At 46.1% G+C, this 70,913-nt stretch overlaps 2 protein-coding genes and 1 pseudogene across 3 annotated transcripts; 1 reads left to right on the plus strand and 2 right to left on the minus strand.

The window, feature by feature from the left end:
* The first annotated feature begins 18,952 nt into the window (after nt 1-18,952).
* On the plus strand, nt 18,953-45,783 carry EIF4EBP2 (eukaryotic translation initiation factor 4E binding protein 2). The gene is made up of 3 exons (XM_032256241.1): nt 18,953-19,396; nt 37,354-37,539; nt 39,029-45,783. Exons 1-3 carry the CDS (start codon nt 19,252-19,254, stop codon nt 39,058-39,060), a joined length of 363 nt encoding a protein of 120 aa, XP_032112132.1. The 5' UTR covers nt 18,953-19,251; the 3' UTR covers nt 39,061-45,783.
* LOC116535361 lies at nt 26,377-28,274 on the minus strand (annotated as a pseudogene). Its single transcript, XR_004262169.1, has one exon. The product of XR_004262169.1 is annotated as a non-histone chromosomal protein HMG-17 pseudogene (transcript).
* A 3,500-nt stretch (nt 45,784-49,283) lies between the features above and the next one.
* Nucleotides 49,284-59,351, minus strand: NODAL (nodal growth differentiation factor). Its single transcript, XM_032256242.1, has 3 exons — nt 59,100-59,351; nt 53,059-53,756; nt 49,284-50,208 (listed from the first exon to the last, which is right to left on the minus strand). Exons 1-3 carry the CDS (start codon nt 59,290-59,292, stop codon nt 50,056-50,058), a joined length of 1,044 nt encoding a protein of 347 aa, XP_032112133.1. The 5' UTR covers nt 59,293-59,351; the 3' UTR covers nt 49,284-50,055.
* Nucleotides 59,352-70,913: the final 11,562 nt, after the last annotated feature.

The raw sequence follows: 70,913 nt of genomic DNA on the forward strand, positions 1-70,913 counted from the left end.
ACCAGCCTAACCAACATAGTGAAACCCCATCTTAAAAAAAGAAAAAAATTTAAAAAAACAACAGAAGGGTTCAATGGTACCTAGGCAGACATGCATAGAAGGAAGATAATGTGAAGAGACATGGGGAAAAGATGGCCATCTACAAGCTAAAGAGAAAGGCCTGGAACAGATCCTTCCCTCACAGCTCTCAGAAGGACCTATTGAATACCTTGATTTCAAACTTCTAGACTCCAAAACTGTGAGACAATGAATTTCTGTTGGTAAGATACCTGGCCTGTAGCACTTTGTTGCAATAGCTGTAATACAATATAAAACTGTCAATCTCTCCTTTTCCATGCTATTTTCCTCATATTGGCCCTTATCTCACACCTCTTGAAAGAAAAGCACCTTTGCAAGGCGCGGTGGTTCATGCCTGTAATCCCAGCACTTTGAGTGGCTGACATGGGTGGATCGCCTGAGGTCAGGAGTTTGAGACCAGCCTGGCCAACATGGAGAAACCCGCGTCTCTACTAAAAATACAAAAATTAGCTGGGCGTGTGGCACATGCCTGTAATCCCAGCTACTCAGGAGGCTGAGGCAGGAGAATCACTTGAACCCTGGAGACAGAAGTTGCAGTGAACCGAGATTGCACCATTGCAGTCTAGTCTGAGCAACAAGAGGAAAATTCCATCAAAAAAAGAAAGGAAGGAAGGAAGGGAGGGAGGAAGGGAGGAAGGGAGGGAGGAAGGCAGGCAGGCAGGCAGGCCCCCTTAACTAAAAACAAACTGACTTTCCATCCACAGGTGTAAGTCAGACACCATCCCCCCACCCCCCTGCCCCACATCATCCTGTTTCTCACTGAGTCCTCCACCTGGGGTCGCACCTTTCCCTAGAGCTGAGCTATCAACAGCCAGGACTCCAAGTCACTGTCATTCTAAGGCAGAATAGTTCACCCAGTACCTCTTCAAAAAGGTTCAGTCTGGTGAGGGGTACCTACCCCTCTTACCCTGCCAGGTGCTGCAGGTTTACAAAAATGAGAAGTAGTGAATGCCCTCCAGGCAGTTGTGCTCTGCTATGGAAAGTACAGTTCTAATAAAAGGTGACTCAAAAAGCCTTTCTCAAGCTTCAGTTGTTGCCGTCCATCTTCCTGATTTTTGCCGTATCCGACCGCCCCCCAGTGGTGAGATGGAGTAACTTCTGCCCATCTTTTCCCAGCTCCGGGTACAGTGCCATCACCTGGATCACTAGAAATAGGCGTGGTGGGAAAACTTACACCATAGAAATCAGCACACGCTACAAATCATGACCTTTTTTTTCTTCTGAAGGAAATGCTTTACCAACACACTATAATATTATTTACTTTGTTTTTCCTTCAACTCACTTTTTAAATTAAAGTTTATTTTAAAAAGAAATTGTGTTATCAATACATAAGTGGAAACTAGTATCACTTGCCATGGGTAAAAAGTAACCTTAAAAATAGGGCATTGGGGCTGGGGCACAGTGCCTCACGCCTGTAATCTCAGCACTTTGGGAGGCTGAGGTGCATGGATCACTTAAGGGCAGGAGTTTGAGACCAGCCTGGCCAACATGGTGAAACCCTGTCTCTGCTAAAATTATAAAAATTAGCTGGGTGTTGTAGTGCACACCTGTAATCCCAGTCACTTGCGAGGCTGAGGCATGAGAATCACTTGAACCCAGGAGGCAGAGGTTGCAGTGAGCAGAGATCATGCCAGTGCACTCCAGCCTGGACAACACTGTGAAATTCCATCTCAAAAAAAAAATAGGGCTTTGATTGGGCACAATGGCTCACACCTGTAATCCTAGCACTTTGGGAGGCCAAGGTGGGCGGATCACATGAGGTCAGGAGTCCAAGACCAGACTGGCCAACACGGTGAAGCCCCGTCTCTACTAAAAATACAAATATTAGCCGGGAGTGGTGGCACACACCTGTAGTCCCAGCTACTCAGGAGGCTGAGGCAGGAGAAATGCTTGAATCCAGGCGGCAGAGGTTGTGGTGAGTTGAGATCATGCCACTGCATTCCAGCCTGGGTGACAGAGTGAGACCCTGTCTCAAAAAGAAAAAAGAAAGAAAAATAGGGCCTAAGCCTAGTGCAGTGGCTTACACCTGTAAATCTCAGGACTTAGGAAAGCCAGAGCAGCGGATTGCTTGAGCCCAGAAGTTTGATACCAGCCTGGGCAACATAGCAAAACCCTGTCTCTACTAAAAATTCAAAAAAATTGAAAAATTATCCTGGCGTGGTTGTATGTGCCAGTAGTCCCAGCTACTCTGGAAGCTGAGGTGGGCAGATCACTTGAGCCCAGGAAGGTTGAGGCTGCAGTGAGCCATGATTGCACCACTGCACTCCAGCCTGGGTGACAGAGTGAGACCCTGTCCAAGAAAAAAAAAAAAAAAAGCCCAGCTGGGTGGTTCATGCCTGTAATCCCAGCACTTTGGCAGCACAATGTGGGAAGATGGCTTGAGACCAGAAATTGGAGCCTGGACTGGGCAACATGGCAAAATCCCATCTCTACAAATTATACAAAAATTAGCTGAGCATAGTAACATGAGCCTGAGTCCCAGGTACTTGAGAGGCTGAGATGGGAGGATCACTTGAGCCCAGGGAGGTTGAGGCTGCAGTGAGCCATGATCACGTCACTGCACTCCAGCCTGGGCAACAGAGTGAGACCCTGTCATAAACAAACAAACAAACAATATTATTAAGTTCTAGCAAATTATTGTTGCCTGATAAAGGGCTAAGCCTGAAGCTTGTTCTCTTTGTTATAAAAGGAGTCTAGGAAGTGCTAGAGAGATAGTGCACAAACACCTGCACCCTGGTTTATTGAAAGTGATTCAAATAGATTTGAAATGTAAATAACTCTTTCATATCAGTGCTGGTATGCCACCAAGAATACAGCTCCCATCTTGGGAAAGACTGTCATATTGCAACAAAGAAGAATGGGTTCAATAGTAATAAGTAAAGAGTTTCAGGACAGGTTGCTCCCAATATGCCCACCAACTGCAGGAAAAGATGATACCCAAATCAGTCTTAAACAAGCCTTCAAAGAAGCCTTAAAATATTGAATTTCAATAGGCACAGAAGGCCAAAAAGTGGATGGGAGTGGAAAAGAAGTAGGGAAGGGAGAAGAGCCTCCTAGAGGAGGCTCAGCTGAGCAAAAGCTTAAAAGCAGGAAAGCAAAAAGTATTCCTGGGAACACCAAGCGTTCATTATTTAGCAAAAGCTTGGGGGATAAGGAAGCAGTGCATGAGGGGCACACTGAGCTGATTGTGAAGAGGAGCTGGTACCTGATTTAGTGGGTATTTCAGTTAGCTTTTGCTATGCAACAAATTACTCCCAAATTTGGTGGCTTACAATAATAAATGTGCTTCTTCTCACAATTCTGTAGGTCAGCTGGGCAGGTCTTCTGGTCTGGACTGTTTTGGCTGATCTCTGCCATCAGCAGGCACCTGGCTGGGGTTGGGAGGTCTGGGACAGCCTCACTTACACATCTGGCAGTAAGCAGATTGTTGTTGGTCTAAGGTCCTCAGCTGGGACAGACCATAGCCTTGTGCCACATGGTCTCTCATCACCCGGGAGGCCAGCCTGGGCGGGAAAGCAAGCCCCAAAGCAAAAACACTTTTCAAGCCACTGTTTGTTGCACAAATTTGCTATTACCCCATTAGACAAAACATGGCCATGCCCAGAATCAATATGGAAGGCCCACCCAAAAGTAGAAATACAGGGAGGAGTATATTGGAGACCATAACTGAAACAATGGCTCACAGTAGGTAATGGCAACTTTTTGAAAACCCCTGAGCAAGGGAGTGATGTTATGGAGAAGCACTTTGGGGTAAAGGAACTGAACACAAGGTGACTTGGAAAAAGAAGAAGAAGAATGTTTAGACTTAAAATAGATCCATCACATCTTCTTTCTTTTTAAAAATGATTTGTGAATCACAGCATCTTGAGATGTGATGGCTGTTCAAGAAGCAAGGGTTGGATTAGAGAACATTGGTATAGCAGCAAAGGAGGCAAGGCTAGGGGAGTGGTTTCCAGATTTTTATCTTCATGGACCAGTACAATTCTAAAAGAAACAGGGCTCATCAACACAGGATTGTTGATGTTTTATTTTTATTTATTTATTTTTTGAGACAGAGTCTCACTCTGTCACCCAGGCTGGAGTGCAGTGGTGTGATCTCAGCCCACTGCAACCTCTCTCGGGTTCAAGCGATTCTCCTGCCTCAGCCTCCTGAGTAGCTGGGATTACAGACCCGAGTAGCTGGGATTACAGACGCACAGCATCACAACTAGCTAATTTTTGTATTTTTTATAGAGACAGCATTTCACCATGTTGGTCAGGCTGGTCTCAAACTCCTGACCTCGTGATCCACCCGCCTCGGCCTCCCAAAGTGCTGGGATTACAGGCATGAGCCACATGCCTGGCTGTTGATGTTTTTTTTTTTTTTTTTTTTTGAGATGGAGTTTCGCTCTCGTTACCCAGGCTGCAGGCTGGAGTGCAATGGCGCGATCTCGGCTCACCGCAACCTCCTCCTCCTGCCTCAGCCTCCCGAGTAGCTGGGACTACAGGCATGTGCCACTATGCCCAGCTAATTTTTGTATTTTTAGTAGAGACGGGGTTTCACCATGTTGACCAGGATGGTCTCGAGCTCTTGAGCTCGTGATCCACCCGCCTCGGCCTCCCAAAGTGCTGGGATTACAGGCGTGAGCCACCGCGCCCGGCTGTTGATGTTTTATTATAACAGAAAAACAAATGCAAACAAAAAAACAAAACAAAACAAACTATCCATTATTCTTATAATCTCATTTTTTAATTAAATTTTGAAAAAGCCTAGGCAGGACATAGTATAAGAAGAAAGAAACATCTTTTAGATCAAATAAATTTATCCATATTGTCCTTATTTATTTGTCATTTCCCCAGGGACTGTGGCAATTTCTTCACATTGTGGTATCATTGGCATATTGGAATTTGAGCGCTATCACTATAGGGCGTGTACAGTTTAATATGGGCTCATGTTGCATCATTGCTCTGCAGGGTCAAGGGGCTCATAAGTTGGTTTAGGGACCTTAGTCCAGCACTTGTAGAGGGGTGAGCCCTGGAAAGAATGTGTGGATGGTACAATAGGGTACAGGCATAACTTGGATGATAAAGAATCTGTGAGCAACTATTTGTGGAAACCACTTGTTTAGATGTAGAACACTCTTAGGGAGCCTGAAAGCCATATTACAATACATGAAGGGCTTTCATATATAGTAATCCTTGTTATGCCAGAGGACAGATCCTGGCAGACCCATTTCAGCTTAGTGTAAACAAAAGCTGTTGACAAGGAGACCTTTCCAATAAAGGTTAACAAACTACATAGAGATGGGATTGCCTCTCTGGAAGAGCTCAGTGACAATTTTTTAGGGATGTGAAATGAAGGGATTCTGGGCTGAGTTGGAGGTTGGACTAACTTTGCTGTTTTCTAACCCTGGCAGGCCTCGTAATGCCTATAAACCCTTTTGACAAATGTTGGCTACTGGACCTCAACTTGGATCCGTAGGAACAGAATCTCCATGAACAGGACTCAGGAACCTGAGTGTTTAATAAGCCCCCCCAGGAAATTCTGAGTTAAGTTGTCTGCAGCCTCGAAAAACAGTGAGATGAAGTGAATTCTATCTTAAAGTGTCTATGATGAATTCTATCTTAAAGCATCTATAAAATTTATAAGGAGATAGCATTTTGTTATGGCATCAGTATTTGGATATCCACTTAACATAACCTATTTTATTATTGGTTACTTAAAAGTTATGTTTGAAGCAACCAGTTATCTGAACTTCAACACAAACTGAAAGCCTTTACTGTTTTGAAAGCAAGATTTACTTTGAACTTGATAGTAAAATTAGCTTCATGTGAGGAAAAGGAGTCATGGACCTAATTATAAAATATGGAGACATAAGTTTGCCAAACAGATAATATGTTTGTGCCAGAACTTTTTATTTACAAGATCAGTGACTCATTTTTTCCAATCTCAAATTACATACCTAGTATGTGATTTATTAATATGGCATTAAATAGGCAAGGCAGGTGGCTCACGCCTGTAATCCTAACACTCTGGGAGGTCAAGGCAGGAGGATCACTTAAAGCCAGGAGTTCGAGACCAGCAAGGCCAAGTCTCTACAAAAAAGATTTTTAATTAGCTGGGTTGGTGGCATGCACTTCTGGTCCCAGCTGCTCAAGAGTCTAAGGTGAGAGGATCAGTTAAGCCCAGGAGATCAAGGATGCAGTGAGCCATGATTGCACCACTGCACTTCGGTCTGGGTGACAGAGAAAGACACTGTCTCAAAAAAATATTTTTTCCATGAAAATGAAAAATATATATAAAAGTATATTATATATAACATAAATATATAGTATATCATATATAATATATAAATATATACTGTATATGTTAAGTATATATTATATATAATATAATATATAATGTATTATAAGTATATATAAATTATATATGGTTATATTATATATAATTATATAAATATATAATATATGATTATATATGTAATTAAATATATGTTTATTCCCATGAGAGATAAATTTGGGGGAGTCCTATGAGATTTTGTAAAAATGTTTCATTTTCATGAATGTTTCATTCTGTTAAAGCCCGAGTGACTGTCCCAGTAATTGAACTGTTAGGGCAGAATAGCAGAGTGGCCCAAAGAACTATCACTTTTTCTTCTAGGCACTTTACATTACTTATTCAACCTTCTCTTTCTCACACACACACACACACACACACACACACCTTTTTTTTTTTTTTTTTGACAGAGTTTCGCTCTTGTTACCCAGGCTGGAGTGCAATGGTGCGATCTCGGCTCACCGCAACCTCTGCCTCCTGGGTTCAGGCAATTCTCCTGCCTCAGCCTCCTGAGTAGCTGGGATTACAGGCACGCACCACCATGCCCAGCTAATTTTTTGTATTTTTAGTAGAGACGGGGTTTCACCATGTTGACCAGGATGGTCTCGATCTCTTGACCTCGTGATCCACCCGCCTCGGCCTCCCAAAGTGCTGGGATTACAGGCGTTAGCCACCGCGCCCGGCCACACACACCTTTTAACAGCCTCATTTTAAAGACGAGGAAACTAAGGCAAAGAGAAGTTAAAGAGGTTGTCGATGGTCATACAGCTAGTGGCAGAATTAGAATTCTAACTCCATATATAGCTATTACATCACAGAAAGACCCACAAGAAAGCCCTTTTGACATCTATGTGAAGAAGATAGGGCCTGATTAGGTAGTCATAGAAGAAATAGAAAAGGGACAGACTTAAGGAGACACATCTGAAATTGACTCTTCAGGGCTTGAACACTGATGTGGGGTTGGAAGAGGAAAGAGTCAGGGAGAGATACTAGGCATGAGAGATGTGGCTATGCCCCATGCAGGGATTGAGTTAGCAGGAGGACTTCCTGTTCTAGGGATGGATAAAGAGGAGGAAGATTTAGGTTATGCTGGGAACGAGGTCAAGCAGACATTCATTCATTGCTGTCCAGGAAAGCCTTGGGAATAGAGGTCTGGAGCCCCAGAGAGGGGGCAGGGCTGGAGCTCAGGGCTGCAGCCTCATGGGTCAGAGACTGGGTGGAAACAAAACAAACGAGAATAATTTCGTGTTGGGGGAGAAAGTGCACACATCAGAAGTGGCAAGGTCAGAGGAGGGAGGCCAGAGGGAAGTCTGAAGGTGAGAGCTAGGAGTGAGAGAGGAGAAGGCAGCTGCTCACAGAGGACAGCGGCCTGGAAGGCGTCTGTGGAGGGCTTGGGCTGCACGGCCCAGTGCTGCAGGGTGGTGAGGAGCAGAGGACTGAGAAAGACTGTTGCTTTGGGGATTTGAAAGTTGCAGCTGAACCTTGAACTCTTAGCTTCAAGTAATCCTTCCATCTCCACCTCCCAGCTAGCTAGGACTACAGGTGCATATCACCAAGCCCTGCCATTTTTTTTTTTAAAAGATGGGGGCACCTCACCATGTTGTCCAGACTGGTCTCAAACTCCTAGTCACAAACACTCCTCCCACCTTGGTCTCCCAAAGTGTTGTGGTTGTAGGCATCAGCCACCTCCCAGTTGTCCCATTGGCAGGTTTAGAAATCAGTTTAGTGGCAGAACTAGATGACACTATAAAACAATAAGAATTACAACACCACACAGCACTTAGTATGCACCAGGTACTGTTCTCAGCATCTTAAACATATTTACTCATTTAGTTCTCATAACAGCCCTTGTCATTCTGCCCTCAGCCTACTGAGAGGATTGAGTAATCCTCAAGCTCCAACCCCAGTGCAGGTAAAATATGTTGTGGCCATTTTGATCCTTTCCCTAGGCAGAGTTCTTCAGGGGCTCCTCTTCTATGTCTTCAGCTTTTCTGGGTATGGAAAGCTTTTGGGTCTTTCTGTGAAGACTGTGTTTAAGGCCTCTCTGATTAAGGACTCCCTGACCAAGATACCATGCTCATCACAGTGGTCTATCTCAGCCCGGGTGACCCTTTCATTTACTTCTCCTGTAAGCTACCTGAACCCTGTTATAGAAATACATACATCCTATTAAAATTTTAGATCCTCAAAAGACACTAAAAGCTCTTTGAAGGCAATGAGCAGATCATATTCACTCTTGAATCTCCTTTTGATTCTTTGATGCCTGGTACAGGACTCAGACCTAGAACTAGACTGGTGCTTTTCCACATATAGATCATTAAGGGTCTCACTCTGTCACCCAAGCTGGAGTGCACCCTGGCACAATCACAGCTCATTGTAACCTTGAATTCTTGCGCTCAAGTGATCTTTCCACCTCCACCTCCCAACTAGCTAGGACTACAGGTCCATATCACCAAGCCCTGTTATTTTTTTTTAAGAGATGGGGTCTCACCATATTGTCCAGGCTGGTCTCAAACTCCTGGCCACAAGCAATCCTCCTGCCTTGGCCTCCCAAAGTGTCGTGGTTGTAGGCATCAGCCACCACTCCCAGTTGTCCCATTGGCCGGTTTAGAAATCAGTTTAGTGGCAGTATTAGTTATCTATTACTGCATACCCAAAAATTTAGTGGCTAAAACCAACATTTATCATACAAAGGTTTCTGTGGCTCAGAAATCTGGGCATGGCTTAACTGGGTTCTCTGGCTCTGAGTCTGTTAAAGCTGGCCTGGGAAGAAAGCCTCTTTCCAGCTCACACACAAGATTGTGGCTGTTGAACTAAGATCTCAGCTCTTTACAAGCTGTTGGCAAGAGCTCGTCAATCCCTGTATGGGGCAAGAGGCCACCCTCAGTTCTTTGCCATGTGGGCCACTCCAAAGAGCATCCCACAACACAGCACTTGCTTTACCACCATGAGCAAGCAACAAGGAAAGAGTGAAGGCAAGCAAGACAGTGTCAGTCTTTTAAGAGAGGGGCAGTGTAATCCCAGCATTTTGGGAGGCCTAGGCGGGCAGATCACCTGAGGTCAGGCGTTCGGGACCAGCCTGGGTAACATGATGAAACTATATTTCTACTAAAAATACAAAAAATTGGCTGGGCAATTTTTTTTACAGGTGGCTCATGCCTGTAATCCCAGCACTCTGGGAGGCTGAGGCAGGTGGATCACCTGAGGTTGGGAGTTTGAGATCAGCCTGACCCACATGGAGAAACCCATCTCTAATAAAAATACATAATTAGCCAGGCATGGTGGTGCATGCCTGTGATCTCAGCTACTTGGAAGGCTGAGGCAGAGAATTGCTTGAACCTGGGAGGTGGAGGTTGCAGTGAGCCGAGATGGCACCATTGCACTCCAGCCTGGGCAAAAAGAGGGAAACTCCATCTCAAATAAATAAATAAATAAATACAAAAAATTAGCTGGGCATGGTGGTGCATGCCTGTAGTCCTAGCTACTCGGGAGGCTGAGGCAGGAGAATCACTTGAACCCGGGAGGTGGAGACTGCAGTGAGTTGAGATCATACCACTGCACTCCAACCTGGGCAACAGAGGAAGACTCCATCTCAAAAAAAAAAAGAAAAAAGAAAAAGACAAGATAATCATTCTTTTAGAACCCAATCCTGGTTGTAACATCTATACTTGAAACAGCCTTTGCCAAATTATAACTGAGAAAATTATGACAGTGAAAGAAATCAAACCTAACCGACTCTATCTTGCTTCTAACCTTTAAGCTTTCCTTGTTTATGCCTGGGCATAGGCAGAACTAACTTTGGGAGAGAATTCAATTCATGATTTTACTCTGAAACAAAATTGAAAATAGCCCTTTTCTGAAAAGATTCCCTTCTTGCCCAGGGACCAGTCTGCCTTTGCAGGACTAACAAATTAGCTACAAGACTAGAAATTACACTTTAGAGGTCATGCAACCTTTGGCTCCAAGAGTCTGAACCTCCCCAAATTGCTCTTGGGGGTAACATCACCATTGTAAAACCCAAGATCAGTGCTTGAGATATTTTGCAGATCCTGCACTGGATGAGTCAGCTGACACCACCCAGACCAGTAATCTGGCTCAATCAGTTCTGCCATCACACCCAGGAACAGATGACGGCAAGAAACCCTCACTTCCATCCCCCATGATTCCATCTCCAATCTGACCAATCAGCACTCCCCAATTCCCAAGCCCCTACCTGCCAAATTACCTTAAAAATTCTGATCCCTGAATGCTCAGGGAGACTGATTTGGGTAATAAGTAAACTCTGATCTCCTGCAGAGCAGGCTGTTTTGTTTTTTTTTTTTTTTTCAAAGCCATGCAGAGCCAACAGATATACCACAGTCTTTCAGGTCCTCCCTATGGGACCACGAGGTAGAAAAGACAGAAACAGGCAAAGCCATGTAAATATTTAAGAGAAAGAAATGACAAGTCATTATGACTGATTGACTGATTAGATATAAGGAGTAAGGAAAAAGAGGAATTGAGGTTGACTTTTAGTTTTTGGCTGGAATGATCAGAAGGATCGTGATGTACCAAGAGAGGGCATGCAGGGGAGGGGGGAACTGGCAGGGGGAGACAGCAGGCTTTATTTAGGAGACATCCAGTTAGAGGGACACCCAGGGAAAGTTAGATATCTGAGTTGGGGGCTCAGTGAGGAATCTAGGCTGAAGCTACATATCTGGGAACCATTGGAAGAATCAGAGGCAATAGGAGTGGGCAGGCCCACCTGAGGGAGGTGTGGCGTGAGAAAGGAAGAGAACCAAGGGCAAAACCTGAGGAACATCAGCACTTCTGTGAGGGGCAGAAGGGCAGCAGACTGGGGATAAAGACCAAAAAGGGAAGGGTATGGTGGCTTATGCCTGTAATCCCAGCACTTTCAGAGGCTGAGGCAGGAGGATCGTTTGTGCCCTGGAGTTCACTGCCCAGCCTAGGCAATATAATGAGGCCTCGTCTCTACAAAATTTAAAAAAAAAAATTTTCTTTGAGACGGAGTTTTGCTCTGTCACCCAGGCTGGAGTGCAATGGCATGATCTCGGCTCACTGCAACCTCTGCCTCCCGAGTTCAAGCGATTCTCCTGCCTCAGCTTCCCAAGTAGCTGGGATTATAGGCACCCACCACCATGCCTGGCTAATTTGTAGTTTTTAGTAGAGATGGGGTTTCACCATGTTGGCCAGGCTGGTCTCGAGCTCCTGACTTCAGATGATCCTCTTGCCTTGGCCTCTCAAAGTGCTGGGATTAGGCGTGAGCCACTGCACCTGGCCAAAAAAAATTTTTTTTAATTAGCCAGATGTGGTGGCAGGGACCTGTGGTCCCAGCTCTGTGGGAGGCTGAGGCAGGAGGATTACCTAAGCCCAGGAAGTCTATGCTGCCGTGAGCCCAGATCACACCACTGCATTCCAGTCTGGGCAACAGAGGGAGGCCCTGTCTTAAAACAAAAACAAAATGAATATGCCAAGAAGAAATGAGGAGAAGCAGAAGAGACCAGTGTGCAGAAATTTGAAGGACGACAAAGGGTCAAAGAAGAGAACAGTCAGAGGAGAACCAAAATATCCACTAGATGTGACATCAAAGCAGTTTCTGACTGGGCAGAGGCCAAAACATGAGTGAGGAGTGAATGGATGGAAATGAGACAGTGTTTGGCAAGTGTAGACAATGCTTTTAGGAAGCTTGGCTGGAAGGAAAAAGGAAAGCATGGTTATAGCTAGGAAGGGCCTCAGGACCTGGGAGGGACATTTAAGGCTGGAGAGACTTGGGCATGTTCAAATTCTGATGCCAACAAAACAGAAGGGACAGAAAAAGTCCAGTTGAAGATACCTGAGAACACAAGACTAAGAAGGCTAAAGGCTCTCAACCTTATTTTTATAGCACAAAATGGAGCTTTTTGGATAACGCTCTATCTTAGCTTAGGCTACCAGAGCAAAATACCATAGATCGGGTAGCTTAAGCAATAGAAATGTACTTTCCCGTGGTTCTGGAGGTTGAGAAGTCCAAGACCAAGATGCTGGCTGATGATTCTGCTGAGGGCTCTCTTCCTGGCTTGTAGATGGCCACCTTCTTACTGTGTCCTCACATGCTTTCTCCAGGTTCTCTTCTTGTTCTTAAAAGGGCACCAACCCTATTGGATTAGGGTTCTACCCTTATGGCCTCATTTAACCATGTACCTTTTTATGAGCCCCATTTCCAAAGACAGTCACTTGGAAAGTTAGGGTTTTGATATAAGAATTTGGAGGGGAATCCCATCCATAGCACCCCATGGACTCACCTTTCTATCTGTCAGCTATTTGGCATTTTGTGGCCCTTACTAAAACTGCCAAGCTGGAGCTTCCTCCTCCTCACTGCACCCCTCTCTTCTCCCCCTGCATTTTCCTTTTCTGACCATTGAAGGTGGAACTCATAGGAAGGATATAGTTAAGAAAGTTATCTGGGGATCAGAATATAAGATGTTCTTCTAGAAGGAGGAAGAGCCTGGAATTTCCAAGAGAAGCACAGTCCTGCCAAGCCCTGGGGTGGCTTCGTGTGACTGTTTTATGGAAACATATTCCCATCAAGGAACGCTTTAGCTTCAGTTGTCTAGATATGTCACAATAAAAGTGAGTTTTGGCTGGGTGCGGTGGCTCATGCCTGTAATCCCAGCACTTTGGGAGGCTGAGGTGGGCAGGTCGCTTGAGGTCAGGAGATCAGCCTGGCCAACATAGTGAAACCCTGTCTCTACTAAAAATACAAAAATTAACCAGGTATGGTAAATAAGCCTCTTACCCCTTGCCTCAACTTGGCAAGCACTTGGCTCCCAGGCTCTGTACGCAGTGTTCTTTGCCTTGGGCTGTGGCTGGCACAGGGCAGGGCACACCATTGACTGTTTGGATGACAGTGCATTTCCATTTCCAAAGTGCTCTCCCTGGTTAAGCTCAAGCAATGAAAACCAGCACATCTCACCAGGTGCGGTGTGGCATTAAGCATCCCCCTCACTTTGACGGTTGCTTTCCGCTGCAGTCCAGGGGTTATAGAGAGTTGTACCCGTGAAGAATCTTCTACTAAATATCAGCATGAAGAGGAAGAAAGACATGAATGATAGTTGTTGAACTGTAGTAAGTAGGCAGAAAATAATACTGGTTTCGATAGATGACTTTATTAGGCCTATGTTACACTGAGCAAGCTGTATCTCATTTTCTGAGGTCTATAGCTACAGACAAAAGGCATCACCTGACAAGACGTCCAAATGAGAGAAATACTAAAACTAAGGCATGGACCCCTCCAGCATACTGGGCAGACAGATGTACTGCTAGCCTGCTGCTCTCCTCCAGCCCTAATGGCCCTTCCACCTTGCTGAAGCCAGCTTGGTGCCTAATCACCTTTCCCATCAGCCAAACCTCAGCTAGGCCTGACAGTCAGTCCTCTGTAGAGCACTCTGTGAATGAGGAGTTTTTCCTCTTATTTTTTTGGACAACAGGCTCCAGAGCCTACGGTCATACAGCAAGCTGGTGGTTAGAGCTAACATTGAAACCAAGGTATGCCTGATGTCAAAACCTAGGCACAGTGCCCTGTTCCAAACAACTGTGAGAGGCCAGAGAAATTTCTAGAGATACAGAAGGTCACTTTGGACAAGTTAGCTACTCTGAGGCTGCTTTCTCACTTGTAAAATAGGCATAATAATGCCTACCATGTATGGCAGTTGTATTGGAGATAAGATCTCTAAAAGATACCTAGCAAAGCACCTGACACAGCCTAAATACTTACAAATGCTATCTGTTATTATGATCACTTTCCCAACACATTCTGCCTCATATTTCAGGAGCTCAGGAAATGGATGCTGCTTACCCCACAATGAGTTAAGCAAATATGCTGATAGAGGGTAGGTGCCCAAGGGACACCTTGGATTCTTTAAGAGTGCAGGAAGCTAACCAGTGTGGGAGAAAGTGCAGAGGACCATCAGCTGGAAGCTTGGGTTCTAGTCCCAGCTCCTCCAGGTCCTGGCTGTAGGACCTCAGGGAAGTCACTCAACCTCTTTGAGCCTCAATGTCTTCATCTGTAAAATGTAGATAAGAATAATAAGCAGGTTTCCATAGTCAGAAGGGAAGGAAATAAAATTAAAAAAAAAAAAAGATTAATAAGCAGGCTGCCTCCATCACTGGGCTGTGGCTCAGCTTAAATGAGGTTAATTGTTGTTAATTGCTTTGCGAAGTGGAAAAGTTTTATCTAAATATAAGGGGCTATTATCCTTACAACATTACAGATCTAGCATGGGTAGCTACATCACAGAGGGTGGAAAGCAGCTTCCCTCTGCCCCTGGGAAAGACAGAACCAGAGGAAACCGGGGCAGCAGGTGAGTGCAGGTGATTAGAAGGAATAGGTTTTGGGAAGCCAAAGTGGCTTAACACTGGAATTGCTGACTACAGAAGGAATACCTCTGGGTCAGGGACACTAGACCATTTTGGGTTTTTGTTAGTTTGTTTGTTCTGAGATAGAGTCTGGCTTTCTCGCCCAGGCTGGAGTGCAGTGGCATGATCTCCGTTCACTGCAACCTCTGCCTCCCAGGCTCAAGGGATCCTCCTACCTTAGCCTCCCAAGTAGCTGGGATTACAGGTGTGTACCACCATGCTTAGCTAATTTTCGTATTTTTAGTAGAGATGGGGTTTCACCATGTTGGCCAGGCTGGTCTTGAACTCCTGACCTCAAGTGATCAAAGTGCTAGGATTACAGGTATGACACACCGTGCCTGGCTTTTTTTTTTTTTTTTTTTTTTTTTTTTGAGACAGAGTTTTGCTCTTGTTGTCCAGGCTGGAGTGCAATGGCACAATCTCAGCTCACTGCAAACTCCACTTCCCAGGTGCAAGTGATTCTGAGTCTGCCTCCCAAGCAACTGGGATTATAGGTATGTACCACCATGCCTGGCTAATTTTGTATTTTTAGTAGAGACAGGGTTTCACTATGTTGGTCAGGCTGGTCTCGAACTCCTGACCTCAAGTGATCCACTCACTTCAGCCTCCCAAAGTGCTGGGATTACAGGTGTGAGCCACCCTGCCTGCATCCATTTCTTTCAAATTCCAGTAATGTCAATAAATTGTAAAAAGTCATAGACAGGACTGCCCATGTATGGGATATCTTTCATGTTTGATCCTGGGAATACATGAGGTATGAATCTAAAGGGTCCCGTGTCTGTGGGGTCACAATTGCATCAGCAGCTCCCCAGTCCCCATATATCTAAATAACCTCATTCAGAGATAATACCCACCTGTACATTTGAGGCCATGTAGAGGGCCTCCTGGTCTCCCATGGTAGGCTCTGGGAGAGGGGAGAAATAGATTTATCCTTTAAATTCTCACCTGAGGTTGGGCATGGTGGCTTACACCTATAATTCCAGCACTTTGGGAGGCTGAGGTGGTGAGAGGATCACTTGAACCCAGGAATTTGAGACCAGCCTAGATAACAGGGTGAGATATCCCCCAAATTTTAAAATTGGCAAGGCATGATGGCACATGCCTTTGGACCCATCTACTCCAAAGGCTGAGGCAGGAGGATTGCTTGGGCCTGGGAGGTTGAGGCTGCAGTGAGCTGTGATCATGCCACTGCACTCCAGCCTGGGAAACAGAGCAAGACCCTGTCTCAAAAAATCAATCAATAACAAATAAAAAATATAAACTTGACCAGGTGCAGTGGCTTACGCCTGTAATCCCAACACATTAGGAGGCTGAGGAGGGAGGACTGTTTAAGCCCAGGAGTTCCAAGCTGCAAGATATGATCTCCAGCTTGGGTGACAGACTGAGAGTCTGCCTCAAAACATAGAAATAAAAAAATAAAATTTTCCAGCATAAGCTCCATCAAGTTCAAGATGAAAATGCATCTGCTATGTGCCTGGGCTATCTTTTGGGGGCAATAAAAATATTCTGGAATTAGATAGTGGTGATGGATAAACAACTTTGTAAACATACTAAAAACCACTGAATTGTCCATTTTAAAAAGGTTGATTTTTGGTCCAATAGGAAAATCTAAAACCTCAATTACCGAGGCGGGAGGATCACTTGAAATCAGGAGTCTGAGACCAGCCTGGCCAACATGGTGAAATCTCATCGCTACTAAAAATACAAAAAAAAATAAACATGTGTGGTGACATATGCCGGTAATCCCAGCTACTTGGGAGGCTGAGGCAGGAGAATCTCTTGAACCTGGGAGGCGGACGTTGCAGTAAGCTGAGATTGCGCCATTGCACTCCAGCCTGGGAGACAGAATGAGACTCCATCTCAAAAATAATAAATAAATAAATAATAAATAAAAATAAAACCTCAATTAATTTCAGTATGACTTTGTCAAGCCGCAATTATTTGCTAAGCACTTTATATGCTAACTCACAGGACTACCAGATGAAGTAACATGGTTATTGCCACATTACAGATGAGGCTCAGAGAGCATAGGTACCTTGCCTGGGGTCACACCGCTTGTAAATGGCAGAGCTGGGATTCAAACCCAGTCTGTATGTTCTGAAACCTGTGCTCTGTGTACTTCCCCCAGGCTGCCTAACAAAATAAATAGAAAGCAGACCACACTCCCCTGTCCCCAAAACTTCCAAATTGTACTTTGGTTCAGTCTTCCTTTATTTCATTTCATCTCATCTCTAGTCCCATCCTCTGTGTCACAGGTCTTGCTCTGTCAGGCTGGAGTGCAGTGGCACAATCATATCTCACTGTAGCCTTGAACTGCTGGGCTCAGGAGATCCTCCTGCCTTAGCCTCCTGAGTAGGTTGGGACTACAGGTGCACATTACCATGTCTGGATACCTTTTTATTTATTTCTATTTTTATTTTTGTAGAAATGTGAAGGGAGGGTCTTGGTTTGTTATCCAGGCTGTTCTTGAACTCCTGGCTTTATGCCATCCTCTTGCCTGAGCTTCCCAAATTGCTGAGATTACAGGTGTAAGCCATCGTGCCCCACCCAGACTGATGCACTTTATAAACAACACACTGTAAGCTCTACACAAATGTAAACTAGTATTTTCCTCTTTCCTTCCCCTAAAGTATCTCTGTTGGCATGTCCAAAGCCTCAGAGTCTTTCAAGGTTAAACTCAGTCCTCTGCAACTCTGCAGCTTCCAGATGGCAGGGCAGGCAGGGGACTTTTCTTTCTGGGTTCTTGTGACACTCACCACAAAATCAGTACCATGTAATGCCCTGGCCTGCCCTGGGCTGTGTAACTTCTTTTGTCTATGTTCTTGCCAAGCACCTGTTTGACCCTCTGAGCAGTGAAGCAATAGCTGTTTTCCCCTCAACCTCTCTTACTCTTATTTTTCTCATTTGCAAAATGGGAATGATGGTAGCTATGTTGACCTTACCCATGACTCTCTTCCCAACCCCACCTTGAGCATGTTGTGAGCGGAAGTAGTCCTGCCTTAGTGCATTGGTTCTCAAAGTGTGGTCTGGAGAGCCCCTCAGGGGTCTGATACAACCTTTCTAATTACATACCTGTGTGAGGCTGGGTTTTCTTCATATACTTGAATCAACACATTACAACAGCTTGAACGAAGAAACAGATATGAGAATATAGCTGTCTTCTCTTAAGCCAGATATTAAAGTGCTTGCAAAAATATTAAATAATGCCACTGTTCTATTTTTTGTTTCTGAAAAAAATAATTAAAAATATAATGTCAACATGTAATAGGTTGTTATTTTATGAATTAATAAACATTTAAAACATCCTCAGTTTTAATTTCTTTTTTTTTTTTTTAGAGACAGGGCCTCACTATGTTGCCCAGGCTAGAGTGCAGTGGCTATTCACAGGCACAGTCCCGCTACTGATCAGCAGGAGCTCAGTTCTAGTTTCTAATACAGTAATTATCAATATATGCAATCCACACAAACAGAGGCTCTTGGAGATCCTCAATAATTTTCAAGAATTAAAATTTGAGACCCAAACTTTGAGAACCTCTAGAGAAAAGAATAGGGTTCCAGATCTAGATTTTTCAGGTACCTCGTGGTCTGAGCCCTCTCTCATGCTTCAATTTATCTCTAATATAATGATCCTCATTCTTGTGACGTGGGTGGCTCTTAGTTTCTTCCTTTTCCTCATGTTTAGATCTTGCTCTATGTGTGTTATATAGGGATGATCTCTGGAAGGATACACAATTAACTGGGACAGCGGTTGAAGGAAGGGAGTTCGGAAACTGGGAGAAAGTGGCACCATAAACCTTTCTGCTCACTGTTTGATTCTTTTAAATCCAGTACATCGTGTATGCATTGCCTGAACAATTAAAAGTATGAACAATTAAAAGTAAAATTACATTTTTAATGGATAGGAATGCAGGAGAAATTGAAGTCGGCTCAAGTAGTGTGTTGACCGACAATGAAAAACAATAACAGTAAGAAAGTTTTCCTTGTCCGCCTTCACCGGGCTCACTGACACTTAGCTGAGGTTCCCTCTGGCTCCTCTCCCGCCCACCAAGGTTAAGCCCAGCTCATATTCAACCCCGCTCCCCGGCCCCGTCCGCTTCGCGGACCGCAGCCCCGCCCCACCACCGCCTCGCCCCGCCCCGCGGCGACGTCACCTCCGGCAGACCCGCTTCCCCGAACTCCCCCTGGCTCCCGCCTTCGCCCGCTTCCGGTCGTCGTCGTCGCCGCTGCTGCCGCTGCTGCTGCTGCTGCTGCTGAGGCTGCTGGCGGAGGCCGGAGGATCGGGCGGCGGCGGCGGCGGCGGCTGAGAGGGCGGCGGCGGGAGCGCAGCGGTACGAGGGAACGAGAGGAAGCAAGCGAGGAGCGCGCAGAGTGCGCTTTTCCGCTCGCCTGAGGAGCCGGAGCAGCCCCGGCCCCGCCGCCGCCGCCTGCCAGCTGGACAAAGCCGAGAGCCCGCGCCCACAGCCATGTCCTCGTCCGCCGGCAGCAGCCACCAGCCCAGCCAGAGCCGCGCCATCCCCACTCGCACCGTGGCCATCAGCGACGCCGCGCAGCTACCTCATGACTATTGCACCACGCCCGGGGGGACGCTCTTCTCCACCACACCGGGAGGTGAGCGCCGGCCAGCCGTCCGCCGCGCTCGGTGTCCCGCCGCGGTCCTCTAACTCCTCGGCCCCAGCTCCACCGAAGCCCCGGGGACGCTGCCCTCGGGCCTGCCCGCGCGTTCGGGACCCTTCACTTCGCGTTCTCTCTTGCCCGCTGATCGAGTCCGCGCGCGCCCCACTCGGGAATGTGGCTGTCCTGACGCGAAAAGAGCCCTTGTTTCCGCTTCGTGGCAGGCTTACGCACTCGACCCAGTTTTCTCTCCCCTCTCTGCCTCTTTCCCGGGCGGATTTGGCTCGACTTGGCCTTGCATTACACTCTGCGTTGCCTGTCTCTTGCAGATTGTGCAAATTAATGCTTGATTTTGGAGCTGGCTCCGGGCCTTTTTAAAAAAGGACTTGGGGAGAGGAATTTGGCCCTGGGATCCTGCGATGGCTTGTTTTGCTGCTTTTGGAACACTGGGAGGAGGCTGGAATGCGGAGTCTGGAAGCCTCGCCCAGTGTTATCCTGCTTTGACAGCATTGTTTACTTTGCTGGAAGAGGCCCCACGGGTGAGGGGAGTCCCCAGGCCGGGAGGAGAGAGTGATATAATAAAGCTCAAGTAATAGCCGAGGGAAAGTAGGTGGGGGTGGTAGGGCGCTGGCAGCCTTAAGGCAGGGTGTCTTTCGGCGGCGACGCCTTTGGAGATGGATTGAAGGACCTTTATCAAGGACACCCCAGATGGATAAGGGGGTTGCTTGATCCTTAGAAGGGGCTAGAGAGGCAGTTAAGAGAGTGGATGGTTCCCTGGCATTGCTTTTCAAAGCACGACCAGGAACTGTTTACAAGTAACACTGGAGTAGAGGTGAAGCTTGGTCACGGGAAAAGAGAGCTCAAAGGTTGTCCGTGCCCTAACTGGGCTGTCCTCCAGAGGGAGGAGCCTGGAAAGCGATTTTGAGGAGCCTTATTGAAGGAAATGGGGCCTCCTTTTTGACTTCAGAACTTTGCCGCCTTTTGGTGTTGGGGTGGCCTCTTGTTAGAGGGTGGGGACTTAGCAGCTCCTGCGGTCTAGAGGATTGCTAGCCTGTTCCTGTGGGCAGGGCTCAAGAGTTGTACTACAACCAATCCGGTGCAGTTAGGCCTGGACCATCCTTAAATCCGTTGCACAGTAGCAAGGCCTGTGGAGTAAGGAGACCTACTTGCCAACACCAAGGGATAAAAATCTAGGAGAGAGCTTTACAGAGAAATTCAGCCAGGCCGCTCTAGGGGAGTGGCTGCCTTGGAAGGCTTTTTAAATGACCCGGGCAGAAGTTCATTAATATGTATGGAGAGCTGGGTTTAAGGAACTGTTAACTTTACAGAATAGTGGAGTTCTTAGGTGGCTTACTTAACTCATGGAAGAAGACTTCTCCATGATATGATCGATTCAAGACTAAAGACGGTAAACCCTGTGTTTGAGCATGGGACAGGGTCTCACTCTGTCACCTGGGCTGGAGTACAGTGGTACGACCCTGGCTCACTGCATTCTCCACTTCCCTGGGCTCAAGCCACCCTCCCACCTCAGCCTCCTCAATAGCTGGGACCACAGGCACATGCCACCATGCCTAGCTAATATATTTGTATTTTTGGTAGAGTTGGGGTTTCGCCATGTTTCCCAGAGTGGTCTTGAACTCCTGGGTTCAAGTTATTCGCCCCCCTCTGCCTCCCAAAGTGCTGGGATTACAGGCGTGAGCCACTGCACCTGGCCGAGCTCTTGCTTTTTAATCCTGAAAACTTTTGGCAGACCAGAATCGGCTCCAGATAAGAGTTGTCTTGAACTTGAGCTGATAGCTTTTAAGAAATAGATGTTGTTTTCCAAGGTGTTGGAAAGGGGTTTATAACTTCTTCCAGAATTCTTTATGGTATTTCTCAGTAAATGCCTATGCTTCCAGCAGTTCAGAACGCGTCATAGTAACAGCCACACTCAGCTATAGTTTATTTGGGAAAAGAACTAAAATTTCAGCAGTATGTTATTCCCCTGAGGGAAGAGCCACCTAGACACATTTTTGGCTTATGTCAAATAGTCAAGCTACCATGCTTTTAAAAATAAGGGCCTAGTCTTTAAGTGTTGCTTCAAAGATGGAAGCCTGTCTCATAGCCGGGATTAATTTTTTTTTTTTTTTTTTTGAGGCTGAGACAGGGGGTCTCTCATGTTACCCAGGCTGGAGTGCAATGGCACGATCTCGGCTCACTGCAACCTCCGGCTCGTGGGTTCAGGCAATTCTCCTGCCTCAGCCTCCTGAGTAGCTGGGATTACAGGCACGCACCACCATGCCCAGCTAATTTTTTGTATTTTTGGTAGAGACGGGGTTTCACCATGTTGACCAGGATGGTCTCGATTTCTTGACCTCGTGATCCACCCGCCTCGGCCTCCCAAAGTGCTGGGATTACAGGCTTGAGCCACCGCGCCCGGCCAGCCGGGATTAATTTTTAAAGTGCTTGGAAAGATTCTGCTAGAAATACTGATTCATTTGCCCCTCCTCCTAACACACTCAATCACCACTGTTTTCTCAGTTATCACTTAACTTCCCTCCAGAGTGTTTCTACACAGTTTTTTGTTTTGTATTTAAATACTTGTCATCCTGGCTCTTTAATGTTGAGCCTGTATTTATTGGGAGAACCCATCGTAATCTTTGGATTTTTAACACGAGGTCTTATTTAATATGTTTATAAGGATATAGTACTGTTGAAATCGGATTTAATCACTATTACAGCAATTAATGCTGCTTAGGTGTTGTGTACTTACTGATTTAAGTTCCCCCTCTGATGGTTTGTGTATATCTAATGCTACATTCATCTTCCTCTTACTATGTAATTTTATTTCCCTCAACCAGGGTGCAGTAGTTTGTTATCTGGCTACCTCCAGATGCCTGAATTAATATGGTTAGGTATCAATAGTGAGTTTTGTGCACCCAGAGAGTGCTTTGCACAAAAGGGGACAACAGACAAAAGTAGGAAGTACAGTCCTTGGTCTGAATAGGTTTAAAATGATTTGGGGGTACAGGCAGACAGATTTTTAGTTCTGGAAGAGTAGAGTCAAGTGCTAACATATATTTCAGAGTTGAAAACATTTAGAAAAATGAGTGGGAGGCTTGTGTTGGAAATCTCTATTTAGTGGTAAGGGAGGGGATTAACATTTCCTGCCCCAAACTCCTGGAAACCTGGAGGGTCACATACATTTTAGAGCATTCTGGCATAACAGCAGTTGGTGGACCAAATGCCCTAAATGATCAGACTGAGCAGATTCACAGCATACTGAACTTAAAGTTTCTCCCCCTTTCCCCTTTAAGAGTCCTTTATTCATTGGGGTTCAGAGGTTACTGCTTACCCTTGAGGTTTCTCAAAATTGCCTTCCTGTGGTTTGGGAAGTAAGAAGTGGGTGAAAACACACTGGCTGAAACCTTCTGGATTTCTCACATTGTTAGAAGAGTACCCTTTCTCGTTATGAAGGAATAAGAAACTTTTTGTTGGGTAAATTCCAGGCCAAAAAAAAAAAAAAAAGTTCTTGGATTTTATTTTTCTATCAGCCTGTGGAGGAGTAGGGATGATATTTAGTTCTTCCATTGAGAAGCTACTTCTACCTTCAAAGGAAGGTGAAGATACTATAGTTGGCTTGACTTTTATAACACTAGTGAGCTGGAAGAGACCTAATGCTTTCATTTTATTATTGAGAGAAACTGGGACCCAGAGAAGTTAAGTAACTTGTTAGTGTTATACAGCTAATTATTTTCTGTGGCTCCCTCAAAATTTAGTATGCTGATCACTATCCCAGTTTTTTCCTCAACTCTTTTGAGATGCTTATCTTACTAGGAAAGGAAGTTTGCATTCTACCTCTGGAATGCTAGCTAATATTCTTTCCACTACCTTATTTCCTTTCTAGGTGCTGAACTGTCCCCTTTTAGGAGAGTTGTGCTCTGCCGAATGAGCAGAAACTTAAAGATCTCTTTTACCCTTTCTCTTTGCCTTTCTTTTCCTGCACAGCCGTCTCATCAGCCGTGGAGAAGTATGCTGTTAACCATAACAAGGGCAACAGAGGGGAACTAACTGTGATGGTCTGAAATTTTGTCCGTGCTGTAGCTCTTCCTTTCTGCCTCTTGGATAGTTGCTGTGATTGGTTTACTGGGGCAGAATTTCATAAAGGATGGGTTTGGAAAGAAGAAGAAGGCAGGGAAAAGGTAAAATAATCCGCTTGGAGTGAACTCTACCTATAAGAATATAGCGAAGGGAGCTGCTTTTTTAATCTGGTTCCCTTGGGAGGAGTAAGTAGAGTTCTGGGAAGGAAGGCCAGTATCTGACCATGTCATAAAATTTCTAACTCTGTATTCTTGGGCTGAGTTTACTCAATAACTTCTGAACCAACAAATGTCATTTATTTAACACTCTAACTTCAGTTACTAGCCAGAGGACTTCATTATTATATATGAGAAATGCTTGAAAAACGTAGTTAAGGGTGTTCAAACACTTTGCCTTGTGTTTGAGGAAGATGGCATTTACTTAGAGTAACACAACATATGTTGACATTTTGTAGGAGATTCAACTTTAATCTCAGATTCATCAGCTGCCAATACATATGTAGAAGAAAGTGTACCTCAGTTTTGATGTTGGGTGCATTTTGCTGGCAAGGGACTGAATTCTAAGCCTGAGGAAGGCAGTAGTCCTCATCCTCAAGGCAGTGCACCGTGTGGAGGGAGTGCCTCTGCCTGACCTAAGCCAGCTACAGCCTGACAAGGAAAGCGGGCACAGGTGGATAGTGCAGCATGCATGACAGACCTGTGCACAGCTCCCTGTAGCTCTCCGGAGGCCTGCTCTCTGGAACAGTAAGAAGGAAAAGTGACTAGCCTGTAAATTGGCACTAAGGCTATTCTGCAGAAACCTTTTGAGGATAGTAGTCTTAAAGACAGTTTTGTAAGAGGCATCTTGCAGCCGGGTGTGATGGCACATACCTATAATCCCAGCACTTTGGGAGGCAGACACGGGTGGATCATGAGGTCAAGAGACCGAGACCATCCTGGCCAACCAAGAGATTGGATTGAGACCATCCTGGCCAACATGGTGAAATCCCGTCTTTACTAAAAATGCAAAAATTAGCTGGGTGTGGTGACATTCCTCTGTAATCCCAGCTACTCAGGAGACAGACAGGAGAATCACCTGAACCTGGGAGCCAGAGGTTACAGTGAGCTGAGATGGCGCCACTGCTCTCAAACCTGGCGACAGAGCGAGACTCCATCTCAGAAAAAAAAAGCTGGGGGGATCTTGCGTGGTTTGGAGACTCTGTAGGTTGATCGTATGTTGTGTATGACAATTTACAGATCAGACGGGGTAAAGTTAGCATGGAGAAAGTTAGTTAATCTGGTTATAGAGGAAGAGAGCCTAAGCAGGACAGTTGATTGGTGAATGGCAGAAAAACTTTAAATTAGTGTTTAAGATTTTTTTTTTGAGACAGAGTCTTGCTCTGCTGTCCACACTGGAGTACAGTGGCATGATCTTGGCTCACTGTAACCTCCACCTCCCAGGTTCAAGCAGTTCTTCTGCCTCAGCCTCCCAAGTAGCTGGGATTACAGGCGCCTGCCACCGTGCCCAGCTGATTTTTGTATTTTCAGTTGAGACGGGTTTCACCATGTTGGTCAGGCTGGTCTTGAACTCCTGACCACGAATGATCTGTCCACCTGAGCCTCCCAAAGTGGTGGGATTGAGCCACCATGCCTGGCTCTGTTTGTTTTGTTAATGTAAAAATCGTCTCTGTTGGTTTCTTAGCACTTCAGGGATTTGATGGTTGTACACACTGAATGTGGTTTGGCTACCACCAGTGTCCTGGGAGGACAGAGTTAGGCAGCTTTTAGTTTCCTCTGGGTTATTTGCCATAGAGTTTTTCAGGAGTCTGTCTCCTCATCCACAGTCTCCAAGAAGAACAGATGTTTAAAACGGAAGTTCTTTCATGAATGTTCTCTAATTCAGTCAATAAAACATGACCTTACCTTCCTAAGTTGAAATAATAAGAAACAGAGAAAAACACTTTTTTTGTTAACTCTCTTCTGTTTTTTCCTTTTTTTCCCCTTTTTATGGAGGTGAGAGAGAGAGAGAGAGAGAGACACCACTTAGACTTCTTTTCTGAGTGCATTAGAAACACTTGCTGCTTATTTATCTTGTATCTGTTTAAAGGAGAATACATGAGACATAGCTGGAGAATTGTCAACAATTCCTAATAGAAAATTGAGGTTACATGCCAAATGCTTTATTTCTTTTTTTAATTCAATGTCTAGGCTTGAAGGATACCTTCTCCCTCATGGTCCCTGCTGCCTTTGAAGTGTTAGTCTGTATGTATATATTTATAAGAGTTTTGCAAGCATCTTCTTTCTTAGTTCCTTATAATGGTTTTTAAATATACTATCTCTTGATTTTTTTTTGAATATATTTTTATTGTGGTAAAACATATATAACAAAAATTTCCATTTTAGTCATTTTTAATTGTACAGTTCAGTGGTATATTAAATATATTCGCCTTGGTTTACAACCGTCACCACCATCCCCATCTTCAGAACTTTTTCCATCTCCTTAACTGAAACCTGATATCAATTAAACAATAACTTCCCATTAAGTACTACACTGCAGCCCCCGGCAACTAACCATCCTACTTTGTGTCTTCATGAATTTGACGACTCAGAACCTCAGATAAGTGGAACCGTGTAGTAATTGTCATTTTGTAAGCGAACATTTATCAGTGTTTATGCTTTTTTTCTCACACCATTTTGCTTTTTAAATTTGTTTTTTATACCTGTGAAAGCAACAAAGTTTTAAAAGTCGTATAGTATTATTGGCCATACAACAAAAAGCAACATTCCCATGCCCATTCCCTCATCTCTATTTCCACTCCCAGAGAAACCATTTTAAACCTTTTAGCTAATGTGCACTGAAGCTTTGATCTCCTGGGCTTAACCTCCTGGGATCACAGGAGTACCACCAAGCATGGCTAATTTTTTTTTTTCCAAGCCAAACTGTATCCAGCTTTATTAAAGATACTTTCCATAAACAATCATGGTATTTCAGGCAGGACATGGGCAGACAATCATTAACAGTATACAACAACTTTCAAACTCCCTTCTTTGATGGACTACCAAAAATCAGAGAGCCACTATAAAACCCAATGAAGTCTTCATTTGATGCTCTGAACAGGGTAAGTTTAGAGTGAGGGTTGACATTTCACATTTAGCATGTTTAACAGCTTTTCACGAGCCAACTCTTGACTTTCAGGAAGTGAAATGAAAATGGCAGAATTTATCTGAAGGTCCACAATCTAGAAATGGAATCACTGCTCTTTTGACAGGTGTCATCTCAGTGGCATCACTGGCAAGTCCAGATTGCCTGACACACTGGTAACCAATGACTGGGGGTCAGGTCCCAACAGATGTTTGGGCTTAAGGGAGTTAAGTCTATGCTGAAAGACGGAAAGGGAGAAGAGGACAGAAAAACAAATTTGTTTTTCCATACCACAAGGCTTTTGTGTACCAAGGTGGCCATGTGTGTCAAAGTCAGGGAATCCCTCCTCCTGGGAGCCAAGAGGAAGTCTCTCAAAACTAGAAGGGAAAGGTATTTCCCCACATCAATCCAGCTTTGGAGGTATTCTATTAGTGACATATGCCCCTTCCCCCAAAACAACAATGAAGTGTTCTGTGTGCTAACAACATAGCTTAAAAAAAAGTAAAACAAAATTCTGCATTTTTATAAAACTGGATAAAAAATAACATTTCAAACTGTATAGTCACCAGAAGTACACAGTTATCAAAAATGCACACACTTCACTTGGCATCTCCAGCACCTTCGGCTTTCTGTGCCTGGTCTGTTTTGGCGTCTCCATTTTCTGCAGGGTTATTCCCTTTCTTGCCAGCATCAGCTTTTCCCTTTTTCCCTTTGGGTACCTTTTCTCCCTTCTTTGCAGGGGCCTTTTTAGGCTTGGGCTCTGGCTTTGGAGGAGCAGGTTTAGCAGGTAACCTTGCGGATCTTCTCTGTGATTCGTCCTTCACCTTGGCTTTATCTCCTTTAGCATCCCCTTCAGCCTTTCTCTTGGGCATGGTGGTGATGGCGGCGGGATGTAGGCGCTGGGCGTGGGATGCAGTGGCGCATGGGCTTTGGTTGGTCAGGGGGTCGTTCTTGCCTCTTCTTTTTCATACTGCTCCAAGCATGACTAATTTTTAAAGTCTTTGTAGAGATGGTTTCTCACCATGTTGCCCAAGCTGGTTTTGAACTCCTGAGCTAAGGTGATCTTCTCACCTCAGCCTCCCAAAGTGCTGCAATTATAGGTGTGAGCCCCTGTGCCCAGCGTATTTCTCAGCTTGGGATATTAACAATTAGTTTCCTGCTATGGAAGATGAGGATTTAGTTGCTATATACATCCTTCTCCCAATGTATACACTTTTGTCTCTTAATTTTTTAACGCTTTTTGGTTAAACTAATATGTATGTAATATTTACTAAATTTAGGTAAATATTAAATAAGATGTGGCTTACATTGTTCATTTCCTGCTCTATAGCCATTCCCTCTTCTTGCTTGCTGCCAGATTCCCTCAATTTTTTAAATGGCAGAAGGCTAAGCCCCAGGATATATACCATGACTGCTCTAAGCCAGTCATAGTTTCCCCTTTGTTTGGTCTGGTGGGCATCTGAACCAGTTCTGGCCAAATGAGATGTAGAAGAAGTCTGCAAGTGGCTTCTGAGATTTTCCCCTTCAATAGAGAAAGTCCCAGGAGGAAAGCCCTGTTTGATTTCACGTTCTCCTTTCCTGCTTGGAACACTATTGTTATGAGGATGTAGGTCCATCTCAGCCTTTTTGGATGGCTTGTGGGCAAGTTACTTAATGTTTTGTTCTCCAAGCTTTCTATTTGGATGAGTAAATGCTTAATTCTAATTCTGGAAGCAGACTTAGTTAAACAGAATTTTATGATGGAGTTCCCTGTAAAAATATAGTTAAAAACTACCCTGTAAGTTAACCATGTTATAGTGGACTTTCTCTGTGTGGTTTTATTTGAGCTTACATAATTTCTTAAGTATACAGCTTAGCCAGGCGCGGTGGCTCACGCCTGTAATCCTAGCACTTTGGGAGTCCGAGGCGGGTGGATCACGAGGTCAAGAGATCGAGACCATCCTGGTCAACATGGTGAAACCCCGCCTCTACTAAAACTACAAAAAATGAGCTGGGCATGGTGGCGCATGCCTGTAATCCCAGCTACTCAGGAGGCTGAGGCAGGAGAATTGCCTGAACCCAGGAGACGGAGGTTGCGGTGAGCCGAGATCGCGCCATAGCACTCTAGCCTGGGTAACAAGAGCGAAACTCTATCACAACAACGACAAAAAAAAAAGTATACAGCTTAATGCATAGATTATTTATAATTTAAACTAAGGCACTTGGTATTGAAAGAGGCCCTTATGCTTGAATGACCTTGTTTCTATACTAGCCATCTTGACAAGCATAACTTTGGGTTTCATTCATTGACCTTGTTGTTTTCTGCAGTTTGAGAATCACTGGTTTTGGATTCAAAGGTAGGTGGGTTTTTCCCCCCTCTCTGTGAAAGGGACTCAGTTTTACTCTCATATTTCCCTAGTAGTGTTAGTAACTAGAAAGTCCTGGATGAAGGTATTAGATTTATCCTGATATCTGGTCACTAAGGGATGAAAAATTTATAAATAGCCAATGTTAACCTAGATGCTTTCTATTCTGAAATCCAAACATGAAGACTAAGAAAAATATGTGCGTTTTTGAAACAAAACAGAAAAATGAAACTTCAACAGTGTAAAAGAGCATGAAATGCCAATAGACTACCACTTTCAACAGTTTCTCTTTGCAGTGCTTTTGCTGGTTACCATTGTTACTGTAAATAATACATGTATACTGTGATTTCTTGATGTTTTTTAACATTAGACAATACTACTAACTCACCACTATGAAAGATGAGGAATCTAAGATACTTTTATGACTTTCTGTCCCTCATTTCTCATTCTTGCTCCATTTACTAATTCCTGTAAATTGTATTATCATTTTTGGCTCTTCTAGTAGTTATCTTTTTTTTTTTTTTTTTTTTTTTTTTGAGACGGAGTTTCGCTCTTGTTACCCAGGCTGGAGTGCAATGGCGCGATCTCGGCTCACCGCAACCTCCGCCTCCTGGATTCAAGCAATTCTCCTGCCTCAGCCTCCTGAGTAGCTGGGATTACAGGCACGCGCCACCATGCCCAGCTAATTTTTTGTAGTTTTAGTAGAGACGGGGTTTCGCCTTGTTGACCAGGATGGTCTCGATCTCTTGACCTCGTGATCCACCCGCCTCGGCCTCCCAAAGTGCTGGGATTACAGGCGTGAGCCACCGCGCCTGGCCCCTTCTAGTAGTTATCTTTAAAACTCTAAATAATATCTGTCTCAACCTGACAACTTTAGCTCTTTACTATATAAAAGTACACCATTCACCTGTCCTCCTGCCTTTACTTTTGCTGGTGTATAACTTCATTGTTTTTGTAATAGCAGGGTTTGTGAGCAGGCATGGTGTCTTACACCTATAACCGCAACACTTTGTGAGGCCAAGGCAGGAGAATCGTTTGAGCCCAGGAGTTTGAGACCAGTCTGGGCAACATAGTGAGACCCCATCTCTACAAAAAATAAAATTAGTTGAACTGTAGTCCCAGCGACTTGGGAGGCTAGGGTGTGAGGATTGCCTGAGCCCAGAAGGTCAACATTACAGTAAGCCAGGATCATGCCACTGTGCTCTATTCTGGGTGATAGAGCAAGACCCTGTCTCCCCCAAAAAAAAAAAAAAAAAAGACAGAGTTTGTAACATTTACGTACTCTTCCTTAACTGTAATTCTTCTATGTTTTTACTATAATTTGCTTATAAACATTGAAAATTAGCAAACAGCATGTACAATATTGTAACTTTTTTTTTTAACAACTTGCCGATATAAAACTAAGGCGCATAATTATTTTCATAGAGAAGGAATGGAAAATTGTTTTTTATTTTTTGTAACCCTATCAATTGATCATAATCATGCCCCATTTTAATATTGTGTTATATGAGCTATAGATTTCTTGTCTAGTCTGTTTTCCTTCTTGAGTACCTTAAGGTTAACCTGTTTCTAGTTACTTATGACTGCATTGGTTGACATTAAATTGAGCTGACATAAATGTTGCAGGGAGTTTGGGTGAAATGTGAATTGCTAGGAAGTCCTTGCTTCAGAAAATGTACATCTGCATGCATAAGTGACCTTAAATATTTTAGATTTTTTTAATAGGTTGTCATTAAATTGATATAAAATTATAGTGAACATAATGTTCAATAAAGGAAATAAAGGGTTTTTTCCTGCCATTTTATCGATGGTTGAATCTTAATTTTTCTCTTTGAATAATTTTGGTTTTTTGAAAGGTCAGTGTCTTTTGAATTACATCCTGAATCATTAGTGATTAGCAAGCTGATTCCCTTTTTTTGCTTTATACCCACTACAATTAAATTTTTTTAGCTTACAGAGATCTAAAATTCAAAAAGTTAAAATACTATGCTTTCTTCTTTTTTTTTTTTTTTTTTTTTTGGGATGGAGTTTTGCTCTTGTTACCCAGGCTGGAGTGCAATGGCATGATCTCGGCTCACCGCAACCTCCGCCTCCTGGGTTCAGGCAATTCTCCTGCCTCAGCCTCCCGAGTAGCCGGGACTACAGGCACGCGCCACCATGCCCAGCTAATTTTTTGTATTTTTAGTAGAGACGGGGTTTCACCATGTTGACCAGGATGGTCTCGATCTCTTGACCTCGTGATCTACCCGCCTTGGCCTCCCAAAGTGCTGGGGTTACAGGCGTGAGCCAATACTATGCTTTCATAGTCATATTTTTCCCTGGCTATATTTGAGAACATTTACACCATTAAGATCCTAGTTCTTCAGTGTGTCTTGTTGTCTGAATTATTTACTGTGTTGGCATTCAAAATCAAACATATCTTAGGAATGCATTAAGAAACTATTAGAAATAATAGGTGAGTTTGCCAAGGTTGCAGGATACAAGAATCATATAGAAAAACCAGTTGTGGGCCCAGCACAGTAGCTCACGCCTGTTATCTTAGCACTTTGGGAGACCGAGGCAGGCAGATAACTTGAGGTCAGGAGTTCAAGACCAGGCTGGCTAACATGGTAAACTCCATCTCTGCTGAAAACACAAAAATTAGCCAGGCATGGTGGTGCACACCTGTAATCCCAGCTACTAGGGAGGCTGAGGCAGAAGAATCACTTGAACCCAGAAGGTGGAGGTTGCAGTGAGCCAAGATTGTGCCCTACACTCCAGCCTGGGCAACAGAGGGAGACTCCATCTCAAAAAAAAAAAAAAAACTGACCAAGGCTTTTATCCCAGCATTGTGAGAAGCTGAGGTGGGCAGATGTCTTGAGCCCAGGAGTTCAAGACCAGCAAGGGCCACATGGTGAAACCCCCTCTCTACAAAAAAATACAAAAATATCTAGGCGTGGTGGCTGATGCCTGTAATCCCAGCACTTTGGGAGGCCGAGGCAGGCGGGAGATCAGGAGATCAAGACCATCCTGGTCAACATGGTGAAACCCCGTCTCTACTAAAACTACAAAAAAATTAGCTGGGCATGGTGGCGCGTGCCTGTAGTCCCAGCTACTCAGGAGGCTGAGGCAGGAGAATTGCCTGAACCCAGGAGGCAGAGGTTGCGGTGAGCCGAGATCGCGCCATTGCACTCCAGCCTGGGTAACGAGCGAAACTCCGTCTCAAAAAGAAAAAATAATAATAATACAAAAATTAGCCAGGCAGGGTGGCATGTGCCTGTAGTCCCAGCTACTAGGGAGGCTGAGGCAGGAGGACTGCTTGGGCCCAGGATGCATAGGTTACAATGAGCCAAGATGGCACTTCTGCTCTCTAGCCAGGATAACAAAACAAAACCCTGTCTCTCAAAAAGAAAAGAAAAGGAAAGCAATCCCATTTACAATAGCATAAAAACAATTCAATAGATAGGAATAAAGTTAGTCACAAAGCATAAAACTATTTCTCTGGAATCTACAAAACAGTGTTGAAAGAAATTAAAGACCCATATAAATGGAAAGGCATTTGGTGGTCATGGATTGGAAGACTTAATGTTGCTAAGATAGTAGTGCTCCACAAATTGACCTTCACATTCAGTACAGCCCCTATCATAATCTCAGCTGGCTTCTTTGGCAAGCTGACAAAATTCATATGGAACTTGAAAGGACCTAAAATATCCAGAACAATCCTAAAAAAGAAAAAGTTGGAAGACATAAACTTCCTGGTTTCAAAACTTAGTACAAATCAAGACAGTGTGGTACTAGCATATGGATAGACATATAGATCAATGGAATAAAATTGAGAGTCCAGAAATAAACACTCACAATTATGGCCCATTGATCTTCAACAAGGGTGCCAAGACAATTCCATGGAAAAAGAAGAGTTTTCAATAGATGGTGCTGATTGAACTGGTTATGCACACAGAAAAACTGAAGGTGGACCAGATGGCTCAGAGACCTAAATGTCAGAGCAAAAACTATTAATATAAATCTCTTAGAAGAAGACAGGCAAATTTTTATGGCCTTGGATTAGGCAGTGGCCTTAAATATGACTCCAAAAGCACAAACAAAAGAAAAAAAAAAACCGATATATTGGACATGATGGAAATTAAAAACTTTTATGCTTCAAAGAACACCATGAAGAAAATGAAAAGATAACCCACAGAATAGGAGAAAACATTTGCAATCATATAACAGGTTTGTATCCAGAATAAAGAACTATCACAATTTAGTAATAAAGACAAGCCATTGAAAACTGGGTAAAGGTTCTGAAGAGACATTTCTTCAAAGAAGATATGTGGTGGAATGGCCTGTAAGTACCTGAAAAGAGCATGTTCAACATAATTAGCTAGCAAGGAAATGCAAATTAAGATCAAACCACAGTGAGAAACCACTTTATATCTGTTAATACTGGCTACAATATATAGAAATTAGAACTCTCACACATTGCTGATAGAAATGTAAGATGGTACAACCACTTTGAAAAAGAGGCAGTTCTCCTTAGGGTTAAAGGTAGAGTTACCATGTGATCTAGCTAGCAGTTCTACCTTTTTTTTTTTTTTTTGATACTGGGTCTCACTCTGTCACCTAGGCTGAGTGCAGTGGTGCAATCATGGCTCACTGCAACCTCCATCTGGGGGTTTAAGCGATCCTCCCTCCTTAGCCTCCCCAGTAGCTGGGACCAGAGGCGTACATTGTCACACCTGGCTAATTTTTTTTTTTTTTTGAGAGAGAGCTTCACTCTTGTTGCCCGGGCTGGAGGGCAATGGCACAATCTTGGCTCACAGCCTGTGTCTCCCTGGTTCAAGCGATTCTCCTGCAACAGCCTCCCGAGTAGCCAGGATTATAGGCATGTGCCACCACGCCCAGCTAATTTTGTATTTTTAGTAGTGACAGGGTTTTTCCATGTTAGTTAGAATGGTCTCGAACTCCTGACCTCAGGTGATCCGCCCACCTTGGCCTCCCAAAGTGATGGGATTATAAGCATGAGCCACTGTGCCTGGCAATTTTTGTATTTTTTTGAGACAGGATTTTGCCATGTTGCCCCGGCTGGTCTTGAATTCCTGAGCTCAAGCAATCCACACACCTTGGCCTCCCAAAGTGCTGCGATTACAGGTATGAGCTACCATGCCTGGCTAATTCCACTTTTTTAGTTTAGTATATGCCCAAGAGAATGGAAATATGTTCACACAAAAACTTGTACGTGAATGTCATTCATAATAGCCAAAAAGTAGAAACAACCCATTTATCAGTTGATGGACTGTTGTTTTTATTGACTTGTCAGTCCATCAGCTGATAAATTGGTAAAGTGTGATACATACATACAATGTGATGATTATACAGTCCTGTGAATCATCTAAAACTATCGAATTATACACTGTAAGTGGATGAATTGTAAATGAATGCTATCTCAATAAACTTGTAAAATACCATCTCTTATTGGCTCTGTAAGGTCATAGTGGTTCTTCAGAGTTTCTCTTATACCTCACACATGTAGGCAGAATCTCTACTACCTATATCCTAGTTGGCTTAATTTTAATTCTTTAATGTATGTGTTGTTGTTGATACATAATTTAGAGAGCTTGCTTCTATGCTGTGCTTTTTTACCACCTAACATCCACAATTTCCTGGCTTGATGTACTACAGAAGTAAGAATAATCTTGTTCCAATTTGCAAGTTGCCTCATCTGACAATGAAACCTCACCCTGGCTGGGCGCTATGGCTCACACCTGTAATCCCAGCACTTTGGGAGGCCTAGGCGGGCGGATCACGAGGTCAAGAACTCGAGACCACGCTGGCCAACATGTTGAAACTTTATCTCTACAGAAAATACAAAAAAATATTAGCTGGGTGTGGTGGTGCGCACCTGTAGTCCCACGTACTTAGGAGGCTAAGGCAGGAGAATCGCAAGAACCTGGGAGGCAGAGGTTGCAGTGAGCCGAGATTGTACCATTGTACTGCAGCCTGGCGATAGAACAAGACTCTGTCTCAAAAGAAAAAAGAAGATAGAAACCTCGCCCTTCTGAAATCTAACCATGAGATAGGTAAAGTCCATCCATAAGGCTCCTTCCCTTTGTTCATTGGAAGGTGATCAGACTCCCTTTCAGCCTGTTTGCCCTTATTTTACATAGCATGCTAATAAGCAAGTTGCTGATTTCCAAACCCAGCAGACTAGAAATACCAAGTTAGAAAGGGTTTAAGGATGGACTATACAGATTGAATTGTGTCTCCCCAACATTCTTATGTTGAAACCTTAATTGTTGCTTTTGCGAGTTAATTAGGTTGAGTTGAGGTCATGAAGGTGGGACCCTCATGATGGGATTAAGTGCCCTTATCAGATGGGACACCACAGAGCTGTGGTCCCCTCACCCCCATGTAAAGGACACACTGAGAAGGTAGCTACCTACAAGCTAAGAAGAGAGCCCTCAACAGAAACCATTCATTAGTATTGGACTTCTAGCCTCCTGAACTATGAGACAATACATTTCTGTTGTTTAAGTTGTTCAGTCTGTGGTATTTTGTTATGGCAGCTTGAGCTGCTGAGCCATGGTAGTAGCCTGGAAAAAAGGCAGCCCTTAGTGTAACAGGAGACAGGTACACTGGGAGAAGGGTGCACTAGCACAGCCTTGACAATCAATTTTGTATAGTGTTGTTCAGCTGTACATAGCATCAGCTCGATAGGGCTTGAGACTTCTTAGGTCACAACATAATAAAAACGATTTTCTTAATAATGACTGATTCATCAAGAGGATCGAATCGTTTTCTGTTGAAGGCCATAAAGGGATTTAAATCTGTATTAGAAGTATTTCCATCCAAGATAATTGAAACTATTCACCTTTTAAAAGTTGAATTAAATTTTGTGCTACCCAGAATGCCTCGCTCCTCATAATTTCTAGATGCCTTTTTGAGTGTTATTTGAGTTTTTGTGTTTCAAAGCAAAGAGGGTGAAGGTAAGTTTCTACTTTCCTTGTCCTAAAATTATACTTGATTTAAATTTTGAGGCAGAATGTTGTTCTGTTGCCAGGCTGGAGTGCAGTGATGCAGTCATAGCTCACTGTAGCCTTGAATTCCTGGACTCAAGCTATTCTGCCTCAGCCTCTGAGTAGTGGGGACTTCAGGCCCATATCACCTCACTTGGCTCTTTTTTTTGTTTGTTTTTTTCTCGAGACAGAGTCTCGCTCTGTCACCCAGGCTAGAGTGCAGTGGTGCAATCTCAGCTCACTGCAATCTCTGCCTCCTGGTTCAAGCGATTCTCCTGCCTCAGCCTCCTGAGTAGCTGGGATTACAGGTGTGTGCCACCACACCCTGCTAATTTTTGTGTTTTTAGTAGAGATGGGGTTTCACCATACTGGTCAGGCTGGTCTTGCACTCCTGACTTCATGATCCACCTGCCTTGGCCTCCCAAAGTGCTAGGATTATAAGCGTGAGCCACCGCACCTGGCCCTTAACTCTTTTTTTAAAATATTTTTTTGTGTGTGGAGACAGAGTCTCACTATGTTGCCCAGACTGGACTTAGACTCCTGGGCTCAAGCAATCCTCCTGCCTTGGACTCCCAAAGTGTTGGGATTACAGGCAATGAGCCACCATGCTCAGGCTCTCTTGTCTTTTTTATAATAGCCATTCTAAGAGATGGGAAGTGATAGTCTCATTGTGGTTTTGATTTGCATTTCCTTGACGATGAGTGATGATGAGCACCTTTTGATGTACCTGTTCACCATTTGTAAGCAGGTTTCCATCACTGTTTATCAGTTGAAGTGTACTCTTCAGAACTATTGTTTTAAAAACATTCAGGTAGCACTTACTGGTAAGCAGATTGTTCTGCAGAATAGACAGGGGCTGCCAGCCAGTTCCAGCTTTGACTATAGCTGTGAGAAGAATGTCAGTCTCAGTGCTTCTTTGGAAAGCCTTTTAAAGGGGCTATTTTTTCTCATACTTGTTTTTTCTTTCATTTAAAACTTTTTTTTCTTAAAGATATTAATGTTGGGACCTAGATCACATAGAAATAAGACATAGCCCTGACATAAGAAACTCAAAGTCTATAAAGAGAGACAGATGGATAAACAGGAGTCCTGTAATACGTGATGTGTGTTGAGTAAGATGGGGAGGAAGAACCTTTTTAAAAAGTGAGGGGTGGCATTGGCTTCATAAAGGAAGTGATGGTTGGAGCCGAGTCCTGAAGGATCAGCAGGCAGGTGTGTCACTGGGAGAAGAGAAAGAGCATTCCTGATGGCAGGGGAGCCTGTTTACAGGTAGGGAGGTTAGAGCTTATGCTTTCAACTTGAATTGTAAAATCCTTAAAAGTTAGAATTATGTGGGATTTAAATTAAATTCCTGGGTAGTAGTATATGTTGATAACCCCTTAAATTGTTTCAAACTCTCTTTAACTCTGTTTTCCAGGAACTCGAATCATTTATGACAGAAAGTTTCTGTTGGATCGTCGCAATTCTCCCATGGCTCAGACTCCACCCTGCCATCTGCCCAATATCCCAGGAGTCACCAGCCCTGGCACCTTAATTGAAGACTCCAAAGTAGAAGTAAACAATTTGAACAACTTGAACAATCATGACAGGAAACATGCAGTTGGTAAGAGAATGGCGGTGTTGGAGACCTAGAGCGTGGCTCTTGGAATTTGAATGTCTGTTTGCTATAGGTTGAGAAGCTATTGATTCTTCGGTTGTTGTGTTTTTTATTTCTTTTTTTGTTTTAGACCGAGTTTCACTCTGTCACCCGGGCTGGAGTGCAGTGACATGATCTTGGCACACTGCAACCTCCGCCTCCCAGGTTAAGCAATTTTCCTGCCTTAAACTCCCCAGTAGCTGGGATTACAGGCACCCACTACCACGCCCAGCTGATTTTTGTATTTTTTAGAAGAGATGGGGTTTCGCCATGTTAGCCAGGCTGGTCTTGAACTCCTGACCTCAGGTGATTCGCCTGCCTCAGCCTCCCAATGTGCCAGGATTACAGGTGTGAGCTGCTGCGCCCGGCCAATTCTTCAGTTATAACTGATGTTCAGTTACATGTCTCTAAGGTTCCCCTCCCTCCCTCAAAGGTTTCTTGAAATGCTCTGAAAACCCTGAGTCCTGAGTTCTTTTTTTTTTTTTTTTTTTTTTTGAGCGGGACAGAGTTTCATTCCTGTTGCCCAAGCTGGAGTGGTGCAATCTCGGCTCACTGCAACCTCTGCCTCTTGGGTTCAAGAGTTTCTCTTGCCTCATCCTCCCAATTAGCTGGGATTACAGGCACCCGCCACCACACCTGGTTAATTTTTGTATTTTTAATAGAGACGGCGTTTCAGCACGTTGGCCAGGCTGGTCTTGAACTCCTGACCTCAGGTGATCCACCCACCTTGGCCTCCCAAAGCGCTGGGATTAAGGCATGAGCCACCCCAACCAGCCTGAAAACTCTGAGTTCTGAATCATAATCAAATCTAATGTCATTGGTGGGAGAAAAGAATCTGGAATCAGGATGGTAGACCCCAAAAATGACTTCTTGAACCATTGCCTGGCCTCAGCTTCATTGGACTAAGGATATACACAGAAAACAAAACATGTTATGGCCCGCATTTCCATCACCCTCAGGCAAATAGACCTTGTTTCTTATAGGAATTTCTTTTTTATGGTGTGAGGAAAAGCAGTATGGCTTATTTCCTGTATTTTCCAGAACTACCTAAATTACCCCTTCTCTCACACATTCTTTTGTAATAAGCCCTCTTTATCTCTGTAGAAGCAGAATGGTGAGGTGGGAGTGGCCAGCTCCTGATCCTCAGGGACTGCACTTGGACCACTAGATGTGAGCCAGCATTCTGCTTTGTCATAATTCAGATGAGTTTTTTTAATACACAAAGTGTCAGTTTGGAGCAGGGCCAAAGTCCAAAGCCTCCAGAAGAGTGTGCTCCCCGATAGATGGCAAAGAGCTCCCTAGGAGCTGCTGTTTGGTCAGAGTAATTGTTTTAGGGCAGCAGAGAATGGGACAATCTGAATTATTTTTTGTCTCTCATATAGAGGGAATGACGGTTAAAACTGTTTTGCTTTTTTTGTGTATATGCCAAACTCTTCATTTTATTTGTCCTAACCAGGGGATGATGCTCAGTTTGAGATGGACATCTGACTCTCCTGCAAGGATTAGAAGAAAAGCAGCAACACTGATACCTGTGTGCACCTGATTTGGCCAATAAGATCCAACAGTGTAAAGACAGAAGAGGCAATACCAGCAGTCCCCATTACAGTCTCCACCTCCCCCTCTTCCTCTGGGTGCCAAACGATGGGAAGATGAGCTTCATCCGACCATTTCTTCGCCCTGTCTCCTATTCCCCTTCCCAGTTAAACAGGCTAGATTGAAGACCCTTGGTGTATTTCTCTAGAGCTAAGCTGCCCGTAGAGGAAAACAGTTAAACTCTGACTTTCCTAGTTGTATTTTTAATTGAGAGCTAACTTCATACCCCACAATTTTGTCCCAAATCAAATATCGACCTACCAGCAACTGCCTGACTGGGAAGTCTGGGAAAGGGATACAGAGGCTTGGTGGGCCTAACACCATTCATGTTCCTTACACTCTGTCTCTCCTCCCTGTATCCCACCTATGGTTCAGTGTTGCAAGAGTCTGGGTTTGGGGTCTTTAAAACCAGCAGGGTAAATGATGAAAAGAGCTGCTTTCCCTTTTACCTTGAGGTATTCGTCCCTCGGGACAGAGCACAGCTTGCGCAACTCTGGTAGCATTACCCTGTGACACTGTTTTGAGGTCCACTTCTGTTCTTTCCTTTGGGAGGAATGTCTTCCGTCTTTGGTATTATAGTTCATCTTCCCATTCTTTTACTTAGTGCATTTGTGCAGATATTTTTAACTCTGTACATCAGAAGAGAGCCCTTGGTAACCAGTTTAGTTCTTCTGTCATTCCTCCCTGCTTGCATCTTGTTGCTGGCAGAGTCCTCTTGTACTTCAAGAAAGAGAAGTGATTTTGTCTGTTCCTGTAACCAAGTAATAGAGGCACTTTAGCCTCACTTGGTGGGTAAGGCCTGATCATAGTATTCTGTCAGATAATGCCTAAGAATGACCTCCGAAGAGCGTTGACCCATTTGAGTACCCAGTCTCAGTAGTCATTTTTAAGTCCAGGGAGCATTGCGATAGTTGTTCTCAGATTGCAGTTTCTTACGTTTTGAGTTTGAAGTTGATTTTCATAATGTTCTTAGAAAAGAACTGCATTTTTTCCTTTGTGGGTCTGCATTGTTTGGCTGCTGGATTAGATAAGCATGGGCTTAAAAAATGTGTTCCTCCCAGTTTTCTTGCCTTTTCTATTGTACTCTGAATTTCCTTCCCTACCTCCCTTCCTGTCTTCCTCTCCTTCCTTTCCTTCCTTTTTCTCTACCAGGCCATTTTTCAAATTTACGTCAAAGATACCTCACGTTGGTATCTGAGAATATCTGTCACTCCTCTTATCTGAGAAGTGACCTTTTATTTTTAAGATGACTACAGACCTATTTTTAGATATGTTTTCAGTACAATTTTGAACAGCAACTTTTTAATTAAACATCTTCCAGTGTTAGGAAGGTGAGAAATGTTCATAGGCAAGTCTGCTGTTCTATGTCAACATCTTTTGTCGCCCCTAGTCCCCCAGGAGTTCTTTCCTTTCCCCTCTAGTTTTGGGTGTGCATGTTTGGAGTTTGTTTGTAAGTGGGTGGTTTAAAACTGGACCATTCTGCCTTGCTTTGGGTTGTTCATGAAAGCCTCATTCATTTCTCTGATCCTTTAGCTTTTGCATTCACCCACCCTTCCCACCTACCTCTCCTGGGACTATTGACCAGCATAATAATCCCGGGAGAATGACACCTCTCGTAGAAAGACTAAAGTATCCATCCCCTCATAGTTAAGTAGCCACTGGTGTCCTGGGAATTTCTGGTTGGATTTGGTGCCCTGAACTTCCTTTCTAAGAAATCAGTTTCCAGGGTGAGAGTAACAGGCCATTTGGCCAAGAAAGAAGCCTGATTGTTTTTCTTTTGAACTATGAAAAGACCCTGTTTGTGAATACATTTTAGAAGAGAGGAAGGATGTCTGCAGAACTTTGTTCTGTTTTCTGCTACAAAAATGTGAATAGTTCAGAGTGAAAACCTTTTGTGATGGTTGATGTCTCTCAGGAATAAGCTGAATCTCCAATGTTTTGGGGATGCTTTGAGTCTCAAAAATTGATAATCAGAAAAGTATTTTTGTTTGTTTGTTTAATGTATCCCTGTTCTGTTTTTAATTAAACTCCAAATCTCATTTTACATGTTCTTGGGAAAATCTAAGTTGCGCTGTAATTTACATAAAAAGCATGCTCAGGACCTCTTTGCACCCTGGGGAGCCTGATTCTTTGGGAATGAAGCTTTTCATTCTTCATACACTGGCCTTGGCATCCTGTGGAATTTGACCCAACTAGCAGTCAGTGAGTGGAAGAGTGAACTCTTGATCTTTATTGCTATGTGTGAAAACTTGGCTTCCTCACTGAACAGTGGAAAATGGATTTAAAGCATGAGCTTGAGTAGTGTCAAGATGCCCTTTTTCTTTTCTTGCCATCTTGGGGAGCTTCTTCTGCATGTGGCCCCCTAATTAGAAGGCATGTTTTTAGTATTTCTTGGGAGTGTCAGCTGTATAATGCAGCAGCTGTCCAATCCCTTATCCTTCTCTGCAAGGACCTCCTTACGGCTTGGTGCAATTCTTTCCCGGAGACCACCTCTAGACAGCCTTTGACCTTCATAAGTTGGCATTTAAAAAATAATTTCACAAGGCATGAGATAAACCTCCAATAGATGATACCTTTGTGTCATGCCTCATAGAATTATTTTTAGAACAAGCCAGAGTCCATTTGGTGGTTTACCTCTGCATGTTTGGAGGGAACCTCACAGCTGGAACCCTGAATGAATGATGTGTCCTGGCTTTTTTAGAGGGAAGGAACACCCTTAAGTTGCCACTTGACTGAGACAGTTCTCACCACTTTAGTGACCATATGTAGTTTTCTTTTTATGGGGAACCCGTGCTTCTATTGTTGTGGGGACATTCGGTCTTAATGAGAAATGACTTCCCTCCAAATTCCAGCAGCAGACATGCATTGTCATGGTTCTGCCTTCTTTATTGTGTGGGTCATTGAGTTCACCAGTTCTCATTCTGTTTAAATATGTACAGCATTTTCAAAGGCACAGATACAGAGAAGCTGGCTTCTAGGTGTTGGGCTTCCAAGCCAAGAATTTTGTCCTTCCACCTGTACTAGTTATCTACTGCTATGTAACAAATTACCCTAAATTTAGTATCTTAAAATAGCAAACATTATCTGTCCGTTTTTGTGGGTTAAGAATTTGGGAGTAGCTTAACGTGATGGTTCTGGCCCAGGGTATCATGAAGTTAACAGTCAAGATACGGGCAAGGGCTGCAGTCAGCTGGAGCTGGAGAATCCACTTCCAAGTTCTCTTTTTGTGGCTGTTGGCAGGATCCCTCAATTTCTTCCCATGTGGGTCTCTGCATGAGTGGCCTCACACCATGACACCTTGGCTTCTCCCTGAGCCACAGATTCCAGAGATGGGGGGCAGGGCCAGGAGAAAAGCTGCAGTGCCTTTTAAGACAGTCTTGGAAAGGACACACCATCACTTCTTATCCTAGTCTTTAGAAGCAAGCCACTAAGTCCAGCCTGCTCTCAAGGAGAGAGGAATTACACATCCCTCTACCCCAATGGAGCAGTAGCAAAGAATGTATGGATGTATCTTAAAAGCACCACACCCCAACTGAGGAGGAAGCCAGGTCAATAGGGAGCTAGGTTTAATCTAGATAAGCTGAAAGATAGATTGCTATCAAAAACAATTACTGGGATAGAAAGCAAACTCCCCAAAGCTACTTGCTGTTTTTGAGAGGGGTAGTAAGAAATGGCAGTTCCCAGGAGAAGTAGAAAATAAGCTTAACTACCAGCAGCTCAAGTATGCTTATTTGCCAGTCCTAGGCTTGGTGTCTGTAAGACTCATTTACCACTTTTATTTTCCTGTAGCTAGGAATTAACAAAAGGAAGTGGGGCCTTCCAGCTGAGTCACTGAAGCTGTCTTATTTGGAATGGGGATTGTCCAGCAAAGGGAGCAAACATGAATTAGATGTTAGGCTATATTGAGCTGAAGACAAGAAAGCAGTTCAGATTTAGGTGAAATAGAAGATGTTATCAGGAAGCCAGTTTCCCACGAGCGTGGGTGCTTGGTACCTGGCCTCTCCAGTCTCAACAGACTCAAGTCAGATCTCTCACCCAGGAAGCAACCACTCCGTAAAATAGGGAACATCCGAGAATTACAAATGTCTATGCTTGGTTGCTCCTCTAAATCCAGTGCACAGGTTAACACCCTGCATGCCCATCTCTTCCTGGGCTTCTTGATGGCAGTGTTCTTAAAGAATTGGTCTTGTCTTCACCCCCAAGACAAACTTATAAAGTTTTTTCATTTAATACATTCTAGCGAATGGCCGCTATATGTTTCTGGCACCCATTCCTAACCAGGTCTTTAGAGATTTCAGATACTTTAAAGATGGAAAATTTTGTTTTGTTTTGTTTTGTTTTGTGAGATAAGAGTTGTGCTCTGTCGCCCAGGCTGGAGTGTAGTGGTGCGATCTCAGCTTACTGCATCCTCTGCCTCCCAGGTTCAAATGTTTCTCCTGCCTTAGCCTTCTGAGTAGCTGGGATTACAGGCATACACCACCATGCCTGGCTAATTTTTTTTTTTTTTTTTTTTTTTTTGTATTTTTAGTTTAGAAACAGGGTTTTACCATGTTGGCCAGGGTGGTCTCAAACTCCTGACCTCAGGTGATCCACTCACCTCAGCTTCCCAAAGTGCTGAGATTACAGGCATGAGCCACTGTGCCCAGCCAAAGATGCAAATTCTTGTTTGGATTTATGTTCTGCCTCCTCCCAGCATTTTCTTATCTATAGCCCTGCTTGCTTGAGAGTATACTTGGATAGGAAGCATTGCTGTTGAGGCAGCTATAAGAAAAGGATACTTCTTCCAGAAGTAAATAATTCATCTTTAGAGCACCTTTAAATGAATTTCATTTTTCTTCCTTATTTTGAGGTGTATTCAAAATACATGGTCTTCTCTTTTTTTGCGTTTGGGTTTCCAGCTCTTTGGGACTCTCAGACCTTACCTTTCCAGCTCAAACACCATTAGTTAAAGTCCCTCACCTGCTTCAAATCAAGGCAACTGGTGAAGGGCTCAGCTTGTTGGCAGCAATATCCCAGAGATTGAGTCTGTTTCCGTTTTCCTCACTTGGATAACAGCTGCTTGAAGCCAGGGCTCTTAGCCCTTTGCATTCCCCTTTAGAGAGGAAGCCACAAGGCCTTTCCTTGTCGGTTCAGAGCTATCCTTCTTGGCAGGCATGTTTTCTGGACTACATGCACATAGGGAGCTATTGATTAATCTGCAAAACCCAATCACTTACCTACCCATAATATCTGGGAAGGTGTGGTATTTGTGTTAAAGAAACGTTTCTTTGGGAGGGCAGTTTCTGTCTGGACTTTGAGGTGGACTTAGTTATCCCCACAGTTCTTTACAAAGCTCTCAGCTTTCAATAAAAGATGAAACCAGATATTGATGCAGTTGGGTCACAATTCTCTAGAATGCTTCTACCCAGGGCCACTTCCTGTTCTTAGTCATGGTTTTCCAGTTTAGTAGAGTTTCTTGAGGCTGACATACAGACATTTCTAATTGAAAACTGTAAGAGTTATTGATACATACTTGTTTTTTCAGTTAATCATTTAACATCACCTTTCCCACTCTCTGGAATTTAAATTTATTTCTCTAGGCTGGTCCTGGAAGTTGATACCTTTTGGCAAAGCTTAGATTTAGGAGAAGGCTTGTGAGTCCCTATTCAGAGGGTCTGTGGTTTCTCTTTGCTTAAGGCTCTCTGCCTGCAGCCCTGGTAGACCATACCGTATGTCATGGATACCCAATGGAAATATTACTGAGATGGAAGACATTTCCCAGGGTAAACTCTCACTCTGCCACCTTTCTAAGGGTGCAGAGAGATGCTGCAATGCTTGATAATCATTTGGCCACATTGAAATTTCCAAAGGGAGCTTTTGCTGGTGCTTAAAACCAAAACTCTGGACACTTAGAAAATTCCATGAATCTAGCACAAAATATCCATTCTTGCCCAAATGTATCCCCTTTCTCTCCAGCTTAATCTAAAAAAAAAAAAAAAAAAAAAAAGCCCAGGCCAAGGGTACTTTTAACTGGAAACCAGGGGAGGAGGGAAGAACACTAGCAGGGAGCCCAGAGGCGGGTTGCTGGGTAAGCCATCCTGCCTTACCTGGTGCCTGTATCTACATTGCTGAGTGCCGTGCGCCAGTGCCTTTACTTCACCTGCAGATGGAGCCCATCTCTTTCTACCTGGGTGAGGAGACCCTCTGCTACTCCAGGGGTAAAACTTAAAGGTGTCTTGAAGAGCCCAAAGGACACTCACAGGCTAAGGTGTCCATTTTATGCATCTTTAAAATATTTTATTTAAAAAAAAATAGCCCTGCCCTGTCTTAGTGCCACTGATGGCCCAGTACCATCCATTCTGTATGGAAAAGCGGAGACTGCCAGCACTTTCCTTGGTCTTCCCTTTGTCTCCCATGATGTGTTGTCCGCTCATCCCTCTCATCCATTTCACTGTGTGTGGATGGATAGCAGAGGGCACCGCGCAGTCCTTGGGGCGGTCCTGTGTGATTCCATGATCCGTTGTTTTTGTATTTTAACTATCCTTCCAGACCAGCAGATGTTTGGAAATTAGGGAAGAAATCAAATTTTCATCAATGGTTGCTGTTATTAGTTAAATCAATAAAGATCTTGAGTATCAACTTGGTGTTTTTAATTTCTTTTTAATTTCAGGTGAAGTCCTAAGGTTATTTCACATTTCAGGAGTTTTCGGCTGGTGGGGAATATAGGCAGAGGGATATGGGCTGCTTTATCTGTCATCTCTGCACTTGGGGAGCATGCACTTTGTCAATGTGGACCTGATGGTGGGTCACAAGATGGTGGGACTCTTTTGGGAGCAAGACCCTGCTCCTGTGCTCAGGAGCTCAGAGGTGAACATGTATATGCTGGGCTGACAGCACCCAAGGATGTCCTTCTCTTAAGTACCAGCCCTGAGGAATCCCAAACAACTTTTCCTCTCTCTGAAGAGGGGCTGCCTGTGCCCGTGGGAGCACTGGTTAGACACCCATCATGCTTGGTGTCTCAAAAGAAGCTGTGCTGCATGAGCGTCAGATTCCCTCCTGCTACTAATCCAGCAGGTTCCACGCGCATTAGTCCTGAGAACAAGAATTCTTTCATATGAACAGAGGTCCACAAAATAAAACCAGACTGGAGGAAGCTTTCCCACTGGGACTGTAGAGGTTTAGGGCACAGCTTTGGAGCCGGGCGGCTTCTGTTCCAGCTGTGCTGCTTAGTAGCTACATTACCCCAGCAGGATTCTTCATCTACAAGCCTGTTTTCTCTAAAATAGGGTTAAGAAATAACTTCTCTAGTTGGTTGTGAGGCCCAGTTGATGTCATAAAGAGCCCAGTGCCTAGTACACTCAGTTCAGTAAACAGTAGTTCTAGTTAAGGGACTCAAGCACAGCCCAGTTGGCCTGGACAGCCAGAGGTTATTCAGCCCACGTGCCTCCTCCCTCCAAGTGTGTAAGTTTAGGAGTGCAGCAGGTTTGAACACTGCAGCCACCATCTACTTGTGGAAACTACAGAAGGATTAAATCTATTTAAGGGAAGATGGGACCAAAACTTTAAAAGCCCTTTGCTACATCCTTTACCCTAAAGGCAATTAGGATAGATAAGGATCTTATTGCTAGTAAAAACAAACTGAGTCTGGCTCTGTCCCCCAGGCTAGAGTGCACCTCGGCTCACTGCAACCTCTACCTCCTAGGTTCAAGTAATTCTCGTGCCTTAGGCTACTGAGTAGCTGAGATTACAGGTATGTGCTATCACTCTCGGTTGATTTTTGTAATTTTAGTAGAGACGGGTTTCACCATGTTGGTCAGGCTGGTCTCGAACTCCTGACCTCATGATCCACCCACCTCAGCCTCCCAAAGTGCTGGGATTACAGGTGTGAGACTAAAAAGAAAGACTTTTAGAGATGGAGACAACACTGGGTTGGGGGTGCTATCCCAGGGTCACAGCCAGTTCCCACATCTCTGTGTATCCCATGTTTCTGTTTCTTACAATGTTTCTAATTTCTTGGCTTACTTACTGGCAGGCCCACCCACTTCCCCAGCCAAGGAATGTAATGTGTCCAACTTTTCTCACAACTATGACTTGGCACTGCTTGAGAGCAAGTTAAAATAACTCTTGACTACTCTTAAAACCCTAGGGTCAGGCCAGGTGCAGTGCCTCACACCTGTAATATCAACAAGTTGGGAGGCCAAGACAGGAGGATAGCTTGAGCCCAGAAGTTGACCAGCCTTGGCAACATGGCGAGACCCCGTCTCTACAAAAAAAACTGAAAAATTAGTTGGGTATGATGGTGTATGCTTCCAGTCTCAGCTACTCAGGAGGCTGTGAGGTAGGAGGATTGCTTGAGCCCAGGATGGCAAGACTGCAGTGAGCCATGTTTGTGCCACTGCACTCCAGTCTGGGTGACAGCCAGATCCTATCTCAAAACAACAGACAACATCCCAAGTTCAGACAGGACACAATTCTTCTAGGTAGTATTTCCTGTGACTTACAGAGTCTTCAGCAAGCACATGGCCTAGTGCATGGAGCTATTTCCTAGGCTCGGGGAGGTAGGCTTTGCTCCAATTACTTCCGTCCAGGCAGCAGAATGAGTCTGCTGCTGATGTAGCAAACATTGAGCTTTCAGCAGGGGTCAGCAAAACACAGAGTTTCACTACTTTGTGCCTGCATCTTTTGCTTGACATGAGGCAATGCCCTGTTGTCAAGGGTTTGTTCTTGGAGTCAGTAGAGCCGCTGACTATAAACACTCCCACAAGCTGTAGCCACAAATAGCTTGACCTTCTGCTCTCTGGCACCAGCCTTGTAAGAAAGTACTGGGGTGGGATTTTCTAAGAACTAGTTCAGTAGAGCAATTGGGTTCAAATGTTTGGTTCTAAAGGCTAAGGCCTAGATCCGAAGATAAGTGAGCACAAACCTCTAGCTGCTATTAAGCAGTGAGCGCCTCTAGGGCTCAAGAGACCAGAACTCAGCTCTTGGCCCTGCCACTCCTAGCTGTGTGGTCAGGCCCCGAGGCCTCACTGGGATCTCATTTAGGAATGGGGATCAGACAAGCTGACCTCCTAAGGCTGCCCCTGCTCGGCTATTCTGTACACAGATGCAGAATCCTGTTGTGATTCTGAATTGTTGGATCTGGGCAGTCTATTTCTAGTCTAGGCAGTGAACAGCTGGGTCAGCTTTGTTGTGGAATCAAGGCACTGAGGTTCCTCAAGCCCAGGCCTGGCTCTAGCAAATCCAGCCCCTTCCTGGGCCGTGATTATGGCATTGACTCACAAAGCCGCGGTTGAGTTCGTCTGAGCTCAGTGGGGTTCACAAATGATTGGAATCATTTTCCTAAGGCTGTAGCGTAAGTGGGTAGGCTTCTTGGGAAAGCAGGATGGATCATTTTTTGATGGACTCACATTCCCAATAAAGTAGCCCCTTTGCCCCATGAAACTACAAAAAAAGTTTGCTTGTCCCTGCTTTGGCAATGCTCAACGAGATCAAGCCGTTAGGAGCAGACTTGCTTTTTTTGTTTTATTTAAACAGAGACAGGTTCTCACTATGTTGCCCAGGCTGGTCTTGAGCTCATGGACTCAAATGGTCCTCCCACCTTGGCCTCCCAAAGTGCTGGGATTACAGGTGTGAGCCACTGCACCCAGCCAGAATTGCTGCCTTTGGGGTCTTTTCAATAACTGTGGTCAGAGGTTTTTGGGGGATAGAGCTGCCTTGCTCGGGCTCCTTTTGCTGTGCTGCCATGTGGAACCTGAAATTAAGACTGCCTTAGAACCCTGAGTAACAAAAGAGCTGATAAAGGTTAGATTAAGGGCATATGGCAGGGACTGAGTTTAGCAGGCTTTATATATAAGCTTTAGCAGGAGATAGGGATAAGACAGCCCGTCCTATTCAGTCTACAGCTTAAAGCTCATGGCTCTTCTGAGCCCGACGACAGACATTTAATACAAATGCATTAGGATTCACCAGCATTCATTTTACAAGTGGACAGTGAATTGCTCACCTGAGATCACACAGCTTCTAGTGGCTGAGCTGTGACCATAAGAGCAAGTATCCTGCCACCCAGGGCAAGGCCTTTACCACTGCTGGATAGGAAGCTTGGGGGCCTCATTAATAGCACACATTGAGAGATTGAGGTGAACTGCTACCAACTTTAATAGATTCAGGTTGTGTCTGCCTAAGCAGACTGACGCGGGGATGTCTGAAGGCTCCAGCTTCTGTAATCCAACATGGCCAGTACTCTTGGATGAGTTACTGCCTCTGCCTTCACAGGCACCAGCTGGCCCAGGAGAACTAGACAATGACTTTATTGTTGCACAGCTCATTAGCAGAGACCCACTCCAAAGAGCCTCTGGATAAGGCCAGTAGATTGCCATTGGCCCAGCCAGAAAGCTGTGGGGCTCCCCCAGCCCAGCCCAAGGCAATGAGACTGATGGACTCTTTTTAATCTATACAGTGATCCTTAATCTTTGGGGAGGGGGACAGGTCACACACAGACTACTTTGGAGAATACATGAAAGCTATAGGTCACCTCATCCCACCTCCAAAACACATGCACATATGTCTCAACTTTCACATACAATTTCAGGAGGTTCACAGGTGTTTTAAAAATCCAGTAAAGAACTCATGCACTTGTGCTTTTACTTGCCACTGTGTTTTCAGTAAAGGGAGCACCCAGCAAGCCGCCTGCCGAGGCTTCTTCCTCCCTCTTCCTGACAGCAGCCTCTGTACTTGGCCAGACTCCACTGAGCCTTCATTTACAGAGTGGACAGCCCTGTCTCTTCAGTTCTGGTAGGCAGAGCAACTTTGCTTCTCTCTTTTCTCCTTACTGTATTAGATGGTTATCATGTCTTCCAGGAGCTTCCCAGCCTTCCAGAGTGCAGGCAAATCCAGTCTCTCTCCAAGATCTCATCAGAGGCACCCACATTCTTCCACAATCATGTCTTTATGGTGATCTAGGAGCACTCTGCCATTGTCCACATACAGCATGCTCAGCGGCTTGGTCTTCACTGGGGCACAGCAAGGAGAAGGGACTCGGTGGGGCTGGTAACGTTTCAGCAGACTCTGCAGAGGGGAGGAGAGGAGTGTCAAGTCACATCCTGATGGGCAGATCACAATAGCAGTATTTCTGGGTAAAGAGTAAAAAAGTTACAGAGTTGGCCAGGTATGGTGGCTCACACTTATAATCCCAGCACTTCGGGAGGCCGAAGCAGTGGATCACGAGGTCAAGAGATCGAGACTATCCTGGCTAACATGGTGAAACCCTGTCTCTACTAAATATAGAAAAATTAGCTAGGCATGGTGGCAGGCGCCTGTAGTCCCAGCTACTTGGGAGGCTGAAGCAGGAGAATCGCTTGAACCCAGGAGGCAGAGGTTGCAGTGAGCTGAGATCATGCCACTGGACTCCACCCTGGCGACAGAGCGAGACTCCACCTCAATTTAAAAAAAAAAAAAAAGTTATGGAGCTAAAGTCAGTTCCTGAGGGCAAAAATGGAAGAAAATTATTTTCATAAAGGAGTCAGCTTGCCAATATATCATCAACTCTAATGTCTAACTTTATGCTTGTTTTGAAGAAAATAGCCTTTAGACAGATTCAAAAAAGTACATGTGTCTGGGTAGAGTAGTAGCTCATTTTTTTTTTTTTAGTAGTAGCTAATTTGTATGTTCTCCTATTATTCTAATCTAAAGCAAATACCATTTTTTTTCTTTTTTGAGATGGTCTTGCTGTTGCCCAGGCTAGAGTGCAGTGGTATGATGCACTCACTGAATTAATGATACAGCTCACTGAATCCTCAACCTTCTGGACTCAGGTGAGCCTCCCATCTCAGCCTACTGAGTAGCTGGGACTGTAGGCGCTTGCCACTATGACTGGCTAATTTTTGTATTTTTTTTGGAGAAACAGAGTTTCAGCATGTTGCCCAGGCTGGTCTCGACCTCCTAGACTCAAGCGATCCACCCACCCCAGCCTCCCAAAATGCTGGGATTGCAGGAGTGAGCCACTGTGGCTGGCTATAAATACTGATTTTTAAAATATTCCAAGAAACTCGTGGTAACAGAGTGAGACTTTAGCTCTAGAAATATGAAGCAGAATAGTTTGTCATGTGGACATTCTTATGGGATTTGCTGTCAGCCAGAGAGAAGGACAGAGAGAGTTAATAAGAGGAAAGGTAACAACAACCCCTTGGCATTTTTGGAACCAGGCCCTGTCCCTGTGGTCTAGTGACATCTTTTTAGATCAGAGTGTCAGAGTTAGCAGTTGGGACTGTCTGGGTCTCTGTGGTGCTGCAGGTGGGCTAATGAAAATCAGCAGTGTCTGTGTGAGGCTCAGGAGAGCCCATGCTCAGGACAGATCCTTGGAAGCTCCAGCACCACCACCACCCCTTCTTATATGACCTGAGCCCATGTGCTCAGGCTCCCCAGAGACCCTGAACCCTGCCTGAGGCTTGGCATGAAATATACTGCAAGTCCAAGAGATTCTCGTTCCAGACTTCACAGAATAAAATGGAAACATTTTGATCCCATATGACTTTTGACAACAGAGCAGGGCCACCTATAACATCAGAACCACCATATTAGGTTCTGTTTTCTGTTCTCACCATCTTCTCTTTCCTAACTCACCAGTCCTGTTCTTCCTCCACCACCTCCTAGATGTTAGGCTGGCTACTGGCACCAAGTGCCAGCCTCTGGCCTTGTCTACCTTTTCTTTTTTTTTTGAGACGGAATTTCACTCTTGTTGCCCAGGCTGGAGTACAATGGCACGATCTGGGCTCACTGCAACCTCTGCCTCCTGGGTTCAAGTGATTCTCCTGCCTCAGCCTCCCAAGTAGCTGGGATTACAGGCACACGTCACCACACTAGGCTGATTTTCGTAATTTTAGTAGAGGTGGTTGTCACAATGTTGGTCGGGCTGGTCTTGAACTCCTGACCTCAGGTGATCCACCCATGTCAGACAGTGCTGGGATTACAGGTGTGAACTACCACTCCCGGCCGGCCTGGTCTACTTCTGTAGAATGGGTAGTCAATTCCTGTTTTAGGCAACCAAAATATAGTAGCTGGAACAGTGTTATTCCAACCATGGCTCCATAATGCAGCCAAACATGCCTGTTGCTTACCAACTACTTTACATGCTGTATGCATGTCATCTCATGAACCCTAAAGCATCCCTATGAAATATGGCATTGCCCTCCTCATTGTACAGGTGGAAAAACTGAAGCTGGAGAGAATAAGCAACCTAACCAGTATCACACAGCTAATAAGGAGTCAAATGCAGGCCTGCCTGTCCTCAAAGTCCAGATTCTGAACTTCCTTTTCTAGAATGTCAGGGCTAGGGAGGAGTGGAGACCCTCTGGCCTACCCCCAACCCCTAATTTGATGAAAGACAAGGATAAAGTCCCAGGGAAACAATGTGTTCAAGGCTACCCAATGAGGCATGACCCCATGCGGGCTCTATAAGGATGTTACACTCCGTCATCTCTGCATCCCTGGTACCTAGCACAGGATCTGGCCATTGGAGGTGCTTGAATAACTAAATGCAGGAACACACTCATTTCTTTTTATTTTTCTTTTTTTTGAGATGGAGTTTCACTCTTGTTGCCTGGAGTACAATGGCATGATCTCAGCTCACCACAACCTCTGCCTCCCAGGTTCAAGCCATTCTCCTGCCTCAGCCTCCCAAGTAGCTGAGATTACAGGCGTGTGCCACCACGCCTGGCTAATTTTGTATTTTTAGTAGATACAGGGTTTCTCGAACTCCTGATCTCAGGTGATCTGCCCACCTTGGCCTCCCAAAGTGCTACAATTACAGGCATGAGCCACTGAGCCTGACTGGAACACAGTCATTTAATAGCAAAGCTAGAGCCCCGTTCCCTGAGTCCAGCTTACTGCCTCCCCTTCCCCTCACGCCTGGCATCCCACCTGAATGTATGCATGGTTGGTTGGATGAAATTCCTCCCCCACAGGGTTAGGACACTCGCCCTCACAGCGATAGGCATTGTACTGCTTGGGGTAGATGATCCAGGAGCCCCATCCGATCAGGTTGAAATCCACCTGGAACTTGACCTTCCGACACAATTGACTTCTGTCTGGCAAGTGATGTCGACGGTGCCTCTTGCCCCACTCCCTGATCAGCTGTCCCTCCTGGGCCCTCCAGGAGCTCTCGGCCTCCCACAGCAAGGTGGACCCGCCCAGCCGCCTCTGCTTCTGCGAGAGGTTGGAATACAGCATAAGGAGCACGTCCGTGGCCGGCAGTGTGGGGGGCTGCTGCCAGCACTCCCCAGCCACCCTGGACATCTGCTTCTCCAGGGCGCCAGGGCACTTCAGCCACTTCGAGAGTGGCCTGGTCACCTCCAAGACCATGCTGCCCAAGGAAAAGGTGACCTGGGACAAAGTGACAGTGAACAGGTCCATCTGAAACCGCTCCAAGCAGCTGGCTGAAGCCTGCTCTGCATCAGGCTTTGGCTGGTGGAAAATCTCAATGGTAAGTGAGCCCTCAGTGGGGAGGTCCACGGGGCTGGGCAGCTGCAGCCGGAGCTCGGCCCATGCCAGATCCTCTTCTTGGCTCAGGAAGGAGAAGTCAAAAGCAAAGGTCCAGTTCTGCCCGTCCACCTCCACATCTGGGTAAGAGAAAACCAGGAAGGAAGCAGGGTGAGTAAGGCCCCCCACCCAGCCTCAGTCAGCGTAACGACCACCATAGCTCGTGCTGGAGGCCTTACCTTATATCGAATTACCTTCTAATTCTCACCCCTACCCTATGAGTTGGTAAGATTTTTGAGATGAGGAAAATTGAGGCTCAGAGTGGTTAAAAGACCTGACCAAGGTGTCATTCTTGGAAGGTGGCAGACCCAAGAGTAAACCTGGATTTGCCCAACTGCAAAGCCCAGACTCTCAATCACTGTTCTTCCAGTCCCGCTTCCAAGAGACTTTCCACAGCCAGAGGACAGTTAGTAAAAATGTGATGAGATGTATCTCCCCCTCTCTCCTCCCATACATAAAGTCTAAGGCTCAGGGACGGGCGTGGTGGCTCACGCCTGTAATCCAAGCACTTTGGAGGCCAAGGTGGGCAGATCACCTGAGGTTGGGAGTTCAAACCAGCCTGACCAATATGGTGAAACCCTGTCTTTAAAAAAAAAAACAACAAAAAACCTAAGGCTGACCCCTGAGCCTTCTAACCTAAATCCCAGGCTTCCACTCTCTCTCTAACCCTGGAGCAAGCCACCTTCTTGGGCCCCATTTTCCCGTTGAAAAGAGCAGCCTGTTTTACAAACACATTGAGCTAGATGTGAATATCATGGAAAAGCTCAGAGCTCTCAAGGAGGCATAGGCAATAGAAGCCAAAGATTGCCCACCCTCTCTCCCCACACCCCAGTTCCTAAAGAACAGGCGGAAACTTCAGGAGTTTTTGGCAACCTTACCAATAGGTTTCTAAAGGCGTTCTAGGCAGGGCTACCCGCCTATAGGATGTTCGCCCATTCCTGTCCCAGGTCATTCACAAACCTGGGGCACACAGCAATGGCATGCACCCAGGAGCTTCCAGAAGGCTGAAAGTGGGAGTTGCCCCTTTACAATACACGGTGGATTACTTCCCAGAGAAATTCCCTTTCTCTCTAACCAAAGATGCTCTATGAGACAATAGATGAATAAACTGCTAGATGCCCAGACTGGACCTACATCAGAGATCATCACCCAGAAGACACGCACAGCCAACCTTCCACTCACCCAAGACAGCCAGACTGGATGACAAGGAGTAGGGGAGGACGCGCCATTTATTCTGGTCTTGGACTGAGTTTCCCTGATGTTGGGGAATAGCACAGATTTGTGGATTTTCAGGTCACTTAATAGTGATGAACTTTCTTCAAGCCCAGTTTCTTCTTCTTTGCAGTTGGAATAATGCTGCCCCATCCTCTCTGATTATTATCACAAGGACCCAGAGAAATAAAGAGGTTTGAAGGTTTACTGCTAAATAAAAGTCAGGGGTTATTCATTAGAAATAAGACAGGGAATTTATAAGTCTTTGTGGATAGATTCTGGAGGTAGTGATGACCTCTGATGTGGGTCCAGTCTGGCTGGATAACACTTCATTCATCCACTATCTCCAAGAGTGTCTTTGGGCAGAGAGGAAGTGAATTTCTCCGGGAAATCCAACTTGTATTGTAAAGCCTCCTGGCAGCTTCTCCCAGCCCATCTCCAGCAGCTCTTCTCACTTAATTTCCACTTCCCTCCTCATTAGCACCTACAAGAGGCAATAACCACCTCCTGACTAGCAGCCGTCCTCAGAAGTGTGGGGAGGAGGCTGACATTACCCAGCACCCACTGTGGCCACCTGTACCTGGAGGCCTGGGGCAGTGAGTTTAAAAATACTTTTTTTGGCCAGGTGTGGTGGCTCAGGCCTGTAATCCCAGCACTTTGGGAGGCTGAGGCAGGAGAATCGCTTGAACCCTGGAGGTAGAGGTTGCAGTGAGCTGAGATTGCACCATTGTACTCCAGCCCGGGCAAAGAGCAAAACTCTGTCTTGAAACAAACAAAAAAACTTAAAATCTTTTAGAGGAAGGCACTCCTGCTTAATGGTTAAGAGCAGGGGCCCCGAGTCTTCCCATGATGGCTCAAATTCTGTCACTTGCTCTTTGACATTGGTCAGGCTACTTTCCTTCTCTGAGCCTCACTTTCCCTCTTTGTAAAAGGGTGATGGTAAGAGTAGCCACCTCACAGGGGTGTTAGGATTAACTGAGATAATTCATGTAAAGTGCTTTGCCCAACACAACCAAAGTTCAATAAACATTGGCCGTCATCAACTGCCTATTATTGCCCAGGTCTAAGAGTTAGAAATGAAGGTGTCCAGCCAGGCCATGAGGGACCTGGACGGTGGTGCAAAGGCCCCTGTGAACAGGATGGGCAGCAGGCATGGATGGGCAGCAGGCCAGACTGCTCCTTCCTGCTGAGAGAAGTCTGTGACTCCACCAACCTTCCTACCTTCTCCCACTACTGCCAGGGTGCCCTGGGACAGTGCTGATAGTTTCTCTGGTTCACCTTAGAATAAGGGTTCTAATATTTTGGGCATCACTGGTGCCTGATGCAGGGCAGGAATGTTCTCAGAAAAAAACAAAAACATTCAAATACAACAAATGTGATTTTAAGGTGGGTATGAGGAAAGGGTTCATGGACACCCACAAACCCATTCATATGCTGAATGCAGACTTAGTCACACAGGTGCCCCTGATGTCCTGACCCACATCCAGTTCTTTTTTTTTTTTTGAGACATTGTCTCGCTCTGTCACCAGGCTGGAGTGCAGTGGCACAATCATGGCTCACTGCAACCTCCCCCACTAGGTTCAAGAGATTCTCCTGCCTCAGCCTCCCGAGCAGCTGGGATTACAGGCACACGACACCATGCCTGGCTAATTTTTTGTATTTTTAGTAGAGATGGGGTTTCGTCATTTTGGCCAGGCTGGTCTCGAACCCTTGACCTCCCAAAGTGCTGGGATTACATGCGTGAGCCACCACGCCTGGCCACACCTCCAGTTCTGAAGAAGAAAGTGGTTGGACTTACACCTTTGGGTTCCCTTCCTGTCACCTAAACCACCGTCCCCAGACAGGGCTGTGAGGGCCTGACACTGAGTGCCCATTCTACATTTTAATAAATTATAAGGACTGTTACCATCAATGGCTTCCTGTATGCCAAGTGTTTCACAGGCGTTGTCTCTAAAGCTCCTAACTGTTCCTCTCATCTCACCATTTGCAGGTGAGAAAACTGAAGGTCCAAGGTGAATAAGGTTCAACAGCAACAGATACGATGTAAACCCAACTGGACTCCAACATCCCTTTCATGCAACTGCGGTGCAGCTTATAATAAATCAATCCAAGATGGGAGGAGTGGGGCCAGGACATCCCTTCTCCACCGGTCTCCCCCAGGTGGGCTCTTCCTACTGCTCTTAGAAATGAGGCCAATTCACAATGTAAATATGCTGCATGCTGCTGCACAGTTAAAAATAGCCTGTAATCCCAGCACTTTGGGAAGCCGAGGCGGGTGGATCACCCAAGGTTAGGAGTTCGAGACCAGCCTGGCCAACATGGTGAAACCCCGTCTCTACTAAAAATACCAAAAAAATTAGCCAGGTGTAGTGGTAGGTGCCTGTAATCCCAGCTACTCAGGAGGCTGAGACAGGAGAATCTCTGAACCCAGGAGGTGGAGGTTGCAGTGAGTCTAGATTGCACCATTGCACTCCAGCCTGGGCAACAAGAGCAAATCTTTGTTTCAAAAACAAAAACAAAAACAAAAACAGTGTTTAGGCCAGGCTCAGTGGCTCACGCCTGTAATCCCAGCACTTTGAGAGGCCAAGGCGGTTGTATAACGAGGTCAGGAGTTCGAGACCAGCCTGGTCAATATGGTGAAACCCCGTTTCTGCTAAAAATATAAAAAAATTAGCTGGGCACAGTGGCACGGGCCTGTAGTCCCAGTTACTCGGGAGGCTGAAGCAGGAGAATCGCTTGAACCTGGGAGGCGTAGGTAGCAGTGAGCCTAGATTGTGTCACTGCACTCCAGTCTGGGTATCAGAGTGAGGCTGTGTGTGGGGGGGCGGTGGGGGGAACAAAAAACAACAAAAATGTGTTTAGCTGAAAGAGAGCAGTCTCCTAATTTACAGAAGGGAAGGCAGGCAAACCAAGACGTGCCAGCGACAACAGGGAATCAGGAAGCAGGGCTTGAGGCCTAGAACTCAGTTTTCCAGATGCACACATCTCGAACTCTCCAGAAGCGAGTGAACTGGAAAAGCACTCCCTCCCTTCTTTGCCCACTCCTATCCTCGGCTGCCTTTTGGTAGAAGGGCCGAGCTCTCCAGCAAACTTCTCATTGCCCCGCCCCCAAGGGTGTCCCCCGGTCTGGCTGGTCCCCAGATGACCCTTCCGGAGAGGGTCAACGGCCGTCAGCCTCTAGACGCAGGAGGGAGGAGCCCCCGCCCCCAGGTCACAAGGGGACGGCAGGCGGCAAGTCGGATCAGATTAGCCGGTGTGGATTGCGCCCTGGCCCCGGGGAGGGTCGTCTGGACCCCCTAGGCGGAGGGAGGCGCGGGCGGCCAAGGCTTCCCAGGCGGCGGGATGTGGATTGAGGCGCGGAAGGGGCTCCCTCTCCTCAGCACCCACCTGCCCGCCACGCTCGGTGCTCAGAACGGCCTGCCAGGTCCTCGAGGGCGATACCCTCAGGTCCCTACCATCCCTGACACCCAATCCCCTCCAAATTCTGGTCTCGAACCCAGGGTTAACCGGGACACTTGATACCTCCTCGGCGCGGCTGGAGGACCCAAGGCTGCCACAGTTTGCGACTTGGGGACAGCCCATCCCTGATCTCGGGGCCGTGAGCCAGAATCCCCAATGTTACCAGCTCACCAGCTCGGCTGCTTATACTCCCGACGTCACACCCCGGAGCATCACGGCCCATTCACCCTCACTCGCAAAAAGAAAAAAAATTGGCCAAGACAAAACCATTACGGCAATACTGACGACCATTTACTGTGACAGTGCGGGGTACTGCGCGGAGCGTTTCGCGCACTCCACAGTCTGATGGGCGAGGTACTGTTTATTACACCTATCCCGCAGGTGCGCAGACCCAGGCGCCAGGATAAGCAACTTCACAAGACGGCGGAGATTAGGGGCTCCCACCTTTCCGCGCTGCTCTCCGCGCAACCCCAAACCAAAACCCAAAGACAATGGTCCGCGTCTAGGACACACCCTGACCATTAGAATCCCACCCCACTACCCGGCCGTGGATACGCCCCCAGCCACCAACTCTGCACCCGGAGCCTGCTAACGCGGAGACATCCGCAGAGCCAGGCCCTGGGCTCCGGACGCCCGGGGCGGCTGCAAACCCGACTCGGGGCAGCAGCCCCCAACCCAGAGCACGTCCCGAGTCCGCGGGCTGGACGCTGCGGAGGGGCGGGATGCTGGGCGCCACACGCCGCACAGCCTACCTTGCGCCTGCAGGCTGCGGATGATGTCCGCCACGGGCAGCGGGTTGCGGTAGAGACTCAGCATGTACGCCAGAGGAGACGGCGACGAGGGCTGCCCCCGCGTACGCAGGGGCGCAGTGCCCACTGTCACAGCGCCCGCCTGGAACAGGGCGCACCAGGCGTGCAGGAGGAAGGGCAGACAGTGGGCGTGCATGGTGAGCTGGCCAGGCCTGAAAGCGGCACCTCCAGGCCTTATATCCTGGACCTCGGCAGCCGCCCCGCCCCCGCCTTTCTTCCCTCCAAGGAAGCTTTAAGATCACATAACCACCCCCTCCGGAGGGTGGGGGGCAGAGGCACCACCTACTGGGGGTGGGCGAGACCCGAGCCTGGTGAGGAGGAGACCCGCAAAGCTGGCGAAGGACCCAGATCCAGGGACGGGATCTAGGGCTCCTGGTTTGCCGGTCTGGGCACCCTGGCACCCTGCTCCTCTAGGTACCAAAGACCTTGATGCTGAGATGGAGCAGGCTTGTCCCGGCATACTCCCAGGTCAGACGTAGACCTGCGGCTCCCTAACTGGCCTCACCTGGGATCTCCGCCCCATCCTCTCCACTCAGGCTGCAAATGAGCCGCTAGCGGCTCTTCGAGAAGCAGGTAGAGAATGCCGCGGGATCCTCGCGGCTCTCGGATAGGCTTTGGCCCAATATGACCGGGGCAGTCTTCCTGGCCACTGTCTAGATGGCCTCGGGGAGTGCCCCTGGCCATAACAAAACTAAAGTGCTCTGCTGGGGAAGACAGAAGGCAGGAGGGACCAGGAGGAAGACGTCTCCATCTGAAAAGGTAGCGTTGTAGCAGAAGCTGGAGCCAGATGGAGCCAATGGGGTGATCTTGGTTCATCAGGCTCTTCACCCATAGGCAGACCTCACCCAGTGATTTCAGGAGGAAAGGTGTTACCCTTGCTGCCCACATCCCTCAATCCCTGCCTGGTGTGTGGCAGGGCCACAAAGACCTGGGTGTTGGCTCGGGACCACTCACTTTGATCTCTGGGCCCGGCTTTCCTTATTTGCACAAGAGTGATTTTTGCCTGGCCTCCTCCCTTCCAGGTGCAAAGTCAAGTCAGGGCTGGAATGACTTTTAAAGAAATGTAAATCCCTGCCCAGTGTCAGACCCTTCCCATTTTCCTTAACACCTGAGGGCTCTTTCTCTTCCCGGCTCCCCCCACCTACCTGGCCTTGCCTAGCGTGTTAGCTACCGGCCAACACTTACTGAACACTTATTGAGTGCCAGGCACAGTGCTAAGTGCTCTATGCACCTGACTTTTTTTCTTTCTTTCTTTTTTTTTGAGATGGAGTCTTTTGCTCTGTCACTCTGCCGTCAGGCTGGAGTGCAGTGGTGCAATCTTGGGTCACTGCAACCTCTGCCTCCCGGGTTTAAGCAATTCTTTTGCCAGACCCTCCTCGAGTAGCTGGGACTACAGGTATACGCCACCACGCCCGGCTAATTTTTGTATTTTTAGTAGAGATGGGGTTTCACCATGTTGGCCATGCTGGTCTCAATCTCCTGACCTTGTGATCCACCGTCATCCACCTCCCAAAGTGTTGCGATTACAGGTGTGAACCGTGCGTGGCCCTACACCTGACTTCTTTCACAGGATGCCTGTATCTCAAAAGAACCATAGGCTGCTGGCTGGGCATGGTGGCTCACACCTTAACCCAGCACTTTGGGAGGCCGAGGCTGGAGGATTACCTGAGCTCAGGGGTTCAAGACCAGCCTGGTCAACATGGCGAAACCCCTTCTCTACCCCAAAATACAAAAATTAGCCAGGCACAGTGGTGTGCACCTGTAGTCCCAGCTCCTCTGGAGGCTGAGGTGGGAGGATCGCTTAAGCCTGGGAGGAAGAGGTTTGCAATAAGCCGAGATTGGGCCACTGCACTCCAGCCTGGGCAACAGAGTGAGACCCTGTCTCAAAAAACAAAACAACAGGCCTCACGCCTGTAATCCCAGCACTTTGGGAGGTCAAGGCGAGCGGATCACAAGGTCAAGAGATCAAGATCATCCTGGCCAACATGGAGAAGCCCCCTCTCTACCAAAAATACAAAAATTAGCTGGGCGTGGTGGTGTGCACCTGTAGTCCCAGCTACTCGGGAGGCTGAGGCAGGAGAATTGCTGGAACCTGGGAGGTGGAGGTTGCAGTGAAGTGAGCCAAGATCGCGGCACTGCACTCCAGCCTGAGGACAGAGTGAGACTCTGTCTCAAAACAACAACAACAACAAAAGTACCATAGGGTGCGACCAAGTGGGTGTTAGAGAATGGAGAAAGGCTCAGCAGGCTCAACTAGGAGCTCCAAGCCTTTGTCCTCTGTCTTAGGGGAGGAGGCTATCCCGCCTAGCTGGGGACCTCACCTACGATTCAGAAGACTTGGGCTGCCCACCACACGAGCCCTGGACAATCTGTTGGTTTCCTAAAGCTGGAACTGTCTTGTTCATCCTGCTGTCACACAGTACATACCATTATCATCACTGAAACTGAAAGAATCTGTGTTAAGTAAATAACTCAGGCCAGATGTGGTGGTTCATGCTTGTAATCCCAACACACTGGGAGGCCAAGGCTGGAGGATCGCTTGAGGCCAGGAGTTTGAGATCAGCCTAGGCAACATAGAAAGACCCTGCCTCTTAAAAAAAAAATTAGGCCAGGCACAGTGGCTCACGCCTATAATCACAACACTTTGGGAGGCCGAGGTGGGTGGATCACAAGGTCAGGAGTTTGAGACCAGCCTGGTCAATGTGGCGAAACCCCGTCTCTACTAAAAATGCAAAATTAGCCAGGTATAGTGGCGGGCGCCTGTAGTTTTAGCTACTTGGGAGGCTGAGGCAGGAGACTCGCTTGAACCCGGGAGGCAGAGTTTGCAGTGAGCTGAGGTTGCGCCATCGCACTCCAGCCTGGGCGACAAATGTGAAACACCTTGGCCTCCCAAAGTGCTGGGATTACAGCTGTGAGCCACCGCACCTATTGATTCTCAAGTCCAGACCCAGACCTTCAGATTTAGAATTTGTAGAGAGGGCAAGACCATCTACATATTTAACAAGCACTCCAGTGATTCTTTTCTTTTTTTTGAGACAGGATCTCACTCTGTCATCCAGGCTGGAGTGCAGGGGCATGATCTCAGTTCACTGCAGCCTCTGCCTCCTGGGTTCAAGCTATTCTCCTGCCTCAGTAGCTGTAATTCCTGCCTCAGTAGTTGGGATTACAGGCACATGCCACCATGCCTGGCGAATTTTTGTGCTGTTAGTAGAGATGAGGGTTTCACCATCTTGGTCTTGAACTCCTGACCTTGAGTGGTCTGCCTACCTCCGCCTCTGTAACTGCTAGGATTACAGGCATGAGTCACTGTGCTGGCCTTCCAGTGATTCTTATCAGCCAACTTTGGGAACCCTTGTGGGCTAGGGCTATTGTTTGTAACCCACCCCCCTACATTCAGTTCCCTCATCTACGAAACATATCTAGAGATTACTTCTCCATGTAGATTAAACAAAATGAATGTAAAAATGCAGTACAAGCTCTAAAACCTGATGTCACTGTAGAGGATGATGCAAGTGGGAATTACTGTGCGTGCTTCATGGCTGTCATCTGACTTCCCCAGCCTGGAAACTCACTAGAGACTCAGCCTCAGCCTTCTGCATCAGAGCCCTCCCCAGAGGCAGAAGGCACCCTCTTCCAGGTTATGCACATACAAACGCAACAATGACAGGTTGTGGTTAGTGCTGTGGGAGCCTCTGGCCAGGACTCAGGTTCCAAGGATGGCAGCACAGGGAAGGCACAGACTAGATGGAGGTGCGGGAGTCAGACTCAGTGACTCCAATTTCAGAACCGAGGTCTCCCAAATCGCCACATGGCCTCGCGTGTAGCTGGTCCCTGTTTAAACATGCTCAGCTTAACTCAGAGCACCCTCACCCAATCAGACTGGGGAGGGAACAAAAAAGAGAAGACATGCTTTCCATGCTGGACCAGAAGCTTCTTATTATTTTTTTTTTTGAGACGGAGCAGTGGCACATTCTTGGCTCACTACATCCTCTGCTTCCCAGGTTCAAGCAATTCTCATACCTCAGCCTCCAGAGTAGCTGAGATGACAGGCATGCACCACCATGCCCAGCTAATTTTTTGTACTTTTAGTACGTTTAGTATGTTGGCCAGGCTGGTGTCGAGTTCCTGACCTCAAGTGATCCACCTGTGTCAGCCTTCCAAAAAGTGCTGGGATTACAGGTATGAGCCAGTGCGCCCGGCCCAGAAGTTTTTTTTTTTTTAATTAGTGCTAAAGTTTTGTCACATGTCTCTTGCACTATATGGCACTTAGTAGGTGCTCACTAGCTGTTTAAGGTAAAATGAATAATAACCATAGCTAACATTTATTGAGCACCGAATGCACCAGACATTCTGCTAGTCATTGCATTGATTTTATCCTCATCCCCACTTCAGAGATGATGAGAAAACGGAAGCTCAGATAATTTGCTGAAAGCCACATATTTACAAGTGGAAACAGACAGTATGTGAAGGATCACATACTGTCACCCAAACCCGTTGCTTTCCCAGAGTAGAGGAGTGAAAATGTGCCTTGTACTAAGAGTTTTTTTAAACTCTCAAATAAGTCTTGCCTTTCCCAGGGTCCAGCAGCTGCAGACAGAGCTCATTTCTGATGTGTATTGGCTTAGAGCCCTGTGGAGGCCTGGAATTTCTCTCTGACCCGTAGGAGCAACTGTCTGACAAAGCTCATCCATCTCTGAACTTTCTTGGGCTCTGGCACTGTCCCTGGAAGAACCTGAATCTCTATTGCTTCTTTAGGATCGAGGCTAATAGTCACCCTCACTTTGTAAAGACCTTAGTCCAAGATCTCTTTCGTATAAGACCAGAAGAGCCCTTTTCCCAGGTGAGGAATGACATCTTCTCGTTTCCTCTGCCCCAGACAGACTGACCATCAGATTCCCTGACCTGAGAGATAACCTTTGAGGCCATCCCAGCTGGCAGGAAGATGGGGGCAAAGTCCCTTGAGGTTCTCGGATGCTTTCCAGTGCTTTCCTTCGGGACATTTGGAACCCTCCCTTGACGGGAGCAGTAATGTGTGACATGGTTAAGTGCTTGGACCCTGAAGTTGAGCCTCGAGGTGGCAGAATCTGGATGCTTCTCTTTCACTTGCTGCCTTGGGATATTAGACCAGGCACTTTGCATCCTGAAGCTTCTGCTTGCTCAGCTGTAAAATAGAGACAAATAATATCTACTGACAGGAATGCTATAAATAGTAAATGTGTGTAAAGCATAGGCCGGGCGCGGTGGCTCACACCTGTAATCCAAGCACTTTGGAGGCCAAGGCGGGCGGATCACCTGAGGTCAGGAGTTCAAGACCCGCCTGACCAACATGGTGAAACCCTGTCTTTAAAAAACAAAAAACAAAAAAAAAAAAAGAAAAAGAAAAAAAAAGCACATAGTACACGTAGCATTTATTCATTCATTCATTCCTTCATTGAACAAACCTACTTATCTAGTGAGTCCCTGGCAGGCTAATTCAGAGCTAGATTCTCATGAAGTCAAGGACACGTGCTTAGTGAGCATTTCCTGTACACCTGGGTGACACTAGCTGCCTTTGCCTGTATGTTGCCTATGTAAGTAATCCTGTTCACCCCTCACTAAAGCTTTGTGTGGTAAGCCTTTTAGGATGGAGAAACTGAGGTACGGAGGAAATAAAGCAAAAGCTTTGTGAGGGTGGAGGGCACCTGCTTCATCATATCCCTCTGTGCCTAGCATAGCTCCTGGCACACAGGTACCAGTAAGTATTTGCTAAGTGATTGAATGAACCCCATATTCCCAAAGCAGGGTCCCCAAACACCCTTGCCTTTCACGTGTTCTTTCCTCTTGCTGTTTCTACTTTATCCCCCCCGGTAAACTCCTACTCATCTATCAAGACACAGTTTAAAAGTCCCCTCTTCTACAAACCTGTAACTGCCCCCGTAGCAATTTAGCAGAGCTCTCTTCTAAGTAAAGCATCAGGGTGAGGTGTGATGGCTTGTGCCTGTAATCCCAGTGCTCTGAGAGGCCAAGATGGAAGAATTGAATGAGAGCAGGAATTTGAGGCCAGTCTGGGCAACATGGTGAGACCCTGTCTCTCCAAAAAGTTTTAAAATTAGCTAGCTTGTGCCTGTAGTCCCAGCTACTTGGAAGGCTGAGATGGCAGGAAGTCAAGGCTGCAGTGAGCCATGATCACACCACTGCACTCCAGCCTGGGTGACAGAGTGAGACCCTGTTTCAGGAAGAAAAAGAAAAAAAAAAAAGGAAGAATAAAATCAACTAACAAACAAAGTAAAGCATCATAGAGCAGTTGTCCAAACTGTCATCAGTAAAGGCCACCAGACTGTGAGCTGCCTAGAAGCAGGGATGACCCTGACTGCTTTCTCTCTGAGGTCCCAGCCCCTGGTTTATAACTGCCCACTGTTTGCTGGAATCTGCAACCCTGCATGAATGAATTCAATCTCGTAAAGGCAGGTCTAAGACAGGCCTCTTGTTTCTACCTTTAGTCTGTGCCTGCCCTTTCTTGTACTCCCCACTGTTGATCTTGCAGGCTGATGCCCAGGTTGAGAGGTGGCATCAGTGACTCTGCTGGGCACATGTGGCTCTCTGTGATCTAAAGCTAGAGATAAGCATTTATCTCCAGTCTTGTTGCCCAGAGCCCTCCCCTCCAAGCCCCTTGGAGCCCAAAAGCACTCCAGCCCCATGCAAACACCTGCCCTTTCCCCAAGTTCAAAGCTGTTCTTTCTCTGCCCAAAAGATTTTGCCTCCTCTTCATTCACACAAAACATTCCTATTTATCCCACAGAATCCAGCCCAAGAGTCTCTTCTTCCATGAAGCTTTCCTTACATGATCTCCTTCCCCTCAGGCACTCTCCCCCCGAGACCCCTTCTTTATCCAAGCTCTGATCCCAGCCATTTTGTTTATGGGACAAGATCTTCAAGCTCCTGGGAGTTTCCCACCAGCAAGCCTGGTGCTGGTTTGCACTGTATTCTTCAAAGCGCTGGGTAAAGGGCCTGGTGTGCAGTAAATGGAGGTTGCAAACCATGCCTGCAGCTGGCCTTGGCTGATGCAGTGTTTTGTCTGCCACCAACCATGTTTTAAAAAGTTTTTGACTGACGGCCATGGCTTGGAACTGTAATCCCAGCACTTTGGGAGGCTGAGGCAGGAGGATCACTTGAGCCCAGGAGTTTAAGACAGGGCTGAGCAACATAGCATGACCCCATCTCTAAAAAAACAAAAAAGGAGCTGGGCATGGTGGTCTACACCTATAGTTTCAGCTATGCAGGAGGCTGAAGGAGGGAAGATGGCTTGGTACAGGAGGCTGAGGCTGCAGTGAGCCGTGACTGTGCTGCTGCCCTCCAGCCCGGGCCGCAGACTGAGACCGTCTCAAACAAAAGCAAAAAACAAAAAGCAAAAAGAAAGAAACGTTTTTAAGATGTCAATAATGTAAATTTTTGAGATTGTTCATAAAATACATTTTTTTTCTTCATTTGAGAAATGGAAAGAAAGGTCTGGGCCCTCATTTCAACATGGCAAAGTTTCCCGAAAGCCAATTTGTCACTATTTCCTTTAGGCAGGGTCTGTTCTCTTAAGTGTTAGAGTCAATCCTTACTTATACCCATTTGCCTGACCCTGGAGAACCTTGTTATATTTTGTTATTGGTAGTATTATTATTACTATTTTGGAGATGGAGTCTCATTCTGTCACTCAGGCTGGAGTGCAGTGGCCTGATATCAGCTCACTGCAACCTCTGCCTCCCGGGTTCAAGCAATTCTTGTGCCTCAGCCTCCTGAGTAGCTGGGATTACAGGCATGCGCCACCATGCCCGGCTAATTTTTGTATTTTTAGTAGAGACGGGGTTTCATCCTGTTGCCAGGCTGGTCTGGGACTCCTGACCTCAGCTGTTCCTCCCCTCTCAGCCTCCCAAAGTGCTGGGATAACAGGCGTGAGCCACTGTGCTGGCCTACTTTGTTGTATTTTAGATGAGAGAAAGACATTCTGGAGTCAGGAGTGTTTGGGTTGGGGCCATGTCATTGTCCTTCTCCGAAAGGACTGACTCATACATTGTAGGGGCCCAGGCGGGAGGAGATAGACATAAGCTATTACTCTGTAAGTGCTTGCCATAATGTGTTTGCATCCTCCTGTCAATCCTAGGAAGTGGATTGGATGGTTACTACCATTTTACAGGTGAGGAAACTGAGGCTCAGAGAGGTTATATAGCTTGCCAAGGGAGAACATCTAGCAGGTGGGAATACTTAGGGGGCCCTAAGTCATTGTGGCTTGAGAACCCACACTGGATACTCCCTTGTCCCAGCAGAATCACTTATTACTTTCCTTGCACAGAGAGGTCTTTCCCAGCTCCCCTCATCTGACATCCTGCACTCTGTTATATCACTCTGTTTATTTTCTCCACAGCTTTTCTATGGTCAGAAATTACCTTGTGGCGGGGCGCGGTGGCTCACGCCTGCAGTCCCAGCACTTTGGGAGGCTGAGGTGGGCAGATCACTTGGGTTCAGGAGTTTGAGGCCAGCCTGGCCATCAAAACCTTGTCTCTACTAAAAATACATAAATTAGCTAGGCATGGTGGTTCACACCTGTAAGTCCAGCTACTTGGGAAGCTGAGGCAGGAGAATCGCTTGAACTTGGGAGGCGGAGGTTGCAGTGAGCCGAGGTCACCCTGGGCAACAAGAGGGAAACTCCGCCTCAAAAACAAACAAACAAACAAAAAAGAAATTACCTTGTTTTGTTTCCTGCTGCATGTTTCCTTTTTCTCCTTTCTGCTCCCCGGCACTAGGCTGGCTCTAAGCAGTTTCCCGGGCTGGTTCATTGCTGGACCCCAGTCGTTAGCACAGTTCTTGACACACGCAAGTGTTGACAGTACATGCGTGCTGAATGAATGCATTTGACCTGGGGTCTGCATTGCAGGACACAGGGGTAAGAAGGCCAAGACAGGGGAGGCGCTTCTTGGTCCAGTGGCCACTAAGAGGACAGAAGTCCCATAGGTCAGCAGCTTCCACTGCTTTCAAGTTCTTCCACCTCACTCTCCTGAGCACACGGGTGGGTGCTCAGTGGGTCTCAAAACTGGGTGCACTGTCTGGGCATGCCGACATGTGGACATCAGCAAGAAAATGCGTTCTGTGTCCCTATCTCCTTATGGACACGATTTATGTTACTGCACCTTCAGCGTGCATGGCTCATGCCTCCATTCTCTCTCACGGCCCTTGCAGGAGCTATGTGACCTGTCAGGGCTGGTACCACCCTCAGACAGGGTGACTGGCCCCACATCATCCAACTGGCAGGGCCTGGCCTGTTTGACTCTGAAGCTCAAGCTTCTCCAGCTCCCATGGCCCCCCAGCCTCTCTCTGTCCTCCCAGGCTCTCTGGGGTGGAGCCAAGTCCAGGCTTGTGCTTCCCACAGGGTCAGGAGGTGAAGGCACAGCCTGGCCTTGGAACCCCACGGAATGGGAAGGTTTTGTGAAACAAACAGAGAGACCACCGGGAGGGCGCCCTCCCTTCCCACCCCGGAAGCTTCTCAGAGATTCCCACAGCCAAGTCAGCTACCTCTGCCTCCTGCCTCCCACCTTCACACTTCCTCCTCCACAGCGAGTCACTGGTTGAGCTGGAGTTTGATGACCTAACTCTGAGCCTATGGGTGGGAGAAGGGCTCTGTGCTTGAGAGAAAGAGGGGGGAGAGAGGGAGAGAGAGAGAGAGAGAGAGAGAGAGAGAAGAAGGCACGAATAAATAAGAATCAGAACTGGCTAGGTAAAGTGGCTCACGCCTATAATCCCAGCACTTCAGGAGGCTGAGGCAAGTGGATTACCTGAGGTCACAAGTTCAAGACCAACCTAAGTAACATGGTGAAACCCCATCTCTACTAAAAATACAAAAATTAGCCGGGCATAGTGGTACATGCCTGTAACCCCAGCTACTAGGGAGGCTGAGGCAGGAGAATCACTTGAACATGGGAGGTAGAGGTTGCAGTGAGCCGAGATCACACCACTGCACTCCAGCCTGGGCAACAAGAGCGAAACTCCATCTCAAAAACAAACAATCAAACAAAAAAAGAATCAGAACTAAGGGCCAGGTGTGGTGGCTCACACAATCCCAGCACTTTGGGAGGCCAAGGGGTGGGCACCTGAGATCAGGAGTTCAAGACCAGCCAGGCCAACACGGTGATATTCCATCTGTAAAAAACAAAACAAAACAAAAATTAGCCAGGCGCGATGGCAGTTGCCTGTAATCCCAGCTACTCAGGAGGCTGAGAACCCGGGAGGCGGAGATTGTAGTGAGCCGAGATTGCGCCATTGCACTTCAGCCTGGGCAACAGAGATTGTGTCTCAAAAAAAAAAAAAAGAGGCCAGGTGCGGTGGCTCACTCCTGTAGTCCTAGCACTTTGGGAGGCCAAGGTGGGCGGAATGAGTGGTCAGGAGATTAAGACCCTCCTGGCCAACATGGTGAAACCCAGTCTCTTAAAAATACAAAATTAGCTGGGCGTGGTGACACACGCCTGTAGTCCCAACTACTCGGGAGGCTGAGACAGGAGAATCACTTGAACTCGGGAGGTGGAGGGTGCAGTGAGCTGAGACTGCGCCACTGCACTCCAGCCTGGCAATAGAGCGAGACTCTGTCTCAAAAAAAAAAAAAAAAAAAAAAATCAGAACTAAGAATAAACACTAAACACTTAGGGAGTGTTTACTTACTGTGTGCCAAACGCTGACTGTGCTAAGAGATTTATGTGTGCAATTAGCTCAGTGTCTCCCAAACTGCTTGATGACAATAACCACTGGGAGCAATTATTAATCATAAAGGGAGCTCCAAAAGTCCTAGTGCACCTTTTTAGTCACATTTAATCTTTAATAACTTCAAAAGCATAAATGATAGAAACTGACAAAACCAGCTTCTGATAATCTATTGAAATTTCTTTTATATTTATTTAGTTTTGTGATCTTTGAGTAGTATATTTTAAATTTTATTATTTTGTTTTTGTCAACATGTGCTGTCTTCAAAAAGCATTTATATTAAAAAACATATTTGCTGGGCTCGGTGGCTCATGCCTGTAATCCTAACACTTTGGGAGGCCGAGGCAGGCAGATCACTTGAGGTCAGGAGGTCAAGACCAGCCTGACAGATATGATGAAACCCTGTCTTTACTAAAAATCCAAAAATTAGCCGGGTGTGGTGGCACATGCCTGCAATCCCAGCTACTCAGGAGGCCAAGGCAGGAGAATCGCTTGAACCTAGGAGGCAGAGTTTGCGGTGAGCCGAGATAGCGCCGTTGCACTCCAGCCTGGGCAACAAGAGCAAAACTCTGTCTCAAAAACAAACAAACAAATAAAAACATAGTATTCAAAAGTCAAAACCATCCTAAAGTCCATGGATAATTCAAGTTCAAAGTTGAATGGATAATGACCAGGCATGGTGGCTGTGATCTCAGTACTTTGGGAGGCCAAGGCAGGAGGATCACTTGAGCCCAAGTTGAAGGCTGCAGTGAAATATGATCCTACCACTACACTCCAGCCTTGACGACAGAGTGAGATCCTGTCTCTTAAAAAAAAAAAATAGCTGGGTGTGGTGACTCATGCCTGTAATCCCAGCACTTTGAGAGACCGAGGCAGGTGGATCACTTGAGGTCAGGAGTTCAAGCGATAGCTTGACCAACATGGAGAAACCCCGTCTCTACTAAAAAATGCAAAATTAGCTGGGCATGGTGGCACATGCCTGTAATCCCAGCTCCTTGGAAGGCTGAGGCAGGAGAATTGCTTGAACCCAGGAGGTGGAGGTTG

The sequence above is a fragment of the Sapajus apella genome, unplaced genomic scaffold (assembly GCF_009761245.1).
Source record: "Sapajus apella isolate SASKATOON/1434 unplaced genomic scaffold, GSC_monkey_1.0 scaffold94, whole genome shotgun sequence".
NCBI classification, from domain to species: domain Eukaryota; kingdom Metazoa; phylum Chordata; class Mammalia; order Primates; family Cebidae; genus Sapajus; species Sapajus apella.

Excerpts from the sequence above, each read along its gene's own strand:
- EIF4EBP2 (XM_032256241.1), top strand. The coding sequence starts at position 19,252 with ATGTCCTCGTCCGCCGGCAGCAGCCACCAGCCCAGCCAGAGCCGCGCC. Across the intron at positions 19,397-37,353 it reads CTTCTCCACCACACCGGGAG|GAACTCGAATCATTTATGAC; the intron begins GTGAGCGCCGGC and ends TCTGTTTTCCAG. Across the intron at positions 37,540-39,028 it reads TGACAGGAAACATGCAGTTG|GGGATGATGCTCAGTTTGAG; the intron begins GTAAGAGAATGG and ends TGTCCTAACCAG.
- NODAL (XM_032256242.1), bottom strand. The coding sequence starts at position 59,292 with ATGCACGCCCACTGTCTGCCCTTCCTCCTGCACGCCTGGTGCGCCCTG. Across the intron at positions 53,757-59,099 it reads CCGCAGCCTGCAGGCGCAAG|ATGTGGAGGTGGACGGGCAG; the intron begins GTAGGCTGTGCG and ends TCTCTTACCCAG. Across the intron at positions 50,209-53,058 it reads CCAACCATGCATACATTCAG|AGTCTGCTGAAACGTTACCA; the intron begins GTGGGATGCCAG and ends TCCCCTCTGCAG.